The sequence below is a fragment of the Lygodium microphyllum genome, chromosome 11 (assembly GCF_053477565.2).
Source record: "Lygodium microphyllum isolate KBCC chromosome 11, Lygodium_microphyllum_v1.1.10, whole genome shotgun sequence".
NCBI lineage: Eukaryota > Viridiplantae > Streptophyta > Polypodiopsida > Schizaeales > Lygodiaceae > Lygodium > Lygodium microphyllum.
In genome coordinates, this window is record NC_141145.1 from 18,969,306 (window position 1) to 19,041,394 (window position 72,089).

General features: G+C 41.5%; 1 protein-coding gene across 1 annotated transcript; it reads right to left on the bottom strand.

Moving 5' to 3' along the window:
• Window positions 1-4,733: 4,733 nt before the first annotated feature.
• Window positions 4,734-59,726, bottom strand: LOC148028597 (uncharacterized). Its single transcript, XM_087688465.1, has 7 exons — window positions 59,697-59,726; window positions 59,419-59,508; window positions 58,455-58,631; window positions 39,571-39,673; window positions 35,702-36,080; window positions 5,252-6,097; window positions 4,734-5,162 (listed from the first exon to the last, which is right to left on the bottom strand). The coding sequence occupies exons 1-7, from the start codon at window positions 59,724-59,726 to the stop codon at window positions 5,060-5,062; spliced, it is 1,728 nt and encodes a 575-aa protein (XP_087544591.1). The 3' UTR covers window positions 4,734-5,059.
• Window positions 59,727-72,089: the final 12,363 nt, after the last annotated feature.

The following is a 72,089-nucleotide window of genomic DNA, read 5'->3' on the forward strand; positions in this document are numbered from 1 at the left end:
TCATTTCACTATGAATTTCATGATGCATCCAATCATTTTATCATGCCCGTGTCAAACCCCAACAGAAGGAAGCCATAGCCAAGATTACTTAAAGCTTCAATTTTCTTCATTTTCTCACTCCTCTTCGCACACTCAAGATCTACCACTCTAAACTGAGTAATCACTCAGTGTTTAGAAAATATTTCATCAACCAATCATCAAGATTTGGAAGATTTGGAGAAATCAAAGCTCAATGGAAAAACATCATTGCTACTACAAGTCTCAAGCTCTTCAAGTTCTCACTCTTTTCAGTCAAGTAGAGTTCCTACCATTCAAGATCTACTACAACACTCAATCTTCCAGCAAATATTTAATTGGTTTACCATCAAGGAGGAGTTTCAAGCTGAAGGGGTAACATCAACCATCAAGCAACAAGAATCATCATCTTCAAAACCATAGTATCTTTTGATACTACATAGTGGGATTAGACACTGCCCAAGAGTTCTCATGGTAAAACCTCCTACTAAGATGACTGAAGTGGAACAGATAGCAAAGTTTAATGGTGAAGGCTTTCATGCCTGGAAGGAGAAGACCATGTATCACCTTATGCGGAAAGACTTGTGGGACTTGTTTGAAGATGAGAAAGAATATGCAGATGACAAGAAAGAAGATACTGCATGCTAGCCTAAAACAAAGACATAGTGAAATGATTGTTTTCAACATACTCTCTCAAAACAAAGGTGAATAGGCAAGGACGAAGAACATCTAGGATATGCTATGGATACTCAAGTTGTGTATACTCCATTGAATGCACCTTAGTAAGAACATGCGTAAGGAATGTCACATGACATGAATCTAGAGCATGGCAGATGCTATGGCAGGTCGAAGACGAAGATCAAACTCATGATGACATAGACAAGTAGAGACAAACTGTTACACAAGTGAACTAGGTTTCAAGATGGCAGCTTGGACTCATAAACACAATCTTGTGTAGGACTGACAAAGACAAGATACTTAACTGAAAGTACAAAGCATCATGACATTGTATTCATTCCATATGAAGGTGATAGTCAAGTACAATGCTTTATAGAAATTGGGTTGTTCCACTCTTCTCATTGTGCATACGGGATTCAGGATAGCTCTTCCTAGAGCATACATCATTTATCATTTCTCAACACCCCCCTCAAATAATGAGTCTCTACGTTTGTTGGCTTTTGCCCCTCCCCCCCCCCCCCTATAGATAACATGGCCCGGGAGACTAGCTCATAGGCAGCCTAGTTAATTAAAGCTTGAGACTTTACATCTTTGGCAAGGGTTTTTACAAAGAAAAACAACTATGGGAACAATTTTTCTTAGAACAATATGTCAGATTTGTTAATGGTAGCGGAAGCATCTTCTTCTTCTTCTTCATTCATGAATTGACCTTGGTGGTGGTCATTCTACATCTGCTCTACTCTTTTCTTGTGAAAACATTCACTAGAAATATGGCCAGTCTTACCACAATAATGACATGTCATCTGACTTTTGTTGTCGGAGTTTGAATCCTTGATCTCTTCCCTCGAGTCCAATAGCTCCTTTGGTGTATAAGAGATTTTCCCTTGAGTTGGTCTCTTTTACATCATTGCTTTTAAATTTGCTTTCTCTATCAAGCAGTGAATGCTCAATATCTTTGAGTGAGAGACTGGGAACATTACTTAGTGTTGAAATAAGGTTCTCATATGGTTCATGATTAACACTGGCAAGTAGCACTACTATTGTCTCATCCTTATCAATGTTCTTTTTAAGAGTTGCTAGCTGAGTTTTAAGGCTCTTGAACTTATTGATGTGTACATTCATAGATGAACTGTCTTTTACATCCAACTTATAAAATTGCATAAGTAATTTTACATTTGAGTTCTTTGCTTGTGTACCAAAGATTTTGTCAAGTTCTTCCCATGCCTTCTTTGCATCCCTGATGCCGAAGATGTGATGTAATACATCATCTGATAGACCCCAAGCAATAATACCTAGAGCTTTGTTGTTCATCTTCTAGTGCTCAAATCCTAATTCAAATCATGTATTGATTGATCTACTTCTCATAGGTCACCCGCCATTTTAGCTATAAAAGGAGAGCGTTCAGCCACATTCATTATCCCTCAACCATTGTCCTTTTTTATTCTAATACTAGATTCTAAGAATGTTAGTGTCATCTTTCACGGTACAATCTATGCATTGTCTTTTTCATTATTCTACTACAATTGTGTTGTCCTTCTAATAAGCTTGTGCTCTTCTACCTTAGTCACAACATAGCAAGTTTGATACTAAAGCTATAAAATGGATCTCTCTTTGGTATAATGCTAAATGTAAAGGTTGCAAACTTTATCATCAATAACCTAAAAGGCACTTAGTTGATCAATATATGTATGAAAGATGATTTACAATCATTGCTTTCATATACAAAATAGACCAATGTAAGCTCACAAGAGGGTTGTGATACTTGCTTACATTTGTTCAATGGTGGACATCAAATCTATAGAGACTAGAGATGCTCATTTGAAAGCAAGTAATCAACTTATGTATGTTCAAAAGCAACCCAAGCCCCACAAATTAGCCAATTGATGATGTAGATGAGCATGGTGTAGTTAATGAGAGGGTAAGTGTTGAGGATCAAGTATGCCAAAGTGGCTCGTGTAAACTTTATGTGGTAGCAAATTGGCTCCTCTACCTAGCCACATGCAACTCTCAACATACATCTCACACTTAAGAATGTTATACACTTGCTACATCTAGTGTGTAATGAGGAAGAACCTATTTTGTATCATTGAGGCATTAAGTTCAAAATTTTAGATAATGGCAATGCGAGTACAATACAATAACCAAAATGGCACATGGTAGTTTACTACCACCTAGCAAAAGATAAGTAGCACAAAGTGGATTTACTAGTTGAATGGAAGCTAGATGGTAGTATTGAGCACTCAAATGAGGCTTGTTACGGTTATGCTCCATTGCAATCCAACATTTACTTCCACTTTTCAATTGGTAATTATTCATTAGCATTTTTTCATTAGTGACTCCATCAATTGGACAAAGAAACTATACTTTAGAGTTGCTAGCCAAATGAGAAGATATATGCATCACAATCTCATAGATTTATTCAAAAAGGGCAAGAAAAGAAGATGTGGAGGTTACAAAAACCGTTGCGTGGCTTGCAACAAGCTCATGCTTGGTATGAGAAGATACAAGCATCTACAATGGTACATGGTTTTTGCAACAATCCAACTAAGAGTACCCTCCATGTGAAGAGGGATGGCGGTGCCTTCTTACTTGTTAAGTGTACATCGACGGCACACCATTTAGCAAGCCAAATACTATACATGCTATAAATTATAAGGTAAGATGCCACATTAAGCCTTATTCCATTATTTATTACTTGGGCATTCAATTCCAATAATATGATGATAGAGATCTTGCTTTATTGCAACAAACAAATCATGTTGAGACATTGTTTGGTAGATTTTAACTTGAAAACTACTAACATGTTGCTATACTTATGGAGACATGTTTACATCTTATCATTCATGATGCCAAAGATTACTTTGATTTGTGAACTATCAACAAGCTATGGAATGCCTTATATATATGCATTACAAGACCAAACACTTAACTGGATGGCTTGGCACCCTCAAATTGGGCTAGTTGTTAAGAGGAATAAGTATCTACTAGTAGTTTTACTTCCATCTTGGTGATATGTGTATCTCAAAGGCTCAACAAGAAGCAACCCATTATGGCCACATCTACTCGTAAGTTGAGTGTGTTGCAACACTATTGAGCACACTCAGCTCAAGCGTCTAAGGGGTTCAATGACAATTTTTCACTACAACCTTCATTAACAATCAATGCACATTGGCAATTGCAAGAATTCCAATATTCATATTCACACAAACCACATTAAGATGCATTATCATTATCTCATGGAGAGGATCCTTGCATTAGCTTGACTTATGTGCCAAGTTAAGATAAATTACAAATTCACTAAGGCTTTGACTCAATACAAGTTCAAAACTTCGGACTTTTTGCAAAGTTTTACACTTTTTCCTTTGTGGATTAATTGAAGTCCCTAGAGCTATACCTTTGGTGTGAACTCATTGACCTCATCACTTTCAAAGGGGATCTAGTACCATAATATGGTAGTGACACGTGAACAAACTTAGGATTGTTGATGCAATTTTCCCCTCTTTAGAAGGTTTTGTACCCCATATATATATAATCACCGCCTAGGGCTACTTTAGCTTTTGTACTTGACATGCTTGGTAATCTTCCATCTTTTTGATTGTGCACTCTTGAGCTTCTTGTTCTTGTTGCATATGTGCATGCATTCCTACAATCCTGACCCAAAATCCAACAAAAACACATAGGTCCATGTGCAGCACTTATACTTCAAATTTCCTCTGAGGTCTTCAAATAGAGGATGCTAAACATCCCTGCCAGCCACCCAATCAGCCCCAGCTCATTATCTTCGTGCATACTTCCGGTTCATGTACAAAGTCAGCAAGAAACACCAACGTAGAAGCATCAGTAGATCGTGACTCGAAGTGTTACCAATAGTACATGAAGGGAGGATAGGGCGATACAACTACGCTCAATTGCATGCGTCGTAAGAATTAAATGGTGACAAGGGAAGAGACCTCGAGAGCGTCGCCTTATTGCAATTGTTATCTTATAAGCAATTTGAGAACTGGTCCTTCAAGTCTGCATGAATAGATCAAGAAAGCGGATTAAGGATACGATGCTTGATTCAAAAGTTAAACGCCTCAAAAAAGTCGGACATATCTAGAAGAGTTACAGCTCATAAAGAGACACAAATGAAGAGTCCTTGGTAATTTTACATGTTTAACCTGAACTGGGCCATAACTCCATGTCCAAATAAACACACGACTGTTTGTGTGCGTGCACGTGAGGGTATTAACCAAAGCTCAGACCAATGGTCTTGAAATTGATGTAAGCCTGAGAAGGGTAGCCATAACCTCACAGATGAGGCCTGCAAAAAGATCGTATAAAACCGTACTTATCTACAAACCGAAGGATAGGAAGCTGCAGGGTCTTATGATAGAAGAGCCAACTCCCTTCTCTTTTGAAATTCCTTTCTTTTCTGCTTTTTCTCCTCCCTTTGAGCATTCAAATTCTCAATGGGTGTGTCAAGCCACCTGTATCAGCATGTTTGCTCTAAGATCACACTGCACTATTCTAGAGCCAAGGGGAAAGGAATGACAAGACAAATCTATAGACTACAGACCTGAAAAACTTGCAGTTTGTCTCATCACCACTGCCTCCCTTGTGTTTCTGCTTCTTCATGTAGAAAGGCCTCGAATTGGAACACACCCAGTATCGCAACCCTAGGTTAGGGCCTTTGGACTTGACTGCTTTAAGGACTGCTGCTCTTGAGCATAGACAAAATGGCACTTCAGCTGTCAAATTCTCGCTATCGTTATCCACTTCCGAGTTACTTTTGCCTTCTGATATTTTATCAGTTTGCTCAACCGACTGCTCATTTGCCCGATGCTCGGTTCTGTCAATTACCACTTCCACATTTGTGTCAACATCATTTTGTCTAGATTCACGTTCTTGGACACCTGAAACAAGCAACACTGAACTAGGTGCTTCCATAAAGCCACTTGTTTGGTTGTCTGTTTCAACCTGAAGCACATCCATTTGCAAGTCCATCCTTGGTTTGCTCAACTCTAAATCTGGTACACCACTTGCAGGCTCCTCTTCATTTATGGGACCAAATCTATCTGCTTCTGTGACAATTTCATGTCGACTGTCAGCTATGCCATGTTCAAAACACACATGGTTGCCTCTATCCAGGTGAATGATAGGTTCCAATCCAGCACACTGGCTCTGTGCTGAACTAATTTTGGCATTCATCTGAACAGCACTCGCTCCAAGTAAAATGTCAAACTTGTGTGTGTCTACCTTGCCATCTGTACTGGATTTGTATCTACTTCGCTGCTTGGCAGCACCACGAGTTGTTACTGTTAGACAGGGGATAACACTGGAAGCATCAAGTTTCGCCCTTTGACGTTTTGCAACACGAGCCTCCTCCTTTTGCTCTTTTGTAAAACGAGGAGTATCGACCCATCTAAAAAACAAAGCAAACTTTCATCAACAATGCTTTTCACAAACTGAGGCTTCCATCTTCCTTTATTTTTGTTTTAAGAACCAATAAGATAGAGATGGTTGTGTGGATCCACTAGATTCATATCAAGTCACCCTCTGAAGTCTTTACAATCAATACACACAAGGCACTCATATCAAGTAAAAAGAGGAGGCAGCTAACTTATGAAAGAAACATCAAAGTGCTTGGCTCTGCACATATCCTTTGAACATGTTGTGAGTGCACAGAAGGCTGACTACACGCAATGACAAGCCAAGGGAAACCAGCCCTCTAAACAGGGAATAGGTGCTGAAACTGGCCAATCAGTCAAAAATGCTAGTCAGACCAGTCTAATAACTGAGATGTAGCCAATCAACCTGTCAAGCGGCCAACCTGCCTGGCAGAAATGCTGGTGAGAGGAAAGGACTGTCCACCCTGGCCAAAAGAGAGGCCACCCATGCTATGAATGTGCGACCCAAGACTGCAGATGTCTGCTCTGCCTGAAATGGGCACAGAATGCGGAGAGAAAGGGACAACTGCTGCTAGGCAGGCCCAGAAAGGCCATGGACAAGACTGAAATCTCCACCAGAAGTGCCTACGATGAAGGCCACTGTCACACAAAAAAGATTGACAAAGTGCTTGTTAGAGCTCCCAATGTCCTTGCCAAACTCTGGCTGAGGCTCACAAACAGGAGAACAAATAAACTTGTAGTCCATTGAAGACAATATCCAGCCAAGTAGCATGATCCCCTCTACATATGAAAACCCAGAGAAACAGGTATTAAGAACAAGCCAATGGGAGTGGAGAGGCCTCAAAAGGGTCACATAGAAAGTATCCAGTAGGGAATGGATGAGCCAAATCACTAGCCCGACCAAATAATGATAGTAAGGAGTTATCAAAGGCACCAAAAAGGACTCTTGCCAAAGCTGAACATCAGGGGCCCAGGGGCACAAGATGGACATGCTATCAGCGAGAAAGAGTGGCTTGGAGAAGAGGGAAAGTAGCTGATGTATGATGTCAAGGCCCTTTGAAGATGGTAAACCCTGAAAAAGCTCCTTATGCTCCTAGTACCCTCTCTAAAACTAAAGGGCCAAGGAATCCACAAGCGAATGCTGCTAGGCAGGTCCAAAAAAGGCCATGGACAAGACTAAGATCTCCACCAGACATGCTTATGATCAAGGCTGCTGTCACACAAACAGGAGATGACCCAACTAAGCACCGCTAACATCTGTTAATAAGCCAAGGCCTCTCTGAAGATGAGACAACCGATAAAGAGGGCTCCTCCATCTCGCGGATATGAAGGAACTATTACAAGGTAACTGCGAAACGTTTCACCCTCGAAAAATGTCACCCCAAACATTTCACCTATGGGCAAGTCCCAAGCGAAACGCCAACTGAAACGGTTGAATATGTATATGAGATGGTTTTCTATATAAACAATGAGTTACAACTTATACATTTATACCATATGAATCCTTTCATATCAACAAACGATGTGTATCCTATATATATATAATCCAAAAACCTCAAAAAAGATTTTTTTTTTTCCAATTAAAAATCATTTTTCAATCAGCCATTTCACTCAGGGCGTCTCACATTTTCGTGAAACATTTTAAGTGTTTCAAGCATTTCACATTTCAATGCCAGTGAAACACATTTCACATTTACCATGAAGGAACATGACTCATGGGTAACAACTAGGGCAAAGGTAGAGGAAGGCTCAGATGATTTAGCGCCATCTTTCACTCTCAAACGAAGGTGCGGGTATTTCTTCAAACACCTCTCTTCAGGATAGGTACATTTTCCACATTGTGGGCATTTAGGATTCTCTAAACCGATGTTAGAGAAGACTCCAATCAACCTACTTCTTCTTGTTCTTATCCTTCTTATTGTTCTCAGGCCTATCCCAAATCTACAATAAAAGCTTTAGTAAATCCAGATCCACTCGCACCAATCTCCTTTAGTCACTCTTCATGCTCCAAAAAAAGCAAAGCTAATTCTTCCATGGAAGAGTCTCGCAAACCCTGGAAGTAAGCAAACAGATATAAAAGACATCATATGTGGGAGATGGCAATCGAGTATTAAGGAGAATCATCTCCATGTCCTCCGATGAGATTGTCCTACCAAGGAATACTAGCTCATCTTGTACATCCTTCATCTTGTTGATGCAATCCTAACTAGAAGGGGAATCATCAACTAAAAGCATCTGGAGTTTCTTCTCTAAGTTGATAAGGTGGCCAAAAGTCTTTTGATGGTAGAGAGAAGAGAGCTTCGTCCATGCCTCCACTACGATCTAAAGTCTGCGCATATACACAAGGACAGAAACTTGTAGACTCATGAACAAAAGCCGGTCCCAAAGGGCTACTTGGTCCATCATAGAACCAATGCAGGGATCCTCCATGGATGAGGGATTGGGATAGTAACAAATGCCTGCATGTCGAAAGTGTCAAGAATACACTCCACTTTGTAGGTTCAAAGGGAGTAGTTCACACCATCAAGTCGATCCTCTTTGAGCAAAGAAGAAAGTGCATGCACCTGAATAGATGGTGCCATAATGGTTATGTGAAGACCTCTAGTATAAACTCTGTGAGAAACATGTAGACAAGCCTAAGGGAGAAGGGTATTCCAATCTTCTTGATCTATCAGAGTGTTGATCTTTGGATGATTGTGGCTTTGAATGTAGATCTTCACATTGCTCTTCATGATGGTCTAATTGAAGGGACCACCTATTGGAGAAAGACCGCATGATCTCCCTATAAAGAAATGCCCTAACACAAAAAACACAACACAGTCATACGACAAATGCACAAACTGATAAAGAAACACATATAGGTTAGGCTAACTCAGACACAATGAATACAGTGAATGATATTAAATGAATATTGAATATAATATAATGTCAATGCAACAGATATATCATGTAGTGAAGAATACAAAACCTCGACCTTCCATGTCTCAAGGACTAGGAAAGAGAATGAGCTAAAGAGTGTGTTGTACTCTAACGGATCCCGAAATACAGCACGCAGCCTCCAAGGATATCTCGCAGCAACAAACGCAACTTTGTCGGGTCGAAGACGGACAATCAGAGCAAGAGAACAGCAAAACATACAGGCTTGATGACATGGCAACGTCGTAGCAGCAAAAACTGCAAAAACGCGGGTTCTCTATTTGTAAGAAGCTGGGAATAAGGATTTAGTGTAAAAATAATATTGATATTATGCCATGTCACACTGACATTGGTATAAAAGGAGAGGACATGTAATTTTTCATTATCTTTTGACACATTAATACAATTACTGTCCTTCTCTCCCATCTTGCCCATAGCTTCTATGGCTTCTTTCTCTCTCCAATTCCAGTCTTTCTCTTTCCACGTCACTCTCTTCCTCTCTCTTCTTGCAATCTTTCTCTCTCTTCTGCAGTCTTCTCTCTCTTTCTCTCTCTCTAGTTCTCTCTCTGACAAGTGATATCGAAGCATTGGTCTTTGATCCATTTTTTCTTCTATTTTTAGTCTTATTTTCCTCCATCAAAATCAATTTCAGACAAGTATTGTACAAGATAATGGCTAGTAGAGTGTTGCAGACCATCTATGATTAGTAAGAGACTACATCTGGAGATCTCCAAGATCAGATATGGCGGAGGATGGCTAAAGTGGCAAATCGTCATCAAATTTCATGCAAAACTGGAGATAACTAGGGTAAAGGAAAGTTAACCTGGCTTAGTTTGGGGTTAAACTGTGGTTACTCTGAAAAGAGAGGGTTCTCTTTCCCTTTCTTGGAGCTTCCTGCAAGTTTCTTCAGCTTTCATGGTGGAATTCCTTCAAGATCTTTCTTCTCAGGCATCAAGAGCATCAACCATGGTTCTTTCTTGATTCCCCTTACTTCAGAGGTCACAATGATTACCGTTGTTGCTGGAGATTAATGCCACGTGGACAGCAGACTGCTTGTGCATTTTGCGCTGATTTTCAGCCCTGGGAAACCTTGCTGAGGTGTTGCTCTTCTTCCTCCTACCCATCCTAATCAATCTCTGGCATGAATCACTTGCTTTTGGAGGATACTTTGGTCTGGGGAGCTGCCGATTCTTCATTCTTTCTCTCTCTTGAAACCCTACATGAACAGTCCATGGGCAGCCATGAAAGCTTCAGTCCAAGCTTTCATTTCTTGACAATTTCTTGAGGATTACTCATCAATTCAGTCCGTGGCATCATGTCAATGAGGATTCTTCAACAAATTGCAAAGATTTCAGCTTGTGGAGGACATTGGAGCTCATATTGAAGGTTTATTTTGGGGCTTTTCTTCAAGAGGCTTGAATCTTTGGTATTCAAGTGTTCAAGCAAGCCCGAGGCATTGATTCTTCAGAGATTTGAGCATATTGGAGCTCATATGGACTAATTTAGTAGATATTTCAAACTTCATGGTGGATTCATAGTGGATTTATGATGGATTTTGAAGAATTCTTCCATCAATAGGATTGGAGCTGACATCTATCATTTTCTTCAAGCTTAATCAATGTATTTCTCTCGCTTAATCTCTGAAATCTCTCAATAATCCACTTGCTAATGCTTTTTCACTTGTTGATGAGAGATTATTGATCAATTAATTCTCTGAATTGATCAATAGATCAGAGATTAGTGTTATTTCCCATTAATCTTAGCCTATTCCATTGAATTTCAGTATTGATTCAATCATAACCTCATCATAGATATCATTTGCCAATTTTGATGCTTAACCTTAACTTGTTTTGGTTGAATTCTTTTGCCCAAGTTGAAATATTGTAAAAGGGTAAGTACTAAAGCAATCAGTGAGTCACTGAATTGCATTGGTAAGACCCTTTCCTTATCCAAATTTTCTAGATTTCATTCAATTGCATCTCATGAAAAGGGCTGAATGAATATTTCAGCAATGCATTTCATACTGGTTGATTAGAATAGAATACCATTGCCATGTTGATATATCCACCGAGGAAAAAGGTGGATGCCGGGGGAGATAGTGGAACAAAAGAGAGGTGACCCTCCCTCATTATCAAAGATCCCGAAGGGATGCAACCAACTGACCTGGGGAGACTTTGCCCACCTCCCGGTGATTCGGAGCCCGTGTAGGGAGCCTGTCATGCCATTTTATCCCTCACACAAGTATAGCGAGTGGAGAATTAAAGATTAAAGAGTTTCCAAAGGCTCAAATATCTTCAGGACCAAAACAAGGTAAAACAAGGATTTTACAAGGCACTATAGGCATTTACAGGTTGTTATAGGTACACCCTTCATTACTGAAGTACAGGTGCAAGTACTACAGGGTACCTACAAGTCTTACTCAGCCTTCTACAGGGTTTGATAACCATTTGGGGTTACTATTTTACCTTACAAGGTCAAAACAGGGCATTTACAGGTCAAAACAGGGTGCAGACTTGGACAGTTCAGACTCAGAGATTGAGTTACAGAATTTTCTATCCTAAATCTGTTATAACGTACTATAGCTCATTTCGAAGAGGGCATTCTTGGCTTCGATTTGAACTAAAAAGTTTTGAAATCGGAGTTCCCTAACAAAAGTTATAGCCATTTTTCCGACAGGGGATACTGCAGGACTGCACTATTATGGCAAGGCATAAGGGTAAAAGTAAGGTCCATGATGATTATGCTCAACAAATCAGAGATTCCATGTTGGATAATGTACCTCAAGAGAGCCCTGAAGAGCCTCAACAACAAGGGGAAATCAGTATACTTAATTATACCTTGTGTGTACATGAACAAAGGCATAGAGAACGTCATGAGGCCCTACTATCAAGAATGGAGCAAATGGTTTTGTCTATTGATCAACCAAAGTCTTCCATTGAGAAGTTAGTAGATTCAACGACTCAAACAAAGGCTTCTATTGACAAGTTGGTGGAATCCAATGCTCAAATTATGGCTCAATTCTCCCAATAGATGCAAATGCAAATGGGATCTAAAGAGACCAAGAAGAAAGTCTATTCAAACAGTGAGCCTATTCAAACAGTGAGCCTTCAGTCCCACTTCAGCCATCTATCCAAAATGGTCATAGTCATGGTCATGGAATTATTGGACGAAGAGGCATCCAAATAGCCAATATGAAGTAGGTGAGACTTCACAAAGGCACTATGACTATTTGGGCAATTTGAATGGAGCCAACTCTCAAGCTTTTGGGCTGAATACTCAACTTCCTAGGGGTCCTCTACCAACAGGAAGATTGCATAGTGGTTCTCAGCCACCTATTGGGAGATTTCCATCTCAATTTGGGGGTTCAATGCATGGTACTCATGATCAGTCTATTTTGGGACAGCAACCATTCCATGAAAGAGAGCTGAAAGACAAAATCATTTTAGCCAAGTTTAATGGTCAGTCATCTTCACCATCTGATTTAGAGGAGTGAACCTCTAAGATGGAATCTCACTTTGACATATTCCCTAAAACTGATGACATGAAGATTCATTTTGCTTCTTTGGATTTGGAGGAATTTGCCCATACTTGGTGGAGGTATATAAAAAGGGAAAACATACTTGTAGAGAATTGGGAAGCTTTCAAGGCACTTATGGCTAAAGTATTTGTCTCCCCTCTTGAAAAACAAAAATTGGCACGGAGATGGTATGGTTTGGAAAAAAAAGGCCTAAGTGTAAGAGAGTACACTAACCAATTTCTCGGAAAAGAAAAAGGCTTATGTTTCAAGTGTGGGAAAAAGTATACACCTGATCATGCCTCAAAGTGTGTATATAAAAATGTCAAGCCCAAGCTTCAGAGTATGTTAGTCTTTGAGGATCTTGAAGATGAGATGGATGAAGCTAATGCAATTGCACTTAATGTTGAAAATGAGGATCTTTAAAAAAAAGTTGGGCAAGAGTATTTCTATAATCCAGCCGACTATTTTCCTTTTGATCCAGGTGAAAGTATTCATTTTGATCCATGTGGGACTTGTCATGAGCCACTTGCTATCACTAGTTGTTCTATTTCCATGGATACTTGGACATGTTCTAAGAACCCTAATACACTCCGTATGAAGGGTAAGTTGTAACATTCATGAAAAGGCTCTGTTCATTCTAATAGATAGTGGCAGTACCCATAGTTTTGTGAATAGTCCATCATGGACAAGTTAAATTGAATTCCCACAAATTTACAGCAGCCCATTAGAGTTCAAGTGGCCAACGGTGAAGAAGAAATCAGCACACAGATATGCCCACAAGTTTCTTTACAGCTGGCTGAAAATTTTGAAGCAAAAGTAAACCTGATTACTTTGGAAATGGGGCCTATAGACATCGTACTCGGTTGTGATTGGTTGATGACATTAGGCAGGATCACTATGGATTTCTCACAGTTGTATATGGAGTTTATCTTCAATGGACAGCTCATCCATTTACAGGGAATTCCTAGTAGATTAGATTTTCAGCTTATTACCATTTAACAACTCAAAAGGGAGTACAAGAGACGCTCACAAATATTTGTTTTGCATTTGAATAAAGAGATACAAGATCAGTCCAATAATTCAGCAACCCATCCAGCCTTGACAACTCTTCTTGAGGAATATAGGGATTTGTTTGAGGTGCCTACTTCATTACCTCCCAAGAGAGCAGTAGATCACCCTATTGATTTGGAGCCTAACTCAAAGACAATCAATAAGCCACCTTACAAATTATCTAAGTGTGAACGAGAGGAAGTAGCCAAGCAAATCAAGGAACTTATTGAGATGGGATTCATTGAACCAAGTTCTTCACCTTATGCATCTCCAATTCTGTTAGTCAAAAAGAAAGATGGATCCTTCAAAATGTGCATTGACTACAGGGATCTTAATAAGATCACAGTGAAGAACAGGTATCCGATAACCAGGATTGATGATTTGCTTGATGGACTCGAGGAGGCTCGATTCTTTACGAAGATTGAGTGGATCATTGGATTATTCTGTAGTGCCCTGGTTGACATTTAGACAAGGTGGTTGTGTCCCAGTGCCTCCACTTACACATATGGTATTGTATGGACCTATGTTCGTTTCGGTTTTTTCACAGCAATCGGCACTCATTGGACATTTAGTAGCCTATTTTTGCCTATCCACCTTTATTCCCTTCTACTTCTTATCCACCACCACCACTATCTTATCCTTCATCTTATCCCATCTATCCATCTTTCCAAACACCTCATGGTTCTAGTTCCTCATCCGCCAAGTATGCATTTAATGACAAGACTCGTTTCAACGGGTCAAACTACGCCACTTGGTCAAATTTAATGAGGCATGTTTTAGACTCTCAAAATCTATGGGATTTAGTGCAGGGGTTGGAACACCGGAGGAAGTTTGGAGAGTACGAGTCCAATCAATAAGATGAGTCTTTGGAAGGGCAAACTGCATTTGCCAAAGTTAGTCTTGGATCTGGGTCACACGAAGTAGAAAAGACTGGACGGAATCTTTGGCCTTGAACGTAATTTACTGGAGTTGTCCATAAAGAGTGACTACCCTCATGGGGGAAGGCATAGCAGCTAATAAACGTGTTTCTTTGAATTTGGAATTTACGTAACATTTCTTAAAGTACGAAACGTTTCTAAGAGTAAAAAACGTGGGTATTTTCGTTTTTTAATTTTTAATTTTTTCGGTGAGTTGGAACCCAAAACATGGTTTTTTGGACAAAAACTATTGGGCAATGTTAAATATGATGATGATGACGTGTAATGACTGGTGAGGGCTCAAGATTTTGGATGAGAGATTGATTTTTTTGTGATTTTGTTTAGTTATTGGACTTCGTCAATCTAGTATCTATTCTTGTCTTGAGATTTGAATATTATCCAACTTTAGTCTCATTTATGAGTTATTTATGATATATTAAGATTCATTTTTTATTTTGACATTTTGCCAGTTTATTTTGAAATGAGAATCATGATGTTGCAATTTGACTTAGTCCATATTATAGACAGGCTATTTACATATTAATTTCATGTATGATATGTATGAATCATAATGTTTGAGTTCTAAACCATATTTGACATAAGTGACAAGCTAATAATGGATCATGGATATGTAATGTATAATGTCTTATTCTCAATTGACTCTATTAGGCATTCTTTGTTTAAGAGAGAGTTCCATGGAGGTTTAGAACCTCTTTCCCCAGTCAAAACTATTAAAAACCCCTATATAAAAAAACCCGCGCTTCTTATTTTACCCCCTCTTGAAAGAAACTTACGAAACACGTTTCTGACGTTTCGTTTCTAAATGTTTCTGACATTTCTGGTTGCTATGGGGGAAGGTGCCGCGTATAGCAGTTGCAACTTCAACCATACTTTAGAAGATGTCTTGTAGGAGGTAACCACCAGGAGTACTTCTTTAGAAATACACCGAAGTAAGGCCGAATAGGCATGTGCATCTTCTGAATCCCATGTAAGCATCGCTTCCTCATGGTTGTCATCATCAAGATCATTCGATATCAGATTAGGACGTTGAGGATGAGGAATAGCTCCACATACGATGTACCATAACCGCTTTTGCACAAACCAAGCTTTCATCACAGCACTCCAAGTGAGATAGTCAGGTCCATGTAACTTATTATCAGTGGATGTGTATGGAGGAGCCATCTGTAGAGGATAAGAAGATAAGGAGAAAAAAGAAGGTATTTGAAGAAGAAATACAGCCAAACAACAAGCATAGATTGCAAAAAATAAGAGTTCACATATAGTATTCACCAAAATTTGACAAACAAGAAGAGATCTGTTGTGAAAAGCCAAAAAATCAGCGAGAAACTACTTGAAACAGCATGCCTGATAATGCAATCTCCTAGCCAAGAGGAGATGCAAAAACACCAAAATGTAGGCTGAATCTGACACGCAAGCAATAGAGATGCTGACATAGGCTATATGGGTGCTGACGTCAGTAAAAAACGTAGGAAAAATAGATCACCTGGTTGGAGCAGCAGTTGCTTGATTAGCAATGGTCAAACAATCCTGAAGTTAGCAAAGCAAACACAGCAGGAGCATAGAACTTGAAATTTGATGTCGTGTCAGAAGTGGATGCAGCAATGGAAGCATAAACATGTGCTGTAATAAACTGTTGAACACAAGATAAAAGAGAAAGGAAAAAAGGAACACTGAAGAACACAATACAGATGAGAACTCAGATGTATGCTCGGGAAATGGAATCCATATATCGAACACGAGACAATCGCATATAACAGTGAGTTACTAGGCTGTGGGTATCGGCATTGGCTCCTATTCTTAGTAGAAGATTCATAAGTGTGATGGTGAGTGACTGGCTGACTGAGGAGGAGGAGCTTGAATAAATAGGACAAAAATATATCCTCAATATGATCAAGTTGGCCAGCAATAAATACTAAATATGACCAAAATGAAGACCATAAAAAGTGCCTAAAATAATCTAAATAATGTCTAGCCCTCAATCATGCATAGACTCACACATGAGCTGACATATTTGCTAACAAGTGTATCGTACTCCAAACGGATGTCGAATCGTAGCAAAGGTAGTCTCCAAGTGTTGAATACCAACAAACATAGCCAAAGAAGGTTGGATCTGATGCAAACAGTTGTGTAGGAGAGAGAAAGAGTAAAAACGCAGATATCTGAGGACAGAGAAAATCTGCATAACGACTGTTAGGTGTAAACGTAGTAGAAAGTGGTGAGAGAATGTCAGGGTGGCAACCAGAAAACCAAAATGCAGGATTCAGAGGAGAGAGAAGATGATGGCCACAGTTGCCAAAAGGTGGCGATAGCATCTAACTGTAGCTGACAACACTCAATTGTAGGCGACAACTCCTGGGACCTGACGATAGCAGCAAATGCATGAGGAAGGCTGGAATCAGGTGCCAAATGGTAGTAGGTGGCTGGTGGAAGCTCTACCGCGATGTTCTCTGCAAACGGGGTATGGGTAGTAGAGTTATGGCTTTTGAAACCTACAAAAATGAGATTGAGGAAGAGTGGTGGGCTGCATGCCTATGTATAGAAAGTTTGGGATACCCAAATTAGGGTTTTGTATGTGGGACACAATAACTCTCTAGGATTGCATTTTTTTTTAAAAATAAGAGGTTTTCTTCATTAATTAAGCATGTTTTGGGGTTGTTTCAGTCAAGCTAATGCATTTTTAGCTCAATACCCCTCTCAGACCCAAAACAAAGCCGTGAGAAATAAGCACTTAACATGTATGTATGTATGTATGTCAGATTCCACTGGTTAATAGAAAGTTGAATCCCCATAGGATTTCACATGAATTGCCTTGTCCATTCTCCCAAAAAAGAATTTGATCTCGAAAGTTGAGACAGGAGTACGCCATGCTAATGTTCCTTGGTAATAGAATTGAATTATATCCATCTTAGGCTAAGGCGTTGATGGGCATATCTAACTACCCATGTGTCTGAAAGTCTTCATGACAAGTGCAACGACGCGATTATCAGGGGCATGCTCTACCAATTGAACTAATAGCTTGTCATACAGGCGTGCTCTACCAATTGAGCTAATAGCCTGTCATGCAGGCTCCCTTGGTTCATAAGGAGTGAGAGAGGCCTACCATATTAAAGCGGGGAGCCTATCCCCATCCCTTGGATTTCCTCGAGTTATTGTCCCACATTAAAAACCCTAATTGGGGTGCCCTAAACTTTCAATAAATAGGCACGTAGTTCACTACTCTTTCTTGAATCTTGATTTTGCAGGTTTTAGGAGCTATATCTTTGCTGCCCATACCGTGTTTGCGGAGGACATCGCGGTCAGACCTTCCCCTTGCTATATGCTATTATCTGGTGTGTGATTCCGGCCTTCGTCTCCACTTGTGAGTTGTCGCCTAGTACCCTAGAGCTGTCACCTCCTACACTCAGAACCTTGCATTTGCTATTGACATCATCGGCTGGAACTGTCACCATCAATCAGACATTGTTGCCATAATCCAATTCTTGTGTTTGTTGAGTTTCTCTCTCCTCCAGCTGTCGTCTATACTTCTTGCAGAGTTGTCTACTGTCTCTAGCTGTTGCCTAGTTTTTCTCTCTCCTTAGGTACTTGGGTTTTTGGTCTTTCTCTATCCTCACTACCTGCCTACATCAAATCGAGCCTTTGTGGCTGCGTTTGCTATTGTTCATGGAGACTGCCTTGCTGTGTTTCGGGATCCGTTTCAAAGTACGACACACTCTCCAGCTCATAACCTTTGTCTTGATTCTTGAGAGATGAGAGTTTGAGGTTCACTATTCACTACATAGTGTGTTTGGTGCATGTATATTCAGTAGTCATTCACTTCACTATTCATTGTGTTCATTGTCTCTGAGTTACTCTAACCCTATTGGAGCCAAAACTTGGACCTATAGATGATGAAGACTTGTTGATAGAATTGCCATTGTCATTGTTTGCTTCTCCTTTCGCAAAGCTACTAATGCCCTATAGTCCTTTTGGAGATGTCCTTTCGTGCCACAATAATAGCACTAAGACTTATTCTTTCTCTTCCGTATGTCACCCCTCTCTAAAAACTTGGACGTTTGGAGCACCAAGAGATAGCATCCTCACTGAAACCTAAATTTGAACACAAGTCTCCAACTTAACACTCATTGATGGGTAAATGATGTTTGCCCATAATAAGGGAGCCCATAATAAGTTGGAGGAGCCCATAATAAGGGAGCTTCAGAGAACATGAATGGAGGCAAGGGATCTTGAGGGATAGAGTTGTGCCAAGAGTACAGACTCACAAGAGTTTCAATAGTTAAAGCAGTAAGAAAAGCACATAGGGAAGAATCAATAGTTACTAGAGTGTAGAATGGATCAAACACAGCCAACAGACAGGAGAAAGACTTGAAGCACAGATGCCCAGCCTGAAAAGATGCTAAATGCAGAAAACACGGGTACAGATTATGAAAATGCAGACTGTTTAGGTGATAAATGCTGCAGTATTGGTGAAATCAGGTCGTTATCTACCCTTCAAAGGTTAGGTAGTCAAAACATAGGCAGCTGTCTACAAAACACAGGATTTTGAGGCTGAAAACAGGCTTGTCCAGGCTGAAGCAGCAGTCCTTGCAGTCAATATAGGTCAGAGCAGCAGCTGAAATGCAGTCAATATAAGACTGTTGAGGTGATAAATGCTGTGGTATTGGTGAAATCAGGTCGTTATCTGCCCTGTAAAGGTTGGGTAGTCAAAACATAGGCAACTGTGTACAAAACACAGGATTTTGAGGCTGAAAACAGGCCAAAAATCTGCAGCAAAATGGTTGTCCAGGCTGAAGCAGCAGTCCTTGCAGTCAATATACGTCAGAGCAGCAGCTGAAAGATGAAAACGCAGACCTGCAGAAGAAGAAAACAGCACCAGCACACCTCAAATGGCAGATACCAAGAGCAGCTGGACCCCAACCTGAAATCTGATACCATGTCAAAAGTGGATGTAGTGATGGAAGTGTAGAAAACTGCTGTGATGGATTGCGTAACACAAGAGAGAAGAGAAAAGAGAAACACGGCAAAGAAAAGAAGAATACTGCACAAAGAACTCGTAAGAAAAGAGATGCTTGAGAAATGGAATCCATATACCAAGACATGAGACAGTACCGAAACAATAGTGAGTCACCGATTGTGTGGGCACTAGTATTTGCTCCCTCTCTCCAATAGGACCTATTGTGTCGGCACTAGTATTTGCTCCCTCTCTCCAATAGTATTTGCCTATGGTTTGATGAGGAGGGAGCCCGACAATAAATAGGCCAATAATAGGATTAGGTCACAGCATTTGGAGGCCTCAAAATACAAGCTAGCCAGCCAAGAAATGCATAACATAATTAGTTGTCAATAAAATGATTGCTACCTACTAATCCTCACTATAAAAGGAATGCACACCCCATTGGAACATGCACAAACTCACACATGAAGTGACTAATTTGCTAATAGACTCTCTTAGATATGCACCGAGAGATGGCATCCTCATCGAAACTTGAATTTGAACACAAGTCTCCAACATAACACTCATAGATGGGTAAACAATGTTTGCATGCTCCTCATCGGTAGAAGAAGTTAGAGGAACCCATAATAAGGGAGATTCATAGAACATGAACAGAGGCAAGGGATCTTGAGGGATAGAGTTGTGCCAAGAATACAGATTCACAAGAGTTTCAACAGTTTAAGCAGTAAGAGAAGAATAAACAGTAATTAGAGTGTAGTGAAAAGAACACGACAATCAAATATGTAAGAGCACTCTCTAAAGCTGAACAGAAGAGCACAGGCAAGCTGATTAGGAAACACGATGAGTGCTGCAAAAATGGATCAAACACAGCCAATGGACATAAGACCTAAAGCATAGACGCCCAGCCTGCAAAGACACTAAATGCAGAAAACGCAGGTACAGATTATGAAAATGCACATTGTTCAAGAGATAAATGCAGTGGTATTGGTGAAAACATGCCATTATCTCTCTGTTAAGGTTAGACGGTCAAAACATAGGCAGCTGTGTAGAAAAGACAAGATTTTTAGGCCCAAAACAGGCCAAAAATCTGCAGCTTCTGAAGTAGTAGTCCTGGCAGTCAATACAGGTCATAGCAGCAGCTGAAAGATGAAAACACAGATCTGCAATAGAAGAAAATAGCACTAGTATACCTCAAACGGCAGTTAGTAGACAGAAGCGGGATAGCAACCTGAAATTTGATACCATGTCAAAAGTGGATGTAGTGATGGAAGCATAGAACAGTGGTGTAATGGACTGCATAAAATGGGAGAAGAGAAAAGAGAAACACTCCAAAGAAAAGAAGTATATTGCACAAAGAACTCAGAAGAAAAGAGATGCTTGAGAAATGGAATCCATATATCAAGACATGAGACAATATAGAAACAGCAATGAGTCACCGATTGTGTGGGCACTAGCATTGGCTCCCTCTCTCCAATAGGACCTGCAAGTAAGAGAGCATATGGACGATGGTTTGATGAAGAGGGAGCCCAACAATAAATAGGTCAAAATAGGATTAGGTCGGCCAACATTTAGAGGTCTCAAAATACAAGTCGACCAGCCAAGAAATGCATAAAATGATGAGTTGCTAGTAAAATTATCGGTGCCCATTGATCCTCGCTAGAAAAGAAAATTGAAATGTATAGCCCATTGGAACATCTACAGACTCACACATGAATTGACTAATTTGTCAACAATGGCTTTGGCATATGCTTGTGGAGATTGGATCCCCTAAGGCAAGACCTACTTTACTTTGTTTGCACAAATTACTTGATAAGATGAAAACTGTTTGAAAACCTATACTTAATGCTAAATTAATTTAAAAAAATCATTCGCCCTTAGAAAAAAGAAAGTAGAGTCCATTGTGGTTCCATTGACCTGTGCAGGTCATGGTAGGCCATTGGGCAGCTATTGAGTATCCTTTGTCCGATACCTTGGCCTCTCTGGGATCACTTGGGCTCCCTTGGTTAGATGACCATTGCCTTTGTAGTCTTGGTAGGTCATTGGGTAGCCAGCGTGCACCCTTTGCTTGATGCCTTGGTTGCTTTGGAGCGGGACACCTTGGAAAAAGAAAAGGAAAATGGGCTTGGGCTAAAACAGTCTCCTTTTAGTTCTAATTTTGGGGTTGAGAGAGGGTGTTGAGCTAAAAATACATTAGCTTTCTTAAAACAATCCCAAAACATGATTAATTAATTAATTAAATCTTTTTATTAAAAAGAAATGCGTTCCTAAAGAATGTCTATGTCCCATAAGCATAAACCTTGTTGGAAGGACCCAAACTTTCTATAAATAGGCATGTTGCCCTCCATCCAATCTCAGTCTCGTTTTTGTAGTTTGCAGGTACGTTATCTCTGCTGTCCACATTCCCTTTGTGGAGAATATTTTAGCTGAAGCTGCTGCCTAGGGTTGTCCATCATCAAGTGCTTGCTGTTGCTGCTGTTGGTGACGTTTCTCAGCCTGATTTTCATTGCTAATCTGCCCTACATTGCTGTCTAGGCTGCATTTGGCGATTTGCTGCTGTCTCCTGCTGAAAATTGAAGCGGAAGGCCTGCATTTTTACTATTTACATTAGCACCCAACTTGCCACGTGTCACATCAATAGTGTCAGAGAGAGAACTAGAGAGAGAGAGAGAGGAAAGAGAAACCGCAGAAGAGAGAGAAAGACTACAGGAAGAAAGAAAGAAAGAAAGAAAGATATATTAACGTCTACATAAGGCCAATGTGGCCTATGAGACAAAATCTAGAGTACATTCATGTCTAATGTCATCTCATCAGTAAGGTAAAGATAACATTACAAATAAGTGGGTGGTCTATGAAACAATACTGAAAATAACTATATGGTGGGATTGTGAGAGTGCGCAACGGAAGAAGAACACGAACACAGAGGAGGGGAGAGAGAAAGCAGGGAATGAAGGAAGAAAATCTGCACTGATTGAAATGAATGCTGAATACACTGAAATGGACTGATCAGTCCCTGCACGCAGCCCGGAGCGTCAGTGAGGGCACCAGAACAGACTGAAAGCAATGGCAGCACCAATGCCGGAGTGGGAGAGAACGGAGAGTGCTGAACCTGTAGAAGAGAATGCTGAGAATGACTGGGGGGCTGCTATATATAGCCCCAGGCCAGAAAACTGGCCGACCTGCCAAATCTGGCCGACTTGGCCAGATCTGGCCGACCTGCCAAATCTGGCCGACTTGGCCAGATCTGGCCGACCTGCCCAAAAATCTGGGCCAACTGCACACCAAAAGGCCCAATTTGGGCTGTGTGACTCCCGGAAAGGAATGCAGACAAAAATAGCAGCTACCAAGCTGACAGAGCTCCTTTGTCTCCTGCCAGACTCTGATAGGAGCTCACAACCAGGAGATGATAGACCGAGAATATCGAAGAACACGCAAGGCTGCCTGCCAGTGATCTTGTGTAGGAGTCTTCATAAAAGAAGACAACAAAGCCACCACAAAAGAGATATCCGGCCGAGTGTGAAGCAGCCAGATGAGCGAGCCTACAAGGCACCTATAATGAGTGGCATCTGTAAGGGGGACTCCATCTACCAAAAGCTTGGACTCAGGGTCCATGGGGCAAGAAATAGGCCGACACGTGAAAGAAGCTCGGAGATGTACCTGTGATGCGAGATAAAGATGCCCTGTGCCATCTGATAGATCTCCAGTCCTAGAAAGAAGTGAAGGACCTCTAGATCCGTCATGTCAAACTCCTGCTAGGAAAACACAAAGAGAATCCACAACCCGTAAGTAGAGGTTGGGATCATGAGCGGAGCGTTGAAAGCCACTCTGTAGAAAGAAGCGGTCAATCCTCTGGTACCAAGCACGAGGAGCCTGCTTCAAGCCATAAAGAGCCTTCCGCGGCCTGTAGACATGATCCTCCTTCCCCTGCACAAGAAAACCAGGAGACTGAAACATAAATCTCCTCCTCAAGGACGCAATTCAGAAAAGCTGACTTGACGTCCATCTGATAAACAGGCCAACGGTGGTGAGCTGCAAGAGCCAAAATAACTCGAATGATGGACATCCGAGCTGTAGGAGCAAAAGTCTCGAAGTAGTCCTATCCTGCGCGCACCTTCCGTTTCTTGGGACGCGGTACAAGCTCCCAAGTATGGTTTCGCTCGATGGAAGCAAGCTCGGCCTGCATAGCCTGTCTCCAAATATCCTGTGCAAGAGCCTCCTCCACAGTGGAAGGCTCGGAATCCTGAAGAATCTGAGACATAAGAGCATAGTTCACACACAGTGAACTTTCCCGCTGGGCCTGTAATCGGGCTGATCGACGTGGACCTATAGAAGAAGCAGGAAAGTGAGTAACACCTGAATCCTGCATGAGCCGGCGATACGTAAGGGAATCCTAAGAGACTCCTGCTGCTGCGAGGGAGACCGAGTAGTCTCCGGAACCTGCAAAGCACCCATATCGGAGAGGGACTCCCCCTCACCAAATGAAGATAGATCCTCCGCACCTGAAGAAGGCTGTGTATCCTGAGAAGACTCCTGAGGGGAGGCTGAAGGGGTGGAAGAACTCGTAGAAGGAGTCACATCCGCCAAAGGGGAAAGGGAAGCCGTAGGAGGAGGAATGGGTGGGGTGCTAAGGGGTATCCTGGAAGGAAGAGAAGGGAGAGAAGGTGGGGGGGGGGGGAGTCCAGCATGTCGAAGAAGCACCTGTAATAGAACCATCAATCAGATCCTCAGAGGCCAAAGCCTCATCAAAGATCACATCCCTGCTCACCTCAACCTTCCGTGTCGTCGGGTCGTAGAGCCGATATCCCTTCGTGGTCGTGCTATAACCCACGAAGATAAGCTTTCTCGACTTAGAGTCGAACTTCGTCTTCCTCTTCTTCTTGTCCACATGGACAAAGGCATCGCACCCAAAGATGCGAAAGTGGGACATGGAAGGCTTCTTCCCAAAGAAAGCCTCATAAGGAGTCATGTCCTGTAAAGCCGAAGTCGGAGAGCGGTTGCGAATATACACCGCTGTAGCCACTGCCTCACCCCAAAGGAAATGAGGAAGACTCCTATGCTCCAGCATAGATCGGGCCATCTCCACCATGGTCTGATTCGCACGCTCCACCACACCATTCTCGGATGGTGTGTTCGGATGGAAATACTCCACCCCATGATCCCTGCAAAACTAAGAGAAAAGGTGAGAAGTGAACTCGCCACCGTAATCAGCTCGAACGTCACGAACTTTGGAAGTTGTTTGGGTCTCCACAAACACCTGCCACTCGCAGAAACGGGAGTACGCCTCGCTCTTGTACTCCAAGAAATAAGACCATACATAACGACTAAAGTCGTCCACAATCAGCATCAAATACCTGGCCTTCCCAAGGGAGGCCGTGCCCATAGGACTGCAAAGGTCGGTGTGAACCAACTCAAGCGGAGAAGTAGCCCTCCTAGAGGCAACCTGAGGGTGAGGCTGCCTATGCTACTTGCCCCTCAAGCAGCTAGGGCACAAAGTGTGAAGAGGAGGGAAATCTGGAAGTCCCTCCACCATCTTCCTCCGAGAAGCCCGCCCAAGAGAATCGAGGTTCAAATGACCATAACGAGCATGCCAAAGCAGCCCAAGCTCATGGGAAGTCCTCGCAGCCAAGGCTGTGAGCGTATAAAGCCCACCCTCCTGTGTACCAATCCAAAGAGCATCGCCTGTAGAAGCATTCTCCACTGTGACTGCATCCTGAGTAAAAATGACTCGGGTACCTAGCGGAGTAAGGCCATGCACAGACAAGAGCTCCAAGACAAGCGGGGAAAGTTCCTCCCATAGGAGTTTCTCACGGGTCCTCGAGGTGATGAGGCTGGTGTAGAAGACATCATAATGGGGTGATGGCAGCTGAGTCAACAGAATCATCGCCATATCCTCAGACGATATCATACGACCAAGAGAGGCTAACTCGCCTCGCATGTCCTCCATCTTCGTGATGTGCTCCTTCATGGAAGAAGAATCATCAAGACTGAGCATCCGCAACTTCTTCTCCAAGGAAATCTTGTGGGCAAATGTCTTGTGCTGATACAAAGACGCAAGCTTCTTCCATACTTCCGCCGCGGTCTGTAACCTGTGAACATGTACAAGAATGGAATCATGTAGACTCATAAAAAGAAAGGAACGGGCTCGAGAGTTGAGCCTATCCGACAAGGCTGCACAGTCCATAGAGGTGCCATCGGACAAATCCACGGGGGGACGGTTGATGGGCAAAGAAACAAGCTCCCAAAGGTCGAATGTATCGAGGATGCATTCCACCTTGCACGACCAGAGGGAGTAGTTGAAACCATCCAAATTATCTTCCTTCGGAAAGGAAGGGAGAATCGGCACCTGAATAGAGGGAATCAAGGAAGGCATCCGCACATCTGAAGCAGTCTTCATGGAAGACACCTTCACAGTAGATGGAACCATCTGAGATGCATGGACTGAAGAGGGACGGGTGCGAGGAGGCTCCTCCCGACGTCGAATCTCCTGATAATCCCGCCTCCGCTCAGAGGAATGATGAGAAAGGAGCTCATCCTCTGAGTCGTCAAAGCCTGAAAACTGGTAAGACATCTTCCAATCTGCAAAATACCAAACACCAAAGAAAACTGTGCCGAAGCCGAAGTATGACCAGCAGTATGGTCACCAACCACCAAGACGCAGGCTGTGATAGCCTACAAACACCTGGATCTGTAAAACGCAAAGATAACTGATGAAGATCACCAGAAAAGAAGCCGCCAGCACCAAGACGCAACCAGAAAGTGGGTCGCCAGCAGGAGATGTGCCGCCAGGAGTGGAAACGACCATCAGATCTGCGAAACGCAGCCTGATGATGTGTCGCCCAGCAGGAGGGACAGCCTGATGGAAAACGCAAGGAGGGGTCGCTGGTTGACGTGGCAGCCTCAGAAGAAGTCGTCTGCAGCAAACGCAGGAAGAAGGGCCACCTAGAAGGGCCGCCTGGGCAGTTGAAGATGGGATGACAGCAGCAGAAGAGGGGTGAGGTATCTCTCCACAAGGTTAGGTCCTCCGTGCTCTCAGTCAGGCGATGTTACCATGTGAGAGTGCGCAACGGAAGAACACGAACACAGAGGAGGGGAGAGAGAAAGCAGGGAATGAAGGAAGAAAATTTGCACTGACTGAAATGAATGCTGAGTACACTGAAATGGACTGATCAGTCCCTGCACGCAGCCCGGAGCGTCAGTGAGGGCACCAGAACAGACTGAAAGCAATGGCAGCATCAATGCCGGAGTGGGAGAGGACGGAGAGTGTGCTGAACCTGCAGAAGAGAATGCTGAGAATGACTGGGGGGCTGCTATATATAGCCCCAGGCCAGAAAACTGGCCGACCTGCCAAATCTGGCCGACTTGGCCAGATCTGGCCGACCTGCCCAAAAATCTGGGCCGACTGCACACCAAAAGGCCCAGTTTGGGCTGTGTGACTCCCGGAAAAGGAATGCAGACAAAAACAGCAGCTACCAAGCTGACAGAGCTCCTCTATCGCCTGCCAGACTCTGACAGGAGCTCACAACCAGGAGATGACAGACTAAGAATGATAACAGAGCAGGCTAACAGGGACTATACTAGGGTTGAACCATGTGTAGTGTTGTTCCATCGATAGAAAAGAAAAGGAAAGGAAAGGAGAACCAGATCTCATAGAGCCATGTACAAAAAGTGTGGTGGAGACTATGGGCTGTAGTTGATCTCAAGATCTACACATGATCTCAGCTATGATGCGGTCCCTAGCTGCTTTATTGATATGCTTGGTGGTGAGTCTTCGGTGTCTCGTGATAATGGCTTTGATCCGACTGTGGTGTGGCCTTCTTGGACGTGGTCCTGGTAGACGGGGTTGTCGTGCTTGACGAAGGGAAATGGCTCTATCCAATGTGACTCCACGGCGTGGCCTGTAAGGTGTTTGGCGGGGTGGCTCTGTCTCTGCTAGGCTGGTAGTGTCAGTAGGATCGGCTGTGTAGAAGTCTGTCACTGCTCTCTGTGTGTGTCCTTCTGGATGAGCTGGCCTCCTGTCTTGTAGTAGTGCAGTTCGGTGCCTCTCGAGCTCTAGGAGAAAAAGACCTAGGCATCTCTGGTCCTCGTACTCCATGACGCGACGAAGAGGTCCAAATCCATCACGGAAGAGGCAATGGTACCGTTCTCGTATGTCATAGTATACTATGCATTTGCATATGTGGTGCTCCTCCGTTTCAGGCTCTCGACCACAAAGCTGGCAAGTCCTATCCTCTGCTAGGGTATTTGTCCATCTGCCTGTCTCCATCTGAAGCCTATGTGAGGAGGTGCGAATCTGTCCGATAGCAACCCGTACGCTATGGGAGAGATGGGTGTCCATATATGCTGGCCGAATAGTGAAACCATCATCAAAGAGACACAATAAATGACTCGTGTAGAACTCCATCCTCGATCCTAGAGGGAGTGGTGGATGGATCCATGTTCTGGATGTCTCAATCCTCAAGATATTAGCTCTGATCACCTGGTTCAGCTCTGATCGGCTGAGAGAAAGTGTAGGGCAGTCAAGGCTATAATCCAAAGGTGGAAGACGGCGGTCAATATCCAAACCATGTAGGCTCATCCAAATAGCCATTTGTGAAAACCAACAGTTCTTCTCGCCTCCTGTTGCTAGTTGTCTAGATGAGGTTAGTGCCAATCTAGAGTATCTTTAGCGTGGAAGTTCCCATAGTTTGTGCCAAAAGGTCACTGCCTTGAAGAGTGCCTCCGTAACTATAGGTGTTGCCCTTAGCTCTGCTCAGACAATGGGATGTGGGGTGGAGGGCTTACTCCTAATCATGGATGCTATCGTCATGATCAATGGCCTTTCCATGCTATCCCAACCATCATAATAATCCCTCTCTACTCCAATCTAATCAGTGAGTGGGCTAAGACGCCTGTGGTACAAGCTGCAACCCCATACCTCTACTTCATATAGTAATGTAGGTGTGACTAGGGTGTCAAACAACCAGAGTTTGGTGCGGGGCTCCTGGAACTGTATGTGAGCACATTGACTCTCGAGTGCCCTAGTATTGCGTATCCACGTGCCAGACGTGCCTTTGATGCCCCTCTCAATGAAAAACGTGGGCCAGAGAACGTGACTCCCAAATAGACATTCCCTCACATGCTCCAGTATCTCTCCCAAATGTGAATTGGTACATAGATCTAGTCACCCATGCTGCTGAAGTATTGAAAACCATGGTTTTGGTCTTCCCAAGGTTCATTGTGAGGTCTTTGTCTCTACAGAAGATGTGCAAAGCATCTAGATGGCACTGCAATCCCTCCGGTGAGTCTAAAATGAGAACAATATCATCTGCATATAGTAATATCGGTATCAGCACCCCTGCCAGGCTGGCTCTAGCTCCTCCTACTCGATCTATGTAATCAGACACTTCATCTATGTATAGACCAAATAATGTGCGTGAAAGTGAGCATCCTTGTTTCACTTCTATGGTATTGTCAATCTTCTCTGATAGCCCCCCAGGTGCTCGTACATGACCTGTCACTGCCTTATATAATGCATAGACACCCCATTGTATACCCTCTGGTGCTCCAATGTCGTGCAATCTCTGCATGATGCGTGTACAAGGCACTGTATCAAAAGTTTTGCGAAAGTCTACAAAGCAACAATAGATCCTCTTGTCTTGGGCTCAACCCTCCTCAATAATGGCTCTAAGTGTGAGAATGTGGTCCAGCATGGTATATCCTTGTCTGAAACCTGTCTGTCCTTGTGCTCGTATATCTTGGCCAAAGTATGACCGATCATGATAGTATAGTATTGTTTGACCAACTCATAGGGAAACCTTCACATACTGCTCTATTGAACATATGTGCTAATATGGATGCTAATATGTTACAAGCATGTGAGAAATGTTATGCTAGTAGTGCATCCTCATCCTGTGCCCTCCCGTTTTGTAATCTATAAATTGCATCTCTAACCATTTTCCATGTGAAGAAAGACCACTGTGTTGGCCTACAAGCTTGTGGGGGCTGCATAGGTGGCTGTCCTGGCAGGTCATACAGTTGTCTCCCATAGTCAAGCCAAGCATTTGGTGATGTAATTTGTATGGGGGGTTGTCTTTCATGAAACATCTTCCATGCGCTCTTGCTATCCCGCCCCAAAAATAGCTGATATATCTGTGCTTCTGCTTTCACTAAGTAGTCTCATTTCTTCTTTCGCACAAGGCGTTTGAAGAACGCCTTTGCTAGAAAGAGATTGACGTGGAGAGAGAGATTAGAATTGGAGAGAGAAAGACAGGAAAGAGAAAGAAGCCATAGAAGCCGTGAGCAAGATGGGAGAGAAGGACAGTAATTGTATTTATGTATCAAAAGATAGTGAAAAATTACATGTTCTCTCCTTTTATACCAATGTCAGTGTGACATGGCATAACATTAATATTATTTTTACACTAAATCCTTATTCCCAGCTTCTTACAATCCATCCCTTTCCCAAAAAATTTTGCCCTAAAAAACAAACTTGAAAGACTAGAAAAGGATGGATAGAACAGTCATAACTTTTGCTCCCAATGTCGGATCAAAATTTTTTTTTGATTCAAATCGGAGCTTAGGATCCCTCTTCAAATTAAGCTTTTAAGATCCCAAATCAGATCATGACACGATTTTCTGTAATAGGAATTGTGTACCTGTCCAGAGAATTCCTACAACCTGTTAACACCTTGTGGAAACCCTGTTTGACCTTGTAGGAATACCCTAAGTGAAGGAAACCCTTGTAAACCACTGTAGCAACCAAGAGAGGGTTATGGGGCACCTGTAGGGCTCAAGAACAACATGTAGATTGGTATATACCTGCTGTTTTATCTGTCAAACACTTGTAGGTACCCTGAAAATAGGAGATGCTGTGCCCCTCTTCCAATGGTTCACCAACCACTTATGGAACCTGATTATTGCTGATCAATGCTGTACTTGTGTCAAACTCTAATAATGGAAAATGTATCTGCACCTAAATTTGAAAATAGCATGGGCTCCGAGACAAGAGGGGTGTGCAAAGTTCTACCTCAAGCCGGGTTGTGCACCCCTTCAAGGTCTTAATCGGGAAGGGAAGGTCACCTCTCTTTTGTCTTCCCGACTTGCCTGGTATTCAATTTTCCTCACAATAACCAACATGGCAAGTACATTCCAATGGCTAATCAAACAAGGATGCTATGTATTGATTGAAAAAAACAAGTGGGTATTGGGAAATGACTGAATTGAAAGGGCTATGGATAGGGCATTATCCTTTTGCAGTGACTCACTGCTTTTACAATGTTCCCACTTACCATTTTCATCATTGTTTCAGTCCTATAGCATCAATGCTCAATCATCCAACAAAAAATCCAAGTCAAGTAGGCACTGAGTAGCATTTATGCAATCAATTGAGCTTCAACATTTGAATGGGCAGAAAAGAACTCATCAAGCAATTATAATCAGCCCTGGGCTGAGTTCTACATGCCTTCAATAGGAATTAAGAGGTTCTATTACACTCAATCTTTCTTATGAACAATAGGACTGGTTCACTTCCACAAAGATTCACAATGTCTTTCATCTTAGTTAGCTCAAGCCTTTCTATGGTAATCCAGTGGATATAATTGATGAGCTGCCACCTATTGATGAAGGAGGTCTTATTCAGTACATCCCAGAGGCTGTTATAGGTCAGCGTGAGAAGAAGCTTCGATCTCGTTCTATCATGGAATATTTGATCAAATGGAGAGGTTTACCACTTGAGGAAGCTTCTTGGAGGTCTGATTCTATATTCGATGAGTTTCCTTTCTTAAGGGATACATTAGTGGCTGAAGCCTATTGATTATGGAGCTAGTTTTGGTGCAGATTGGATCAGGACAGCACGCTGTTTTGGAACAGTTTTTATTGTGCCTAATTTTCAGAATTAAGCTATCTATATGGGCTTAAAGTACTCTTCAAGAGCTACGTTTTGATATATGGCACGCCTCATTTGGACACTTCTACTAGAAGTTATGGATCCATCTTTTAATGTAGAGTATCTAGACTTGGGCACCTTCAGTAAGACTAACTCTTAGTTTTGGTGCAGATTGGATCAGGACAGCACGCTGTTTTGGAACAGTTTTTATTGTGCCTAATTTTCAGAATCAAGGTATCTATATAGGCTTAAAGTACTCTTCAAGAGCTACGTTTTGATATATGGCACGCCTCATTTGGACACTTCTACTAGAAGTTATGGATCCATATTTTAATGTAGAGTATCTAAACTTGGGCACCTTCAGTAAGACTAACTCTCATTCTTGGAACTCTAAAGGCCATCTCTTTTCATTAGCATACATATTCATTTGGTCTTGAGCCTTTCTAAGATTCATCTTACATTGTTGAAGAAGGGTTTGTATTCTTTCCAACTCTTCCTTTCCATGAGGGTTGATCCTTTCATTAAAGATGACTGTGGGTAAGGGCACCTTGTAGCTATACAGAGCCTCAAAGGGCGAAACTCCAATACTAGCATGGGTAGAGTTGTTGTAAGCAAACTCAGCCAAGTGTAACCAAGAATCCCATGAAGTTTGGACATCATAGTAGAAATGACGAAGATAAGTCTCCAACCATTTATTAACTCTCTCTGTTCGTCCATCAGTTTGTGGATGATAGGCCGTAGATGGAGCTTATTTAGTGCCCATAGATGTAAATACCGCTTGCCAAAAGTTACTTATAAACTTTGAGTCTCTATCATGAACAATCACCTGCGGTAATCCATGTAGTCTAATAATTTGCTCCATAAACTGATTGGCCACTTGAGAGGCAGTAAACTGGATCTTGGTTGGAATAAAATGGGCTGCCTTGGTGAGTCTATCTACCACCACATATATACTATTCTATCCCTTCTTGGTAGTAGGCAAGCCAGTAATGAAATCCATAGTAATGTGAGTCCATTTACCTGTAGGAATAGGTAATGGCTGTAACAAACCTCCTGGCTTATGGGTACTGTTTTTATTCTGTTGACAAGGCATACACTTCATGACAAAGTCCTTGACATCTTTCCACAGTCTTTTCTAATAGAAGCTTTTGCTAATCTTGTCATAGGTCTTGAAAACTCCTAGATGTCCAGCTAAAGGCGAAGAATGTAGTTCCTCCATAATTTTCCGTGTAAAAGAAGAGGTAGAAGGAATGACAATCTTGCCTTTCAACCAAAGAATGCCATTTTTGAACTGATAATGTGAGTTTTCTTCCATAAGACCTTGTTGTAATTTTTGAAAAATATGGTTGAATTCTTCATCCAAAAGATAAGTCTCCTATAGTTTTTCAATCCAATCATTATGCAGTTCAATCATAGCTGAAACTTTGCAAGCCCACATACGAGAAAGAGAATCAGCCACTATATTGTCTTTGCCACTGGTATGAGTGATGTCAAAATCATAATTCTGTAATGTAGCTACCTATTGACGCTGCTTAGGAGTAAGATTGAACTGAGTAAGGAAATACTTAAGAACCCTGTCATCACTCTGGACTCTGAATCGGCTGCCATACAAGTAATGGTGTCATTTCTTAATTGCATGCAAGATAGTCAACATCTCCTGGTCATAAACATTCATGGCCATTTCTTTATCTGTAAGCTTACGGCTCTCAAAGGCAATCACTCCATGCTCATGTAACAAAACAGCCCCAATGCCATGGCCACTAGCATCACACTGTATAGTAAATTATTTGAAGAAGTCTGAACATACTAAGATAGGAGCAAAGGTAAGGAGTCTCTTTAACTGGTTGAAGCTACTATCTCCAAGAGCATCCCAAAAAAAAGCCTCCTTCTTTAACTTGTCAGTCAAAGGAGTTGCAATGGCCACATAATGCTTGATGAATCGGCGATAGAATGAAGATAGACCAAGGAATCCTCTAAGAGAGGTAGTAGTAGTGGGAATTGGCCAATTTTTTATACACTGCACCTTCTTGGGATCAGCTTGTATCCCTTTTTCACCGACAATATGTCCCAAGTATTCCACTTCAGTGTGCATGAAATAACATTTCTTCTCCATAGCAAAAAGCATGTGATGTCTCAATACGTCAAAAACCCTTCTCATATGTGCTAAGTGATCTTGTAAAGTCTAATTGTAGATCAGAATGTCATCAAAGAACACCAAGACAAATTGAAAGAGGAAGGGCTGCAAAATCTTATTCATCAGGCTCTGGAAGGTAGTTGAAGCATTTGTAAGCCCAAATGGCATTACCAAGAAATGATAGAGCCCTCGATCAGTCCTGAAAGCAATCTTGACTTCATCACTCTCTCGCATGCGAATCTGATGATGCCCTGACTGCCATAGAGGCAAACTACAATACCAGATGATCCACACTTGAAAAATCCTGGAGGGGGAAAACTCAAGTGTGTGGGGGGAAGGATGAACTCCCATCAAAGGGACACCATCCAAATGAGAGAAGAAAGGAGTCCTAAAGGCTATGCCTAATGAAGGATCCCCCGCTGTGGTGTGTTGTGGAAACATAGGTGCACTTAATGGAGGCTAAAAGGAATGTGCAGCGAAAGATGAGGGAGGAATGGGGGGAAGCCCAAATGGATTTGTAATGGATGTTGTTGTGTGAAACATCGTAGGTTCCTTTTGTCCATTAAATGCACTAGATGAAGATGCACCTACTTCTCCATAGTGACCATGAGAAATAAAATCATTTGAAAAAAAGAGGAAGGATAGGAATACTACTAAGTTTTTCTTGTAGCTTCTTACCTAATTTTGAGTTCATGAATAAATACATGTCTTCCTCATTACTCACAAACCAAAGCTTACTTTGAAGAGTCTCTTCTTGATGAGCATATCCCCATCCAACAGAAAATACAGAATCAGTTGGCATAGAATCTGAAATAGTAAGGTTCATACCTGGCTTTGGAGAAAAGAAGTACTGGGGAAGTGATGTGTAATCCAAGCCAGCTTCCACTTACGGATGGCCAATCCATAGTGGAGATTCTAAAGGTCCTACAAGATCATTAGTTCTGTGCACCGAATCTAAAGGAGAAAACATAGTTTTTATCAAATGTGTATGATTCAGTTTGCAGACGTCTCAAAACGTATGATATGAGGAGTATGAAGTGTTATTTCAAATGTGACTGACTTTTGGGGGAAAAAAAGGGCAGATAGAAGCAAAAAGCATGACGGTTTCAGCCAAAGGGCTGTCGCCTGGCAGGTAGCACAAAAAAACATTGTGATTTCAGCCAAAAAAGTGTCACCTCACTGTCACCCACCTTCTCTCTAACCCAGATCGTAGAGAAACAGCTTCTTGGACTGTGCACATGGTCTGCTCAGCCTTCAGCCTTGACAAGACTGCTTCAAAGTTAAACAGCATGCTTTTTCTTCCTATTTTTTCCCTCCCTCTCACTTTCACATATGCTGTAGCTTGTAACTGCTTTCGTCTTTCTGAAATTTCAGATTGAATCTCTCTCTCTCTCTCTCTCTCTCTCTCTCTCTCTCTCTCAAAATATCAGCAGCCAGATACATGTGCCTGTACTTTTGAAGTCCAAAGGTGATGTGTCCACTTCCCCTACATACACATTCAATGTCTAGAATGGGCTTTGTTTAGAATGGACACCCTTTGCTCACACTTGATACATCTATCCTAGCAAAGGGCACTGCTATAGAAGCACTATCATCAAACTGAATAAACAGGCATACAGCTGCCAAAAGTGTTCCATAAAATAGCAGTCCCAACAGAATATGAACTGGCAGACTTAAGTGTGCAGAATTTAACAGACCGGACAAAATAAGTTTAAGAAAACTTTACTCCAAGGTTGTTACTATACCTCAGTACAAGCACAGCAACTCAGGCAAAGCAGAAATATATAGTGCTATCAAATATATTTTAAAAGACTTCACTTTAGGATTGTGACTATACTTGCATACTTCGACGAGCACCAGGGGATTACAATACAGGGCACTACAACTCAGAAATGTAAAAATGTGCTGACTAAAGTGCAAGCAGTAAGGTTTCACAGAATGTGAGAGAGCTCCACCGAAACCCCTAGAAGTCAGGTAGTATTTAATCAACTCTCATAAATGTTATAAGAGCGAGACCAGCTTCAAACTTTTCTCGAGCTCGACAAGTACGCCAGGACTAAGGAATCCACTGAGGTCAGAATCGGCATACAAATAGGACAGTCAGATTGATGTTCAGCCTCAGTGGTTTAACGTTCCATGAGCTAATAGTAAGCTTAGTGGATGATGCTAATCATTTGCTTAACCTTTATAATCAACGCCTGACACCAAAACGTGCAGAAAAAAAAACCTAGCATGAGGAAACGCCTACTTACTCAAAGAACCTGCAATAGTTGTGATTTTTGCCGAAGAAGACAAACGTATCACAGCAAAGGTATCGCAAGCCTCGATTCTGGCTCCGAGGGCCTGCGACCTTGAGCAGTGCCGGCTTGCCGCAATCGCACAGCCTGTCGGCAAAGTCTGTGCAGGTGCCACTGTTCCCCGCAGCCGCCTCATCTTCGGCACGCGACGTGCTCTCGGAAGCTCCCAACGCACCGTTATCTGATGCCGATGCCGATGGCGATGATGCAGCATGTGTCGCAGCTTCCTTCGGGAGCATTCTCTCTCCTGAAGGAATGCACATTCCTTTGAGGACAGGACTGACTCCGCACACCGGCTTTTTTGTGATCAGGGCTGCATAGCCTGCATGGGGGACTCCGTATGAATTATAATTTCAGTATCAAAAAGCGAAATTCAAAAAACAAAAATCCAAAATGTTAGGTAGGTTTTACATTCGATAATAATAAGCCCATTTTAGATGCCGTGTCCTGCCAATACCTTCATTTCCATAAAAATAATAAGGGAGATGTGTTAGGAGGGGTATAGAGTTGCCATTTGTGTCGCACCTTGTGCTTGTAGAGTGAGGGAAAAGGGAAATGGTATTAGAGAGAGCATCTCGATTGTTAGAGAGGAGGTCCCAATTGGCTATTGGGAAAAGGTTAGCATGAATTGATTTGTGTTGCCTAACCGGCAATGATAGCCCTACTAAAACTTTCTTAAACCAGTGATTTCTCGCGATGCTTGAAAGGCTTAGGGCATGTTAGGTTAACCGTGCTTGTGCTAAACCACTAACATGCAACCCAATATTAGTGGAGGGAGTGGGGTCTCCTCCCCCCACTAGAGCCGGGTGTGACCCAACTCTTAGTTATATTTTCTATAAATGTCATATACATGCCTTGGAAAAAACTTACAAATTCTTATTTTATATACAAAAGTAATTTTGAGCACCTTTCCATGAGACCGTTTGGAACGCACAGGAGTCAATTTCGAGTTAAAAACAAAGTGAATCCTCCATTTGCAAGCTACTATCATGTGTTTTAAAACTTTTTTTTTTTGCAAATGTCATGAAACTTTGCCTATCATTTGTTAAATTTACTTGCTACATGCAATAATAGTCTATAAATTTCTCATTTTTGGTTATGATTAAAATTTAACATCCAATACCATGACTTGCATGAGAATGACCATACCCAAATTGTGCTATAGTTTGAGACGCAATTTCAAACTCACAGCACTGTAACCAACATGAGCAAAAGGAGCGACAAACTTCAATCATTACATGGGTTACATGGGTTCAATCGTCACACAAGTAACAACACATCTAATATTCCTACCTGATTTTTCTTATGCCCAAAAATGATCTCATTTTTATTGATCCATGTAAGACTACATAATCTCACTCTCAAAACTTCCCATATTGTGTAGAACTCTTCATTTAGATTGCCCTTATCACAAAACAATGCATGTTTCCAACCCAACACATGATGAAGGTTAGTTCCATAGCATTCATCAACTTTCATTAACTTTTCTTGACTTCTATATACTCCCAAAAGACATGTTCAACTAAATCCCTATCCTTAGATAGAAAGAACATGAAGGTGGCACTCCCAAGTGCTTCATTCTCTTTGGTTGGAAGCTTATTGGTCACCATTTTCCATAGAAACACATCCAGTTTAAAGAGAAGTGGTAGCACTCCATTTAAAGAGGAGTGGTAGCACTCCATCTACCCTTCAGCCTTCTTGTCCATGTCACAATGTTGCTTTTGGCATCCACTTTTCTCCATGCAAGCTTTGCCTTTTTGCCCCATAAATTGTCAAAGGGGTTCTACTCTCGAGGATCACTACTAATTTACCCTTGGAATTCCTAATCACATTGCATCTTTATCATGTAGGGTTGTAAACCAATCATCTTTTTTCTTCAAAAAAGACCATTTGTAACCATTCATTTTCAACTATAATGAGTCCATGCTATCCTACCACGATTGCTCAATAGACCTTAGGTTCATCTTGTTTCTACACTAACACTACAAGATATAGGCCTTATACCGACGTTAAAAGCGACAAAAATGTAAATAACAAAATTTGCCCCCGTCATCGCAAACATCGTCGTTATTGGCGACTGTTCTATTGGCGACACCATAGAACAGTCAGTATTAGTGTCGTTATCAGCATCGCTATTTATGATACCGACTCAAATAGCGACGCCGATAACGACGATCTGCGACGCAAATAACGATGCGTGCAGGTAAATTTGTGATGCTAATAGCAACAGTAACAGGGAAAAAAAAATTCTCCCTCTCCCTCTCTCTCTCCCTCCCCCTCTCCCTCTCTCATTTTCTCTCCCTCCCCCTCTCCCTCTCCCTCTCTTTCTCTCTCTCTCCCTCCCTCTCCCTCTCTCATTTCCTCTCCCTCCCTCTCCCTCTCCCTCTCTTTCTCTCTCATTTCCTCTCCCTCTCTTTCTCTCTCATTTCCTCTCCCTCTGTCAATACACATATTTTATACCAAAAACAAGTAAAAGAGAGAGAGAAAACTCCCTCTCCCTCTCTCATTTTCTCTCCCTCTCCCTCTCTCATTTTCTCTCCCTCCCCCTCTCCCTCTCCCTCTCTTTCTCTCTCCCTCCCTCTCCCATTTCCTCCCTCTCCCTCTCCCTCTCCCTCTCTCATTTCCTCTCCCTCCCTCTCTCTCTCTCCCTCTCTTTCTCTCTCATTTCCTCTCTCTCTCTCTCTCTCTCTCTCTCTCTCTCTCTCTCTCTCTCTCTCTCTCTCTCTCAATATACACAAATTATACAAAAAACAAGTAAAAGAGAGAGAGAAAACACAAAAGCAAAGCAAGAATGGACAATGCGCTCACCGTAAAGACTCGAAGAAGGGTTTGGCGGCTCCTTTTCGCGATGACGGCTCCTCTTCGCCCTCTGTACACCTCCTCCTCTTCTTCGCGAGCGGCGGCGGCAACGGCAATGGTGTGAGAAGCTTTCTTTATCTCTTTCTCTCCCTCTCAGCAAGATGGTCGCTCTCCCTCTCGCTCTCTGTTTCGTGAATGCGCGAAAAATGACGCGCTCGAGTTTTGGCCCGCGGTTTTTTTGCTCTAGGTACCGATGCTAATAGCGACACCACTATTTGTTGTCGCTAACGCCCGTCGCTATAGCCTCATATCCTTGTAGTGCAAGCATCCCTCCATTTGCATAGGCCCTTTACAACAATGGAGAAAGACTAATCATCTTTTTTCTTCAAAAAAGACCATATGTGTTAGAAGAGAGAGAGAGAGATAGAGAGAAGGATTGGAGCAACTAAATAGAGACGTATGCTCTCACTCTCCATTATCTTCATATTTCATAATCCATATAACTAAGGTAAATACAATACTCTAAGGTCTAAGGTCTGTAAGACCATTCACACCAAGTAGAGACCGACTTATTTAATGTACGCATGTAGTACAGCTGGACAAGCTAAGTGTCGAGTACACACAACCTAAAGATAGTAAAGTTGAGCTTGAAGTCTTAACACTCCCCCTCAAGCTCAAAACAACATCTATACACCAAGCAGCTGTTTAAAAACACTAAACTTTTCTTTACCCAAAGACTTGGTAAATATATTTGCAACCTGCTAATCCGTCTTCACATGCATAAGGTCTACTTTCCGTGTAAGAACCATCTCTCTGATAAAATGGTAGTGTACCTCAATGTGTTTAGTCTTGGCATGATACACTGGACTTGTTGCCAACAGTACACTACTAAGATTGTCGCATAACAAGGTCACTGGAGCATCCATCTATATGTCCAAATTAGCCATAAGCTTGAATAGCCATGCAATCTCACATCTTGCCAATGTAGCACCTCTGTACTCTGCCTCAGTGCTAGACAAGGCAACCGTTGGCTACTTCTTGTTGCTCCAGCTGATCTTCCACTTCCAAATCCAAAAGCATAACCGCTCGTAGATCTGTGATCATATGAGCATCCTGCCCAATCCGCATCTGTGTAACCAATGAGTTTCAGGACCTTACCCTTCTCATAAAACAACCCATGATCTACAGTGGACTTTACATACCACATAATCCGTTTAATAGCATCTAGATGTGGCTTCATGGGCTTCTACATGAACTGACTTATGAGCCCAACTGCATAACTCAAGTCCCCAGCCTAGTGATAGTCAAGTAGATTAGACTACCAACCATTTGCATGTACATAGTCACATAATCAATTTCAATTCTAGCGCTAATGTCCAACTTGACATTCTAATCAAGAGGCGTATCCAGCAGTTTGCATTCAATCATGCCATATTTCTTTAGCATGCCATATTTCTTTAACTTGACATTCTAATCAAGAGGCGTATCTAGCAGTTTGCATTCAATCATGCCATATTTCTTTAGCATTTCCATGGCATAGTGTTTCTGCATTAGCCATAAACCATTTTCAACTTTGATCACCTCAATATCCAAGAAATACTTCAGTTCACCTAAGTCTTTCATGTCAAATTCAGATTTCAACATCTGCATAATATGTTGTATCCCAAAGTCATCATCACCTATGATTATCAAATCATCAACATAGATAACCAACACTACCAAACCTTTGTTGCTGTCTTTTCGTAAATAGACTATGATCAGCCCTACCAACAGTAAATTCCAAACTCTGCAAGTAACTACTAATCCTTGCATGCCATGCTCTCGGAGCCTGCTTCAACCCATACAATGCTTTTTTCAGTTTGCATACATAATGCTAAAAATCGGGGTGTATATACCCTTTAGGTTGATCCATATAAATATTTTATTCTAAGTCACCATTAGGGAAAGCATTTTTCACGTCACATCTTCAATTTCCAGCCTTTAACAGTAACCAATGCGATCAATGCTTGTATGATTGCCATCTTGGCAACATGGCTGAATGTTTCCTCATAGTCTAACCCATACTACTGAGCATATCCTTTAGCAACCACCTTGGCTTTATACCTCTCTACACTTCCATCTGACTTGCATTTAATTTTGTAGACCCATTTGCAGCCAATGGTCTTCTTTCCTTCTTGCAGTGGTACAAGATCCCAAGTACTATTTTCAGCCAAAGCATCTATCTCCTCATCCATAACTATGCCACCAATTTTTCCATCACTGCTTCAACAAATGTAGCAGGCTCTTTGACCTCTGTCACCTTTGTCATATAAGCAAAATGCTTCGCAGAAAAACCACTATAAGTTAGCCTATCCATAGGGTATTTGACTCTATCCGATTGTCTAAGCTGCAGGTGCACTACTTGATTCCCCTCTCTCATGAGGCGGAATGTACCTATTATGCTTAGTGCCAAGCGTATACACAATCGGAATACCAAGCTCATTGTCTAGACTATCAGCTAAGTCATAGCGTGAAGTCATCATACCAAGTGTCATCATACCAGATGCATCATCAGAAGCTTTTTCCTTCCCTTTGTTGTCCATCATATCATATCTCCCCCTCATCAGTGGACGGTGAACTAGAGCTCTTGCCATGGAGATATTGTCATACCACTAGGGCATGTAAATGCAGTACTCTACTGAGAATCAATTGTAGATACATGTGTAGAAGTCATATCTAATGGCACTGCAGCCGGTGATGCATACCAAGAGGCCATCTCATCAAAGATGACATCTTTGCTCACTAATGTATCCAAAGTAGAGGGATCATAGCATTTGTATGCCTTCTTTTCCTATGAATAACCAATAAAGACACACTTATGTGCTTTCGAATCCAAACTTTTCCTCTTCTCATTAGGAATATGCACATAAGCAAGACAGCCAAATACTTTCATGTGACTGACATCAGGCTTGTAGCCATATAGTTTCTCAAATGGTGTCATCTCATGAATACCTACAGGTGGGAGTCCTATTCAAGATATACATGGCTATCATAATAGCCTCATCCCAATAATAGAGCGGCATACTCTTCTCATTCATCATTGCCCGAGTAGCTTCCATCAATACCATGTTCTTTCGTTCAGCTACCCCATTCTATTGTGGAGTGTAGTTGCATGTAAGCTGCCTACGTATGCCATTTTCAACCAAAAAATATTAAACTCATTTGACACATACTCCCCACTGCTGTCAGATCTCAAGCAAGAGATGTAACAATCAAATTCCTTTTCAACCTGCTTTTTAAACTGTTGAAAAACAACAAACACCTCACCTTTTGTTTTCAAGATATAAACCCAAGTATGGCAACTGTAATCATCAATAAATATCACATAGTACCTAGAGCCTCCCATGGATGCATTATGGACTAGCCCCCACACATCAAAGCGAACTAACTGCAATGGTTGCATACTATTTATTACATGCCTGACAAATGGCAACCTCGACTATTCACCAAATTGACAAGCATCACAGACATGACCAATATTGTATACTGAAACTTGGGTAAACTTGTCACAAGCTATTTCTTTTGCATCATTTGTAGCCACTGAAGATTAACATGTCCCACTCTCTTTTGCCATATTTCCAAGTCTTTAATTGTGCCATAGCCATGGGCAAACATTGGTGATTTTAGTTGTGGCAAAGTGGCATAAAGAGTAAACATCCTGATATTCCTATGACCACGAGCAATCAATTTGCAGCCATTACCAAACTCCTCAATGAAGCATCCATGCTTGTTAAATCAGACTTGCAAATTTTGCTCAGTCATCTGACCCACAGACAATAGATTTTTAGTAATTGACAGGACATGCAGTACTATGTTGCATGTCATCCCCTATACATACATAGCCATTCTTCTTAGGCACCATATCTGTAAACCAGTCACCATGAGGTGTTATATGATTCGATGCCCCTGAATCAATGTACCAAACTACATCCTCATGAGACTTCTCAGTAGCCCTGTCTTTCATATATGTCTTGGCAAACAATCTATCCCCAAATGTATATTCTGCCTGAGTGGACGATGCATAATCTCCATGATGTTTGCCTCTTTGATTGCCCTGCTTCTTCTAGCAGTCCTTGGCAATATGACCATACTTTCCACAGTAGCGAAAATCCTTATCCTTATTAGGATTTTCAAATGGATGTTGTTGCTGCCAAGAGTTTTTGACTCTAGGGCTAGATCTCCCCTTGCCTCTGAAATTTCCACCTCCTTGTGCATTTGAACCCTGCTGGTTATTATGACCATAGGATACCCTTTGTTGGCCTCCTCTGTTAGAACCATAACCTCTACCACGATTGCCATGGCCTCGTTGATTCGAATAAAATATAGCATCCTTGTTCTTGGAGCTACTAGAACCTATAGTCAATCCAAGTTTAACCTCCTCATGAATAAGCAATGCAACCAGCTCATTGAAATCTAGCATTTTAGCCCGCACAGAGATGGAAGTATCAAATGACTTATATTCAGATCCCAAACCATTTGATGTCACTACAACCACGTCTTTATCCTCAACCTGTGTGCCAATGGATACTAGCTGATCGGCAATAGTTTTAATCTTTGTGACATAATCCTGTATAGATCTGCCTTTTCTCTCAATGTTTAATTTTTGCTTCAACTGTATCTTCTTGGCACCGGTAGTTGTGGCATAGTATCTGATCGATATGTTCCATGCATCTGCTGGTGACTTGTAGTTCATGATCTGCATTACCATAGCATCTGAGATATACAAAGATAACCAGTGTAGCACCTTGTGAGCTCTTTCCAACCAAGCTCGGTGCACTCATCTTTGATCAGTTGTAGGATTCCTCTCTAAAATTTCAAATATGTAATTTTCAAATCTGTAAATGCATTCCAAAATTGAATTTTTAATCCTTTTAATCATGCCCAAGTGTACATGGCTATTGCCCAAACATTCACCCAGCGTTCTAGCTAGTCATAACCATCATTCCAAGGCATGTATGGATCAAATGGTGCCCTGTATTAGTGTTGGAAATTTCAAGATAGATTTCAGCCTAATACTTCCATATTTGAGTATTTTTGTCAACAAACTTCAGCCCATAAGCATGATAACCAATGTACATGTCTCCCTGAGCATACCTATGCGCTAATGAAGTCTTCCAAACATGTCCAAGTGCTCCAAAACTTTTCCAATGTCAAGCATATGCTGTATATACCCTGTATACAAAAATTCAAGACTATTTCTAGGTCTACAATTCACTGTTACAACTCATAGATGAGCTCCCAAAAAGGCAATAGCATAGTACAACCTTCAAGTACCTTCCAAAGTGTGTATGGAAGCTACAGATCACTTGACTAGTGATCATTTTACTGATTTGCATCCATGGGGAACAGTTTGGACAGCAGGTGCAAACACGTGATGTAGCTTGGGGGTGTATTCAGCAACTCTTCAACACACTGATGATCAGTGCTCTCTCTAATGTGATCAACGAAGGCTCCAAATGCTCCAGACATGACATAGACAACCTCCAATAGCAATGGCAAACCAAATGAAACAATGCATACCTTCAACAAGAATAATGGCAATCATCCCCTCTTGTCAAGAATCCTAAATCTTCAAGTTCCAAGTCTGCTTCACAAATGCTATCCACCATAGAGCCCATTCATGGCTCTAGTACCATGTTAGAAGAAAGAGAGACAGAGAGAAGGGTTGGAGCAATTGAAAAGAGTTGTATGCTCTCACTCTCCATTATCTTCATATTCCATAATCCATATAACTAAGGTGAATACAACACTCTAAGGTTTAAGGTCTGTAAGACCATTCACACCAAGTACAGACCGACTTATTTAATGTCCGCATGTGGTACAGTTGGACAAGTTAAGTGTCGGGTACACACAACCTAAAGATAGTAAAGCTGAGCTTGAAGTCTTAACAATTTGTAACCATTCCTTTTCAACTATAGTGAGTCCATGCTATCCTGCTGAATTGCTCAATAGACCTTAGGCCCATCTTGTTTCTACACCAAGCATCCCTCCATTTGCATAGGCCCTTTACAGCAATGGAGAAAGACAACTTGGCATTACTCTCGCCACTACAATGAAAAGGATTGCCCTCAAAAGCTTTAGTCTACAACCATATAAGGTAGTTGAGAGAGGGATCCACCCTCTTATCACCATCACTTGACCAACGTAGCACGTTGTCTTTTAATTTTTAGCTTGCTTTTTTATCATCACAATAAGCTTTTTGCTCGCTTTCAATGCATCAAAAATGTCATTATCATCGCGACCATCATCATACTTGCTTGCTTTTGCACTCTACAACTAAGAAAAACTTGCTTTTTCTCTTTTTTTTTGCATGATTGTTGTGCTCATTATGACCACTCCACCCCTGTTAGTATCATGAAAACCTAAAGCATCAAGATCATGACCAACTCATCATTATCATGACTATCGATAACCCTACCTTTTGCATGGCTTTGAGTTGTACCCCACAACTACATGCAAAAAATCATCATCATGATTATTGGAAGAGATGCTTACTTTGTAGCATGATCGCCAAGATTAATCTACGACCATTATCATTATGACTACTAGTTGTCAAAAACTCATGATTGCATGCATTAAAACTCACCATGATTGCAAAGCATCCATGACTACTAGCATCATAGTAGCATAATGACTCATTCAACCCAAATCTCCACAACAATTAGAAAAGCATCATGATTGATGCTAGGAGGCATATTCCATGGTGGATTCCATGAGTTTTTATTCCATAGTGGATTTCGTAAAACTATATTTATTTTCCAGGGCTCGTACACAAGGTGGATTCCTTGTGTGAGAAGTTGACAGGGGCGTTTGTCCTTTTTGGGCGTCATGTTAATTTAATGTGCACGTAGGTGACTCCACAACGAGTGATTCCACAAAATACATATTTAAATTAATGGACGTTTATGAGTTTGGAGTGCACTCGTATTAAATTAAGGTTAGGACAGAGTTCCAAACTATTTATTTATTTTGTAGCTGAAGACTGCTAGGTATTCACTTTTGTCAGTTTAATTTTATTATTTTCTAACAATTGTGAATGCTTCAGTTGATGTGTAGAGCAGGTGGTGGTGGTGTTGGGAAGCACTGGGCGATAGCGTGTATTCAAATTATCTAGAAGAAATTATCATTTTTGATGGATACGTGTCCTATTATTAAAGGCGTGGCACGAATATTTATTTAGCATGCTTATTTTTTGAAGTGCTTGACAAATATTTATTATATGGGTGCATGATTTAAATATTTCATTATGGAGCATTGTATTTGGGCACAACCCGACTTTAGGGCCACCCAACTGCTTTATTCTTTATTTGGACAAAAGTAAACACAAAAGCTAAAGCATGCTTATTGTAAAATTTGGGCTATTTTTGAGCTTTGAGATGAATAAATTTATAAATACATGCCTTGTGAAGCTCTCACACAAGGCATAGGGGGAGATTGTACCCAATTTGTCTTTTTGCCTCATGTCGTGTAAGTCTATCTTCTTGTTTTTTGAGCTTAAAGTAGAGTTCTTTGTTCTTGGGGACCTTCTGATGCTCGCTACGTATGCATACATCATTCGATTTGTGCACCAGTGGTATCAGAGCGAAGCCAAGATCAAGGGCTTCTAATCGCTTACCATCTCACACAAAGGCGAAGCTCCTGGAATGAACAAGTTCTACAGTCGAAACCGTCAGTACCAGCGTATTCCTAGCGGTGAAAATTCCATGCTGTGTTGTTGGATCGCGAAGGACCACTCCATGTCGATGAAGGACCACCTGAGAAGTTCCTTTATCAAAACGTTTTTTTTCTTAGAAAGCAAAAACTTTCATTAGTGAATTGAAGACTATAAAGCTTAAAAAGCTTTATAAAAAAAGCTTAATCTCCTAAACTTTAGTGACTGTGGGCGGTAGCACCAACTCGACAACGTCGACTAGGACCAAGACACACCGTCGTCCTGTAGGATTTGATTTCAAAAAGTCAAGGTTTTTTTAAAAAAAGCTTAAGTTCTTTAAGCTTACTAAAGCTTAAAGCTTAAAGTCTTCTATCTTTAAATTTCCCTCCTAGCGGGCATTCGCATTGAGTTCTTCTCCAAATCAACCTCGAACCGGTTTTACAACTCCAACAAGCCTATGTTCATACTTGCACTCTGACAGACATAGTTTCCAGCAAGCACACCGGCACACATAATCTATTTCTAGCTTGAAAGAAGATCTTCATCAATTTTTGTATCCGCAAAGAAGAAAGATCGCAAAAAGCCATATATTAAAAATTTAAAAAAAAACGAAGCAAGCCTTGTAAACCCAACTTTGAGCTACGCTCATCCCGCTAACAAGATTTTGAGTGTGTGAGGTTGTTTGAAATTTTGCAGGATGTTCGATCAAAATATGGAAGATTTTATGGCCAAAGGTGATTTACCGGAACCAACGGTGGAGCAAAAATTGGACCTAATTATGATGCAGCTTCAAGAGGAACAAAGAGCACGTCAAACTTTGCAAGCTCAATTGGCCATTCTTCAACGATCTACTATTGAACAAGATGGACCGCAACCTGAAGATGTTATACGACATATGATCGATGCAACACTTGAAGCACAATCTATCAAGAAAGAAGCCAAGATAAGTAAAAGAAATTTCAAATTCCGTACTTTTAATGGGCTACGTGACGGGAAGACTATTCTCGCTTTTATTAGTCAGTTTGATGATTATTTCCATGAAGAACAGTATGCTGAAAAAGACAAACTCGTGTGTCACTAACCATTTAGCGGACAGAGCATCGTTATGGTGGACTGTTGTCTGCAAAAGTATTGATTGTTGTCATAACTCTATAGAAACAGAATTTGTATCCTTTTTCATTAATTTGTCTATATAATGATTTATTAAATTTATTTCCTTTGCACTAATTAGATATAAAGAAAAGTGCATTGGAGCTGGCCACTGATGAGTGGTCACAGGTTATGGTGGACCCACACGGTGGGTTAGAGAAAAGATAGTTCACACTTCCACCTATATGACCCGATTGGGCGCCTGTGACTAGAACTCACGCATATCAGGGTTAGACTCGCACACAGAAAGGATTGATGCCTTGAAGTGTGGGCTAGATCCACCAGAACAGACAGTTACAATCAACAAGATGGCATGATCATGAAATGCTTGTATAATGTGCATGTGTGGGCTGAAAGCTTGAAATGCACATTTCTTTGCATAGGAAAGTCACATGAAGATTCGGATACCATTTTTGCGATGTACACGGAAAAAGCTTTCATATGACACCCAGATTGGGGGGGTCCCTAAATTTTAGGAGATCCCTAAATTTTAGGAGGTCCCTAAAATTTAGGAGCCTCGAATTAGCCTAAAAATGCTAGTCCTAAAAAATAGGGATGTCATTCTAAAAATAGTAAGTTCTGTACTCTGACTGTGCTTACTAAATTTGGTTGTTTCTATTCTTGACAGTATTCAACCCAAAAAGGAAGGCCATAGAGAAGAGACAAGTGTCAAGACACTTGTCACACAAGTTTCCAAGTGTCCCACCACTTGTCACATCTCATGACATGTGGCTGGACACTTGTCTTGTGCTACTCCACTTTCCCCTTTTGTACTAGCTCTCCCCTCTCCTATAAATAAGAGCTCGTTTTTCTTCATTCATCATCATTTTTCTTTGCTGTAAACTCATGTACAGCACCCACAGATAGCCAGAAACTGGTCCCATCCATCCCCATCATCATCCCCCACTTCTCCATTATCAAATTCCTCCATATTTCCTCTTCTATCACTGTTTTTTTTTACAAGACAGCAAGCCTGTAAATTCATTACAGCACCTCCTTCTCGAGCTCTTTCTTCCATTTTAGCTACAAGAAGCAAGCCCTATCCATGTACTGCTGATCAACGATGGAGAAAGGCTGAATTCCCCTTTTTCTTCTCTCATATTGTAAAGAAATCAGTTCTTATCATTGCATAATAGATAATGCATGTGTGTTTGTATATCTTTGCATGATCTTGTGAGAGTGAGAATTACTTCTTCTCACTCTAAGGTTGATTGTAACTGAGCTCTTTCCTAAGGGACTTGGGTTGAGCAGAAATACATTCCTTCGGGGGGAGGGGTTGCCCATCTTCAACCCTCAATCTTGTCTCCATTACTTTTACATTTTCATGGCTGTAATTTTGTGAGTAATTTTCATTTTCAGCTTTAAGTGTTCATTCTCTTTTATATTAAATCTCGAAAACAAGCGAATATCATAATTGTTAAGCATACTACGTTGTTCGGGGCGTTTACAATTGTCCTACTACTTGGGAGGCTTTTCAAAAGAAAAATTTGCAGAATTTTATTCCACTTCAATTCCATGAAAAAGCAATCAAACAATGGGATCTTCTGCAACAAAGAGATCGTGAGCCTATTTTACAATGTACTGAGCGTTTTTGGAATGCCTTATTGCAACTTTGAATGCTTGAAGATGTATCTGAGGTGATCCACAAGCACAAGTTTATGTCTGGTTTGCTTGGTCACTTTTATGCGGAGGTGAACATGTTCAAGCCAACAACCCTCGAGGATGTGATTTCTTTGGCCCTGAAGATAAATTCGAGGACAAGAGAAGTGACCACAACAATTCCCAACTAACAATAACTTCCATACAAAGCAATTCAATTCTAATTTTCGAAGATTCAATCAAAATCACTTTGTTCCATCTTCTTTCCGTAAATCTTGGACACGACCACCTGATTTACCACTAACACAAATCCAAATCCTAAGCCATCTTTCTAGCCAAATCCCAATATTTCTAAACTTCCAACTATTACCAATAATGTTTCCAAAGCCAAACCCATAGTCTGCTACAAGTGCCACCAACCTAGACATCTAGCAGTGAATCGTCAATCCGAAAAGCCAACTATTCACATCAACTACTTGGGAGCGAGTGAAGATGAAGACCATGAGGAAATGCCCGATTTCACAGAAGATGATGACAATATCGGTACTACTTCAAATACTTTACCAGTGGGTATGATGCCATGAGGCATATTCCACAGTGGATTCCATGAGACCATGGTGTATTTCGTGAGTTTTTATTCCACGGTGGATTCTATGAGGTTTTGCGGTGGATTCCGTAAAACTATATTTATTTGCTGGGGCTCGTACACAAGGTGGATTCCTTGTGTGAGAAGTTGACGGGGACGTCTGTCCTTTTCGGGTGCCATGTTAATTTAATGTGCACGTGGGAGGCTCCACAGCAGGTGATTTCGCAAAATACATATTTAAATTAATGGACGTTTATGAGTTTGGAGTGCACTCGTATTAAATTAAGGTTAGGATAGAGTTCCAACCTATTTATTTATTTTGTAGCTAAAGCGTGCTAGGTATTCACTTTTGTAGGTTTAATTTTATTATTTTCTAACAATTGTGAATGCTTCAGTTGATGTGTAGAGTAGGCGAGCGTTGTTATCTAGAAGAAATTATCATTTTTGATGGGCGTGCGTTTTATTATTAAAGGCGTGGCATTAATATTTATTTAGGCACGCTTATTTATTGAAGCACTTGATAAATATTTATTATTTTGTATGCACATGGGTGCACGGTTTAAATATTTCATTATGGAACATTGTATTTTGGCACAACCCGACTTTTGGGCCACCCAACTGCTTTATTCTTTATTTGGACAAAAGAAAACACAAAAGCTAAAGCATGCTTATTGTAAAATTTGGGCGATTTTTGAGCTTTGAGATGAATAAGTTTATAAATACATGCCTTGTGAAGCGCTCATGCAACGCATGGGGTGAGATTGTACCTAATTTGTCTTTTTGCCTCACCTGCAACCTACAACTCTTTGCCTCTCTCTCAAACTCTATGAATGCTAATGAGCTCTCTATCTCTCTCGTGCCCCCTTTTGTGGTTTTCCCTTCTCCCCTTACCTCTGCTTTTCTCCTAGATATGCAAAAATCTGATTTCTTTCTTCCATTATTTCCTTGCTGTCTAGTTATCAAGAGAGTTATCTTTTCCTATTTTTCCTTAGTTCTCCAACCTTTGGGCCTCAAATTTGATACAAAACACACAATTCCTATTCTAACCAATGCATAAAAAGCTTCTTCTACCTAAACTAATCCACAAAAGGGATTGAATGGCCTTTGACTCCCTTGCTTCTCACCTAAAACCAAGTGCCATTTCGGAGGAGTTGAACTCCTACTTCATTGCCCAATTTGAAGCACAAGCACTCAATCTTGAATCCGTTTATCCAAAATGTGGGAGTCCTCACTCGATCGCCAAGACCCACAGACCTCTTATTGCTTCAAGAATTTCAAGCCAAATGCTATGGTGTTGAGACCTAAAACAGGCCTAACACTGGCTCTAAGCACTAGCCGGTGGGCCTCTACTACTCACCTAAAACCACCGCACATGGCCTTGTGGCCAGGAGCATCTAAGAACTTTGCATTTGTAGCATTTTTCATAGTCTAATGAATAACTCTTTCCCTACTCCTCAGAGGGAGTCCCTAAACATGTTGGTGTTATACACCACGTAGCACACACAAAGGGAGCACCCCTTGATTGATCATCGCGGCTCCACTATGGCTCTCCTACACCTCGGGAATCGGCCCAAGATGCATTGTAAAGATAAAACACTTTCTTTTTTTTATAAATGATCCAGGAGATGAAAAATATAAACCTCACCAAATAACCCCAAGGAATAGAATATCTAGCCTTATGGCTTGGAATACCTCACACTCTCAGCGTTGGGTCATCACTCATACAAACATGTGCTATGCATCCAGGAGAATACGATACCATGAGGTGCATCAATGTAAGTGTGAATATGACTATTGTGCTCAAAACAAATATTCATTGAAAATCATCAACATGAAAGTGTGAAGATAATGCTTTTCATGATTTTCCTTTCTATGCAAGTGCTTCGTTGCTTAGGGCTCGCACGGAGTTTCCTCATGCTACTAGTCCCTTTTAATTTTAAACAACCGTGAACTCTATATGATATGCAACATCAAACATCAGAATTTAATTTACTTCAATCCTCAACAACCCCTTTTCCCCTACCATTTAAGATTTTGCTTACGTTGATAGGTGAAGGCATGGTTTTTTAAATGCATTTTTCTTTATTGAAAGCGGTAAAAACACACTAATAAAGAAATGGGGTTGAACTGAGGCTAAACCTCATACTTCAACTCCATTATACAATCACACACATTAATCTTATTTTTTTATTTTTATGATATGAAAAATCTAATTTTCTCTATTTTTCTATAGTTTTCTCTATTTATTTATGGAAAATTAAGAAAATTACTAATTTTCATATGTAGATTGATTACTCTTATAGAAAATGATTTCCTTAGCATATTTCATTCCATGGGAATGACAAATGCACACTAAAAACCCAAAATTGTAAATTTTTCCTTAAACCGCCTAGTCTTGGGTTTTGCGTGTTTTGCATACAATTATTATACGATTATTTTTTATTGATTATCTCAACATGATTGATCAAATAGAGAATTGGCAATAAAATCCAAGCATTACTAACCATTTCAAACAAGAATCCATCATAAAACGATAAATCCTACATTTTTCTCATAAAACCACTCATTATGACACATGTATTTCGATGTTGAAGGCCTATTGATGCTCTTCCACGGCCGTTGACAATCTGTCCAACTTTGATTCGCATATCTATCCACTCTTGCTTTATCGTTTGACAAAAAACATCCATCTCAGTCCAACCCCCTCTCTTTTACATTGATCCATAAGAACAATCCACAAGAGGAGAGAGGAGAGAGGAGAGAGAAATGCTAAAATCATATCTCTTTGTTTAATGCATCAAATCTAGTGATTTCAGCAGCAATAAAGAGAGAAAAAATGGTGGATCTCACAGCCAAGAGGGTTTCTCATGAGGTTGCAAGTCTAGAAATTCATTTTTAATGATTGGAGAGGGCACCTAAAAAAATCCCCCCCCCCCCCCCCCCCCCCCCCCACTCCCAAAAATCATTTTTTCTTCATGCCCTTTCAAATTTACAAGCTTAAACTCAAGTTTTAGAAAATTGGATGACTTTTGCATGTTCACACTTCCTACCAAGTGGATTTTTCACTTTTTGGAGAGGCCAACATACTCAGAATTGAGATTCTTTTAGACGGTTGGCTTCATGACATCGAAATCTATAAATTTGGCACCCACCATGCACTTTCCAGCTTCCGAATCATGTAGTTGCTTCATAACATGAAACCTTGCAGGGATTAAATAGGGAAATAGGGGATCAAATAGACTCCGATCAACGAACTGACACTTGCGTTGGCTTGTTGGGCATTGAACTCCATCTAGGAAACTCCACCTCATCAATTTGCAACCGTTTCATTTTGCATGAAAATTTGGTCTTTTATGGCCTCTCGAGCTATTTTTCGCTTCAAAAGTTGTGTTTAAAATCCGCTCTCATTGGCGACCATGGGATAGGGTGACTCAGCTCGTTAAATACCATGAACTGATTTGCACAAATAACAACCATAAAAAGCATCAAGCTACCATAAAAAATATACTCAACAGAGCACAAGCACAACTCTCACCCTTTCTCCTAACAAAATCAAGACATAAAAATCCTAAAGGAATAGGTCCAGCATAATTTGACAGAAAGCTAGAGCAAGTCGCTAGCCAACTAATGTAACACAGACTAGCTAAAAGAACTATCAAAGAGGTCATCCCAGTGGTGGTTTGAACTACCTACCTAACTAAGGACAATTGGACCAAGAACTCCTACTAAACGAGGACTCATATGGCCTAATCATCAGATATTGTCTTTTAACACACTTTTCTTTTAAGGTTCCATACTTGGGCATGTAAAAAGGAGGGAGCTGAGCGTAGAGTGACCCAAGGAGAATAGGGCATCAGGCTCAAGTTCTAACTCGGTACCCAAGAACCTACCAAGTTCTCGTGAGGCGGCACTTTATCCTTTTTTTATGCTCACTTTTGTTTTCACTCCAACCTTCCTTATTTCTTTATTTTAGCTAGTTGCTACCCCTAGGAAGACAAGGCATCGAATCTGGGTCTTTTGACTCATCCCCGAGTCTGACTCATCCCTAGGAAGACAAGGCATCGACTCTGGGTCTATGACTCATCCCGAGGAACCTACTTGGCCCTCCGCAAGGAAATAATCAACTGCTACCCCTAGGAAGACAAGACATCGGCCCCTGAGACTCATCCCCAAGAACCTACTAGGCCTCCGCAAGGCAATAATCAACTACTTTTAGGATTTTTCATCCTTTTCTTTTCTAATTGAGGGGTTAGAATCCCTTTTTACACATATCTATATTACTTTATTTTTCAAGCATATTCAGATTTTCCTCTACTTTATTCTTTGGTAGACTGCTCTAACTGTTTCACCCTAGCAAGGACTCCTAGAACAATTGTCTAATAGGCTAGGAAGGACAGAGTCGCTAGGACTACCTTCTAAAATAGGTCTTTAATGTCTACAATATCTTAACAGGAAATAGACAAATACTTGAATCTCCCTTAGATATACCTAACCTAACCTTGGGACTTCATGCCTTGATTGCTAGTCCCCACAAACAAAAAGAAAATAAACCCCCACATACACATATAACATCATCAGCTTAAGGAAAAAACTCGAAAAAGTGACGACACCACCTGGAATGGCCACAAGAAGCTCTCGCGCAACAAAGTTTCCCTCCACGCATTTTGTCCCAACCTGTCTGATGCAATCACTAAAATAGAAAAACCATTAAATGCACTTGCACCAAGTCGACACAAGGCCCTCTTGGCCTTATGAAATAAAACATTAGAACCTAACAGAGACGGCTCTCTTGGCCTAACGAAATAAAACAATTTACTACCATTTAGCAACGTATTGTTGAAACAAACCCTTGGTCCTAATCATAACTCTACAAAAGCACATAACCAACAAAGGATAAGGGCTTCTTAGGCCCTACACTAAGTGCATCAGGTTATTAGCTAACCCCTTACATAAATATCAAGGGGTGTTTGATGAATATGATGATACACAACCCTATGTGTCCATGATAAAGTAGGAAGGTGCTCAATGGCTACTTGACTTATAACCCAAACTAACCATTGGCAGTCAAAATGGGATGTCTCAGCCAAACAACCCCAAAGTAGTCCAGGGCTAATGTTAGGAGGTAATTGCAAAGGCTTTCTTGGACCACAATTGAAAAAGGCATCTTCAACAAAAACATAATTGGCCAAGGAATTTGCAAAGCAATTTCAATATCAAGGAACTAATTGACAAGTCATGATCTCAAAAATATACAACATATCCAAGGCTACACAATGATACATCTATAAGATGGGATCCCACACACTGTAGGTCCCATTCAGCTGATTGATTACTAACTATGAGTCACCTTTCACCAATAATCAGCGGATACCACTACATTGGGCTACATTTAGCCTGATGATCAAGGCCTTGTATTCTACCATACTATTAGTAAAAGAGGGTCCTAAATAGACTCCCATCTTCATAACATCCCAATGTGAGGGGTATTTAATGTCCACACCAATGCTCACATATTTAGTGGGCCCTTTGGAAGCTCTGTCAAATTACACAGTATAAACCCAGGCTTCATTGATAGGCTATGTCATACTAATCAGCTCACTCGTACTTCTGATAATCAAAATCAAGCTGAGAGAGAGGATGTATAACAAGCACAATCTCCCCTTTCTCGTTGAACTCAATAGGAATGCTAGTCAGAATTTGTTAACAATGTTGGCAGTAGACCTTAATCTCCCATGTAAAAAGTTGACTTGTCACTCAATAACATGATATCCTTTGCTCCACCAGATCACTCGACCTTGGTGGTAACATTGCTTAAGATACAGATGCTCTAGACATGGAATGATTCGTCCCATCCGCTCATCTTGGTACCTACTACACATTAATGCTGAATCCTGAATGACCTACACAGGCACCAAGCTCCACATTAGCCCTTATGCATAGTAAGGCTTTAGCTTATTAAAGCTAACTTTAGTCTTAAACTCTATCCCCTGTAAATCTGTTAGAAGGGCCATAGAGCCATTCTTTCCTGAACGTACAATCTTGTATGATCTATCCCATTTAGATTCTAATTTTCTTAGAAAGAGCTCCTGACGAGCATCATAATACATCACTAATTGGCCTTTCGCAAATTTGTACTTCTTAGCCTGAAGATCATGAAGGGCTTTCATTCTTCACTTTCCTACTTCTTGATGTAGTAAAGCTTGCAACCGAATCTCATCAAGATGTGCTAGAGAAGTATACCTTTCCCAAACGAATGATTGAGGGAAAAATGCATAGTAGGGAGCTCTATTTCCAACAGCAAAACGCACTCCTTCTCATATACTAGCTTGAATGGGGTGTGGCATGTGGCTCTCTTGAATGTCATGTTGTAAGTCCACACTGCCACATATAATTTCTTATCCCAATCGTGCTTACTTTTCGATACAATCTTGGATAAGATTCTAACCAACTATTTATTTTTACTCTCCACTTGACCGCTCGCTTGAGGATTATACAGGGTAGTCTTGTTGTGCTTAATCTTCAAAGCTTCACTCAAGGCTATGATAACTTTGCTCAAGAAGTGTGTCCCTCGATCAAACACCACTACAAGATATAGGCCTTATACCGACGTTAAAAGTGACAAAAATGTAAATAAAGAAATTTGCCATCGTCGTCGCAAAAGCTGTCGTTATTAGCAACGCCATAGAACAGTCAGTATTAGCATCATTATCAGCGACACTGATACCTATGCAAATGAAGACGCTAATAATGACGCCAATAACGACACGTGTAGTAAATTTGCGACGCTAATAGCGACGGGGAATTTTTTTTTTTGTGGTAGGGCAGTAAGTTGCCCTGCCACATATAGCACTATGTGCTTTATTTGGGCCATAAAAAATAGTTTCTACACTGTGTATAATGCTCATGTAAATAAAGACAAAGTGTACTTAAATCATAACACTGATACATGAAATAAATACATGATCGCATAATGAAAGTGACTAGTACAATCATGGCAAGATATCACTATTACATAGAAAATGTCTACACAGATCACATAACCAAAAAAGAAGGGTGTGTGAGCTCCAGGGATCCAACGGCGAGCTATAAATCATCGCCATCCAAAAACTCGTCCCGCCGCAAAGGAGCATCGAACGGACTCTGCAAAAAAAGAAACAACTACACATCAGTCCACCATACAATAATGCGTTCTAATTAAATATGGTAACTACGGACAAGAAAGATGAGTGACTTACAGGACCACCATGTCCATACAATCGGTTGATCAATGTAGTGAGACTGTGCCTCTCTGCATATTGAGTCTCAAGGCCGGTTGGATTGCGATTTATAATGGAGTGTTGCAAAGGAAACAAAATACTAACTGTTAGAAACACGATTGTCAGTACAAAGGATATTACAAAAAAATAAGCAAGCAAAACAAAAGAAAAACTTACGAAGTCCTCTAGATATGTCCTATGGTCGCTACTCCCAAGGTGATGGACCACTCTGGCCTCTAGTCATGCCCTCACCGCCTCGCGCTGCTGTCTCCAACGTCCTGGAGAATCTGTAGCCTCCTCCCTTAGTTGGCGCCAGTCGTTCAGATCTAGCCACTCGGGTTTTGCAACCCCACTCTTGAGTGCCTTTCGTGCATCTGATCGTCTGTGTGACATATATGCACGCATGCACTCCATCATCCAGCCCGTAGAAAACCTATCTGCTGTGGCTGATACTAGAAGATCCTCATGCAAGGATGCTACTATGTAGTCATTGCTCCCCTCCGGTATGTTTTTCCAATGATCCAAGACGTTGTGTCGAAAAACTTATTGGTACAACTCTCTTATGCGAGCCATCACCCTCCTCCCCTCATCATTCATGATGATGGCTCTTGATCTATCATCTACAAGGTAGGCATATCCCTCTGGGGTATGCCTAAGATGGGTCCTCTCCCACTTGCGACCACGCTCCTGGGCATATGCAGGAGATCCCTATACATCTGGTGTACCGATCAGGGTAGTATCTATCGGAGTAGCACCCATAGGGGTGCCACCTACTACAGACGGCTGAGCAAAAGTCGGAGTGACTGGAGTAGACATCCCCACAGGTGTGACAAATCTCGGAGGTAAAAAAGCGCAAGTCAAACTATTGTAAAAGAGCGCAAGCGCATCATGGTTTAATTCAAGGAGCGCGAGACTCTCACCTGTGCAATTTGTAAATGTAGACGAGCGGTGGAAAGGAAGCTAGGGAGAGAGAAGGACAATGGGAAAAAGGGTCGGCCATGTAAGAAAGGGGAAAAGGGGATGACCGCTCAAAAGGGATTTAGGGTTTTGTATATAAAGTTGAAAAGTGAATTAGAAGCTCATTCTTTTGGTGTGTGGCAAAAGGAGTCTTCATCTTCTTCTCTCCTTCTTGCTTATGTGTGCTCTTGAGAGAGGGAGTGTGAGAGTGTGAGGGAGTGAGTGTGTGGGAGTGAGGGATCAAGAGGGTGAAGCTCTTCACCATCTCCTCTTCTCTTCTTCTCTTCTCTTCTCTTCTCTTCTCTTGCACGCACGGCTATGGAGGATGGAGCTTGGAGATGGAGGAGGATTAAGGATGCTTGAGCTAGCATCAAGAATCGTGGAGCTATTGAGGTGTGCAAGAAAGGAGGCTACTCACATTGGCATCAAGGTAAGCTCACTACACTCGTAGGATCGACAACGCATCGGCTAGGTGAGAGATAGCCAGTAGAGCTCCCTTGAAACGCTTGAAGCAATAAGCGGTCCGTGGGTCTTGGTGGTTGAGTGAAAGCTCCCACACCTGCAATGCCATGCGTTATACTTTCATAACACAATGCAACCAATAAAATGCAACATGATGCTAAAAAACATTAGACCATTTCGAAAGAATAAGCAACACATTTCACCACTAACCTGCGATGCAACATCCTCAATAGCACAAGGGGACCCATCCTTGAGTAAGCCCTCCAAATCCATCTCAAGGTGATGTTCCATCGTTTGCAACTCACGATGAGGGTCGATGGCATGACCCTCACCGTGAGCCACCTTCTCATTCTCAACCTGTGCCCTCTCCTGTGTGCGAGGCCATCTCTGAGGTAGGAAAATTATTCACAAATGCATATACATGAGAAGAAGTTATGTCCAAGGTTTCAACAAAACATTACACTATTCATGCAAGAAAAAAGAGGTTAGACACTATTCATGCGAGAAAAAAGAGACAATCCATATGACACAATCCATGTGAGACAATCCATATAAGATTTTTAAAAAGCATCACAATACTTATGCGAGGTAAAGAGATTAGATACTTACATGCACTCCATACACCTCAGCAATATGCCTTTTCATGCATTGGATGTGATGCTCTCTCTTTGAATCGTACTTGACCAACGCCTTTCTCACAAATGCCTAGACATACTCCTCATGTGTCATGGTGCGCTTTGTCTCCTCCAATAGGTCCCAGAATTGCTGGGCTCGAGCATACTTTCTCCTGGACAGCTCTAGCTTCCTCTCCAAATTGCCAAATCATGCCTCTGTCTTCCGTTGCCACGCATTGACAGTGGTGCGGGCATGCAATGTATCAATCGGGTGACCTGTCTTCCTATGGGGAATGTTGCACTCTAGGCCATGCTCAACTCTCAGATGCTCAACCATCCATGCCCTCCTTACAATGTTGACATGCCGCTTTGGGCACAAGATGTCCGCACGGCACTACATAGGCTATAGTGCCGTCGGGTAGAGTAATGTCTACATAGGGTGCATGACCCTACATAAGCACACATGTGCAATGAGTGCCACTACTATCTTACACTATGAAAATTCAATGAAAAAAGAGAATCACACTTTCATAGCATTTTCTCAATAAGCATGCTCTTACCGAGGGGCCAGAGAGGTCAACATCGTCATGTGTGTGGGATACAATGTCCCCGTGAGAACCTCTGCGCCCCCGACGGAAAGATGATGAAACCTGAAAATAACACAAATTGAAATGCTTGTCATGAAAACAATCTAGAGAAACTGTTGCATGCGATCCATATTCCAAAAGAAACAAGGAAACTTATCCTCTTCTTTGCACGCATGGTCAAAGCACCCACCGAGGACTGCACACGTGATGAGGTTTGACTCCTCGTGTGTGGAGCCATACAAACAACCTACCAAGCAATCAGCGCACATTTGAAAAACCATGTTGCAAATGGGGATTGGGTGCCGTGCTAAGTTGCTCAAACTACCATTTATACTAGAGACCAAGAACATATTGAATGTAAAGCAATGAAAAGAAGCGGATCATACTCAATTTTCAAACAACAAACAATGTGTATGAAGGTATCAAATTCACTTTCAACTACATGTGTAGCTCGCATTATTAAACAACGAACAAAACCACAAAAAATTTTTGCATTTAATATGCACACCAATCCAATTTTAAACAAGTATGGAGCATTAGTCACGACAAATTAATTGTATAGGTGAGTTATGTCCTCGACCAATTCAAGTTGTGTGGAATTCCTTCTTGCCTTCTCTATGATAAAGAGTTACAAACAAACTTTTTGCAAAGTGTAACATAAGCATAGCAATTAGATGCATGCATCTACTTCATTGGGTGCATCATCAAAGCTGCATGTACAACATCATTGATAGATATCATTAAAGCATGGTGTCACCATTTATTAAATGTTGAAATGATATTTTTCCCACAAGATGCAACTAGTATGGATCAAAATGGGGATTGCCATTATGTATCCACATGAGATGCAAACTTCCAAAAGACAAGATACTGAAGCAAAAATTAAGGATATCCTAAAATTGGGGAGTTGGTGGCTAAATGTGGGCTAACCGACTATATTAGAGCAACCAATGGGCCTATTCACTTTGCCAATTGCTACAACTTTGTTTAAAACTACAATCCTAAGACTAAAACAAGTAGGATGAGCTACTGGGATGAAAAAGAGCAAAAAGTTGGGGAGGTAGCACTTACTTCTAAGCTGATAGAACAAGCCTTAGGTCTTTGTCAAGGGTCAAGAGGGCATGGTAAAGCTAGTAAAACTCATCTAGTGGATCAAAGGTGGGAGGGTAAGCCTAATGTTACTACTGGTGGTCTATTATTCTCTGCCATTGAGGAGTTGGATCTTAGAGCCACTGCACAAGTGTTTCACCATTTGTTTACCTACAACAAAACCAGTACTCGTGCAGGGAGAATACCCAAGGGCTTCATGGAAGATATCTTATCAGACAGGATACTTGATGAGGATTTAAATAAGTTTTGGATGGATCAGATTTGTGAATCCCTTGCCAAGGCACATGAGACTCTTCCTAAAACTCTTGAAGGGAGACTCACCACTACTGAGGCCAAGATATGCATGATAAATTACGGTGGTGCACTCAGTAAGGTCATCACCACAGCCTTGGGACTCTTCGAGCCCTTTCAGGTGACACCTGTAGTTGCTGAGATGGGTCAACTTGAGGGACAAACGACCAAGGGAGGAACAAGAGCCAAGTGTTGAGAGTTCACTAAAGAAGATGGGTCAAAAAAAGAGTAAGAAAGGAAAATTTAAGACAGAGCACCACGTAGCGATCGAGGAGTCGCTAGAGAATGCACAACACTTGGGGGAAGCTCTCCACAAGGAAAAGGAGAATCAAGCCACAACCATACAGGAATCATCCATTAAGGACATGAGACGGAAGGAAGCCTCCGCTCCACAGGAAGTTGAAGAAGATGTTGCTAGGAAACCTGGAGATTCTGACAAAGGAAAGGGAAAGACTCAAGGAAAACAATCAGTGATTGGTCCAGGAGATTTTCAGATGCTCATGACCACTTTACAAACCATGCAAGCCCAGATAAACATGTTGGAACATGGTAGACAGAATGAAGAAATTACAGTCACTTCTAGTGTAGAGAAGCTACGACCGGATGAGACTACCACTAGTTCAAAAGTTTGCACAAGAAGGACATCAGCGAATTTGGATGGTCTTACCACATTAGAGCTCTTATGTGAAGAGTTGAAACAGGACAAGGATCAAGCAATTCTGGAAAAATTGGAATTACAAAAGAAGTATGAGGCAGAGAGATCATCTCATCAAGAATTTTTGAAACACTCAGCCTAGCAGTTACACGACTTACAGACTCAGATTGTGGAGAACAATAAGGAGATGGAGGGGCTAAGGGAACAGTTGCAAGAAGTTGAGGTCCTGAGGAAAAGGGAAGAAATTCTCTGTGCTCAGGTTGCAGATCTTGTGGTTCAGTTAAAGGAGGAAAAGGCAAGGACATCAACTCTCACCAGAGAGTTGTCAGAAGCACATCGGACTCAGACACAGATGAAGATAGCCTTTACAGGGTTGCAAGATACAATTGCAATGAGTCTGACTACTGTTGTCAATCAAGTTGAGGAAAAAGCTAACAGAGCTTACGAGGAGATGTTACAACAGCTACTCACAGGCTTGGCTCATTCCCTTCACAAGGAACGCCAGTTTAAGCTTCATGCAACTGCCTATCAACATGCACTATCATTACAGTAGGGGCTTTATCATCAGGCCATTTGCACTTTATCATCCAAAAGCACCGATGATGTGAAGGAACTCAAAGCTCAATTGGGAATTGCTACCGGTGCCTTAGCCGCTTTTGACCAGGGTAAGGAGCTCATGTTGTTGACCTCAGACCCAACTAGCAGCCAGATGATTGATCATTTGCATGACATGGGCTATAATGATCAAGAATTGAGGGATGTAGAAATGATGCAGCCAACATCTACTGAGCCATGTGACTTACAATATGAGACACTTGTTGAAGACCCTATTGCAGTAGAGCCTTTTGAAGATATGGTTCCTTCTGAGGATTATATGGATCTCAACCCATTTATCTCCGAACCTTTCTTAAGCCATATCTTTTGAGCAAAGGGTGTCTTTCACTTACCTTGCAGCCACTTCCTGAGGAGTGACTCCCTTGTGCATCACATGATGGAAAAAAAAAAACAAAAAAAAGAGAAAGCAAAAAAGAAAAAAGAAAAAAAGAAAATATATATATATATATATGCACTCACATGCACTGCACTGCACCTAGGGGTCCTCAAGTTGGATGCGTCCAGTGGCTTTGGTCGGCTGGCTCCGTCTCTAACCCCCTAGCCCTTTTTCCATGTCCCCACACATTTGCTTAGGGCACATCAAGGTCAGGACATACCTAGGGAGTCTCGGCTTGCCTAGGTTAGACCTGTCACCCTGAGTCACGTGCACTTTTCATTTCTACTTCATTTATCTCAGTAACACCACATCACCTCAGGTCACCTACCACATGTGGTTGATCTAGTGAAGAACCATGCGCTTCAAGAATTCCTTTATCTATCCCACTTAGGTGTCTCCCTTGCATCTTCAACAACAACCTTTTCTTTTCTCAGTACCTACCATTCTTTCCATCTTCATCAGATCAAGCTCCCTTGCTTCCTCATCATCGAGCATCATCATCAACAGAAGCACCCATGGAGAAGTCTTCTACCTATGTATTAGACTATGTATGCACGTGCACACACTATAGTATTTGCACCATAACCTATTCACGGTTTTGGGTCCTCAAGTGTGGGACAACACTTCAGGCTTGCCTGGAGTTCGACCCATCTCCCAAACCAACATCATCATATGTCCTGTGCACGATCAGAAGACTAGCACTTTTCCCCTAGGGAGTGACTGCACGTGAGGTTGTACTTTGCAGGTATTCGAGTTGTGGAGAATCATGCGCATCACTTCTACATCAACATTGCATCTCCCATCTTCTACGACCTCTATTCCATTTTCCAATGACCATTCAAGTTCTATTCATCAGAAGGATCAACAGTCAAGTGTATCTTCAGCATAGTCAACTTTTACAGGATTTTTCACCAGCAACACCATCAGTCTCACCATCTACCACAATTTGAGCAACATCATTTGTACCACCCGCAGCAGGCAACATCCTCATCTTCAACAACCACCGTTCTTCATTAGCCACATCCATTTCTTCTCCATTAGGACTACTACTTGATCAGGACTGTTCCCAGCATTCCGCGTCTTTGGTGCAAGCTACAGCATGCTACCTACGATGTGAGTGCCCTGGGACTGGCACTCGTCTAGGGGGAAATAATGTTAACGGTATTTTGAGAAGGCTGCAGAAAGCGCAAGTGCTGGATACTATTTTTTGGTGGATTAATATTTTGTGGAGCTTCATTGTATTACTTTGGGCACTTGTGTATTACTTTTTACTCATGGACATCATCAGACTATCATGGTTGTATTATTTTGTGAGAGCCGGGCTCACTCCCGTGCACATTGTATTTATCACCCGTAGTTGTATTTTTCGCATCTGCATGTGTTGCGTGGGTTGCGCACATGTAATTGTGATTAGAATAGTGTAGGCTTGGTCTATTTAGGCTAAGGTTCAAGCATGTTTCAAGGACTGACCGGCCTAAAGCCCACTATGTGGGTAGGATGCCCAAAGAGGGTGCAAACCCTAATTCACAGTTGTGGAAACCCTAAACGCAAAAGGGGCGCAAACCCTAACCCTAACCCTAAACGCAAAAGGGGCGCAAACCCTAACCCTAACCCTAAACGCAAAAGGGGCGCAAACCCTAACCCTAATTCTATGTCTATATAAGGGTGGGAGGTCTCAATTGTATTCACCCCTTTTTTGGCACATTCATGCTGCGGAAGCTCTGTTAGTGCAACCATTCAATCTTTCTATTCTATCATCTTGCTTCCATTGTGTTGAGAGTGACTGAGATGAAGAGAGTGAGAGGTGTGTTGAGCGAGGGATTGAGGGAAGGTGAAGCTCTTCGTCGTCTTCTTGCTTTTCTCGTCGTCTCTACTAGCTCTTCGACTCGTTGGTGTGCTTGGTGGTGGATGCGAAGGAGCGACGGCATCGGATCGTGTTGATCGTGGTCGTGGAACTATCTTCGAGCCTTTGAAAGGTAAGTTAGGTGAGTTCACTACAACTCGAGCTAGTCTTGTGTTCTTGCTTCCTTGGGTTGGAGAGGAGAATGCTTGGTTAGTTAGAGCGGAGCGTGAGAGACAAGGTGAGAGATTGTCGCCAACGTGAGTTGCAGCTTCTGAAAGAATAGAAGTCCATCCAAAGTCCTGACTGTTGGTGCGTTTACCTCAAAAAGAAGATAAAATACTCCACTGCTGCAAACCAACAAAATGTTTTTGCAAAAAATTTCCATAGAGGATCTCAAATTCCATGAGTGGGTCTGTTCCCCAGAGTGGATTTAAAACCCTTACCAAGAATGTAAAGTTTCAAGCCTTAACTTGACTAGGTTGCCAAAGAGCTAGTCTCCTGGTCCATGTCTACATGTAGGGGGGGCAAAAGCCAGCAAGGGTAGAGACTCATCATTTGAGGGGGGGTGTTAAGAATAGAAAATGATGTATGCCCATAGAGGTTGAATGTGTGCCCAAAAGAGGCTTGCCCATAAGTGGCTTTGTATGAGAGATATGACAAAGATGTATGCTCTAGAAGCTCTAAGAAGAGATGTCCAAAATCCCATATGCACAGTGAGGTACAGTGGTACTATCCAAAAAGCTATAAAGGCATGTACTTGACACTCATTTCAATGTAATGGTACTTTCAGTTTGAGTCACTCAAGATTGTGTTTATGAGTCCAAGATAATCTATCTTGGAACCTAATTCACTTGAGTTACAATTCCTTATTCTGATAATGTATCGTGTGTTTGATTTGCGTCCACCATAGCTAACTAGCTCTAGATCCATGTTTATTAACAGGTTGTAGAGGGTTGAGGAACAAAGGAGTGAAACTTGGATTGTGGAGTATAGAATAAGTAAAATTCTTTAGCTCCAAACAATTGATACAAATATGGCTCTTTCCACCCATGTGCTTCCACTATGAAGCTTAGATGGCGATCTAGACAGAAGATAGGTGTAGAGCTTAAGGCTAGCTAGAACAACTTTGACTGGGTGAAAGATAGATGATTGATGGCTGTGAAGGGGTTTAGCTTTTATAGCATGCGACCCAAAGAGAAATAATAATTAGAAATCGACTTCCTTGAATCATTGTCTCCTGCTCAATCTGAGTCACAGTTCCCCACAAGAGAAGTTTCGAAACGAACTGTATGTGATACCATAGTCAAGATTCTACTTCAAGTATCTGAGCACCCGCATCCCAGCTTTCCAATGACTCTCATGAGGTTTGTTTGAGAACGTGCTCAAAAAGCCAACAACAAAATTAATATCTGGTCTGGTGTTACACAAGTAGATCCCAACCGCTATCTCCTTGCACTCGGTCATGCCAAATGCCTTTAGGATCTCACATGCATACTTCTTCTAAGAGATGAAGATCTTTCCTGGCTCTTGCTAGACTTTAATCCCCAAACAAAAGTGCAGCAAGCCTAAGTCTGTTATTTTAAACTCAGAACTCATCGCCTTTCGAGTTTGATTAATCATATCTTCATAGTCACCTGCAATAAGAAGGTCATCCATATATATACAATCACTACAGACTTTTCACCATCCCTGTAAACATACAAGTTAGTATCTGAGGCATACCTTTTGAAGTTTAAGTTAAAAAAGAACTTATCTATCTGTTGTTGATACCATGCTCTGGGGGACTTGTTTCAGCCCATACAATGCCTTCTTCAGCTTACACACTTTGTTCTCAGAATGGGAGGCTTCAAACCCTGGTGGCTAAGCCATATAGACCTCCTTGAGGTAACCATTCAAGAATGTTGACTTAACATCCATTAGGTAAAGTGGCCACTACTTTTGGGTAGCCATTGCAAGTATTATGCAAATAGTGGTCATTCTAGCAATTGCGGCAAATGACTCTTGAAAATCAAACCCTTCGACCTGTGAAAATCCCTATGCAACTAGTTTGTCTTTGTACTTTTCTAAGGTACCATTAGTTAGCCTTGTACTTTACCTTCCAAATCCACTTAGTGCCAATAACCTTCTGCTTTGCTGGCCGATCCACTAGCTCCCAAGTGTCATTCTTCATGTCACCATATATCATCAAGGGAACATTACTTATATGCTGAATGTCATGTTGCATATCATCCCTTGTGCAAACATATCCATGAGCACCTTCTAACAATGTGTCAAACCACTCTCCATGAGGAGTCATGTGGTTGGATGCCCTTGAGTCTATATACAATACATTATCTACTTTGCCTTGTGTAGGCAACCCTTTCTTCACATGTTGCATAGCAAACAACCTGTCATCCTCCTGCAAACCACTAGAAGAAGCATAATTACCATGTTGCCTTCCTCTTGCTCTCTGATCATTCTGCTTCTTGTAGCAATATTTAGCTACATGCCCATATTTGCCACAATAGTGACAATCCTTATTTGCATTTGATTGCTGTCCATGACTCATTTGAGGCTACTGCCAAGTGCCTCTTCCTCTAGATGAGTAACCCCCTCTTCCATGAGCATTAGAGGCACCTCTATTTGCTTGAGGCTACCTATTTTTCCATCTAGTACCTTGCTGTCCACGGGTTGCATATGCATTTCTAGCATCTCTTCCTCTAAAGTTTGATCTTCCTCTTCCACTTCTACCCCTTTGATTTGAGTAGAAGACACTATCCCTGCTATTTTTAGACCCATTAGATCTTGTGTTGAGTCCAAGCTTCACTTCTTCATGCAAAATAAGTGTCACAAGTTCATCAAAGTCAAGCTGCTCCTGACATATTGATATGGAAGTGTCAAACTGCTTATACTCCTCTCCAATACCATGGAGGGTAGTGGCCACCAAATCATCATCCTCAAATTCAGCTCCAATTGAGTCTATTTGTTCTGCAATGGCTCTAATCTCACTCACAAAGTCTTCAATAGACCTTCCATTCCTGGATATGTGGCTAAATTTTTGCTTCAACTGTGTATTTCTTGCATGAGTGACATGACCATAATTCTTCATCAATAAGTCCCAAGTGGCTTTTGGTGAAGTACAGTTTGCAATTTGCATAGCTTTTGTGTCTGACACACATAAGGATAGCCAATGCAAGACCTTTCTTGCCTTTTCCAACCATGTCCTATGTGCCTTTAATTAATCCTGTGTTGGAGGTCTATCCTCCGATAGCTTGGGTTCATCTTCAAGGCCTATGACAAGGTCCCAATAGCCTCTTCCAATTAAGAAATTAGGCATCCTAAACTTCCATAGAACAAAATTGTTGTAGTCCAGCTTCTCACCTACTACCTAGGTGATAGTATCCTTCTCTCCTGTGTTTGCCATTCCAAAGTCTTCAGCTTTACAAAACAAGTTTTGATGTAGAGAGTCAATTTTCCAAAATGCTAGCAGAGGCAATGTACTTCAATGACCTGTAGTGAAATCAGTTTTTACTGGAAATTTGTAGCAATGACGACTATTGCATTCTCAACCAGTACATGTCTTTCATTCCCATTCAACCGCAATTACAATGCCTCCAACAACTTGCATTCCAATATGATGTGATGACTGCAAGTCTTGGCAAAGAAGCTACTGCCTCTCTTTTTGCAACTTGCAAGGAGCACTACCTATGCATCATTCTTGTATTTGCTACCCATAAACAGGTGCCTATTTATGGATAGACATGGGACTACTCTTGATCAAGAGAGCAATCTTGCTTTGCTTAATACTGAATATGGGGCCAAAGAAGAGGATAACTAACAATCACTGGAGAGAGGATGAAGAAGACAAAGTTATTGCTACCCTCTTAAAACATGTTTGTGTCCTGTTGTCTAGCACAAGTCGTCAATGAATAAACCCAATGTTCACATCAAAATCTTAGCAACTGCAAAATGTGTTCCTTCTGTCAAATCAATTATTTCATTGGGTATCAATGTTAATGTCACTCTTATATTCTCCTTGCCAAGGTAGATGCTGTTATAGATGGCTACATAGAAGGTTTGGAAGCAATGGCAGCAGCAAATCTGGACCTATCACAAATAGCCAGTATAGCCTCCTTCTTCACCTTGTGTGCTATTGTTATTTGGGAAAGAGATCAACTAGCATCCCCTAGAATAGATTAATGAGAAGAACATTGATTCTTCTCCAGCAATGATGTGATCTAATCTCAAATGCCTACTCCAAAATTAGACAACAACAGATGTTGCACGAGGAGTTCCTCTTTTACTTTTTGAATCGTGATTGCTAGACTTGGATGTTATACTCAGCTCGCACTCCATGGATCCCTTTGATGGCACCATTTGAGTCTTTAAAGCTCACCCTTTCATTCAAATGTAGTAGCCCAATCAGTTTGCAATTGGCGCCTCCTGCAGCTACTCCCAGTGAGGTTATGTCTTGCATTCATAGCTCCGTTAGTAGTCCAAATTGATCCAATTGATTGGCACCTCCAGTAGCTGCTACATACAGAATCAAACTGGACTCTTGCTGCTCAAGACTAGATGATCTACTTTCTTTAGGGATTTTGATCTCATGTCCACTCAGCAAGTGTAGAAATTGGCCAAGTTGGGTCAATAGTGTTCCTATTGCAAGGATCAAATTTGTGAATGGTTCCTTCTCTTAGTACCTATAGGTTCTTTTTACTTCTTTGAGAGCAAGGTATTTGGTTCTAGTTCTTAGTCTTTGGTGTTCTTGGTCTTTGTTAGTCTCTTTAGTTTGGGTCTCTCCTTTAGTTTTGTCTCTTGCTTTTTTCACCTAGGTGATGGCATCCTAAAGTTTTCAAGGTCCTTATATTACAAGAGTCTTGAGAAGCATCTACAAGGGCACTCTCGTGGTTTGAGAGTATCTTTGGTTACTACAAGTCTCAAGATCTTGCCTCTACTCTAAAGAGATCTCATGCTAGACTTGTGTGAGATTCAACCCTTCATTTCCTCAAATTTTGGTCCATTCTAGACTATCATTTTAGGTGATAGATAATGTTTCCTCCTAGGCAAGACTTGAGTGTGGAATCACAAGACACAACCTCAAGTCACAACTTGTGGGTCAAGTTTTAAAGGGTTTTAAGATGTAGAGTGTCTACTTTTATAGTCCAATTAAGTTTGGTTTTTATTTTTTCCTTCAATGCATGCAATTGCCTTTTCAATTTCATGTAGGTTCTTTTCCCAATTCAATGTGTTGTGCAAGTCTATCTTCTTGTTTTTTGAGTTTAAAGTAGAGTTCTTTTTTCTTGGGGACCTTCCAGTGCTCGCTACGTACACATACAACATTCGATTTGCACACCAGTGATGACTTCTTGCCTTTTAAGGGTTTTTTTAAATTATCATGACCATTCACAAAAGATCTCATCAAGACTATAGGCTCTTATATCTCCACGATGGTAGTTTTTTGTACCCACCGTGACCACCTACTAGAATACCACTTATGCATGAAGAAAGATAAGAGAACCCCCAATTGTGATTTTGGTTGTTGAGAAAGCAATAAAATTAGAGTGATGGACATGAAGGCTAAGACAAGAGCTAGCAAGAGAATCAAACTCCATAATCGCACATTGGAGAGCTCTAAAGAGGAGAGAAGCACAAACCACCATTGGCTTCCATGTAGTGAATCTACCACCGCACACTACACAAAATTCTTGACACAAGATTTGATACCTTTTATTGATTGCAATCAGCCATGGATGCCACAATGGGGATTTGCATATTCTGAATTAGATTATTTGTTTTCTTTTTACCTCACCTTTTCAACATCATCATCATCACAACCTTGTTTATAGCATCTTCATTTCCCTTGCTCTCTCCATGATTGAGCATTGGGTGCAACCTCCATGACTTATTGACTATTGACATCTTCACAATTACTAGAATCATGATTTTGACTAATTGCATGTGTATTACATGTCTATCCACCATATAAACAATGATCACAAGACTCAAAGCACTAATAGTCAAAGGATGAAAGATATTGCAAATGGGTAGCATTTTCATTCCTTTCAAGGAGATGTACCCAAGGCAACGATGCCACCAAAGATACATATGGAACTATATCCACTATCAAAATATGGTCAACTAGCCCAGATATAAGCAAGAGGTAGAGAGTATTGGACTTAGCACCATGTGCAATGACAAGATTCCAACGGATAATCTTCCATGAGGAATCACCAAAAGAAACTACATAGCCTGCATCATCCAAAGTGCCAACAGAGATAAGGCTCTTCATGAGAGTCGATACATGATGTACATCATGAAGAGTAGACATGTAACCTGAACTAATGTGGGAGCTTCTCACTCGACTGTCGAGACCCACTAACCTCTTATTTCTTCAAGTGTTTCAAGCCAAGTGCAATGGCTACCTCTCACATAGCCATATGCGCTCACACCTACAAGTGTAGTGAGCTTAGCTTCATGCTTGATTGAGTTTCCTCCTCCCACAAGCTCTCTAGTAGGTCCACAATCCAAGGTGCAAGCTCAACCAAGATTGATCCTCAAGATCCAAGGTCCATACTCCATTGCCACGCATGATACAAGAGAAGAGAAGAGATGAAGAAGAAGAGAGGAGAAGACAGAGAGCTTCTCCACCACAGTCCCTCACCCTCACACACTCACTCCCTCACACTCCCTCTCTCAAGCACAAGCTCAAGCAAGCAAGAAGAAGAAGAAGAGAGCTAGCTTTAGCCGCACACAAGAATGAGCTTCTTCATTCACTTCTTGCCTTTTATACAAAACCCTAATCCCCTTTGGGCACCCATCCCCTTTTTACATGCACGGACATTTTAGCCTAGGTTATCTTTTCCTATTCCCTTCCTATTTGCATTATGCTTTCACCTATGCCCATCTACATTTACAAATTGCATAGGCGGGAGACCTCTTTTACAAAGATTTAGATTGCACTCTTATATTTAAAATATGGCTTTTCTCTTTTGCACTTGCCATGAACTTTTAAGGTTGCCCTTGCACTTTCAAACTTTTTTCCTCCTATTTCTTTAGCTGGGCCGTCTTTTTTTCCATTTACCTATGTCTTTTTAATTTGTTTTCCTTTTTTGCATTGGGGTTAACACTATCCCCTCCTATCTTATGCCGGTCCCATGGCACTTGTGGGCACTTGTCGTGTAGTGCAGGGTGTCCATGCTAGTGAAACTAGGAGTTGGGTCAAACCCGGGAAAGCGTGTGGTGTTGTCCTACACTTGAGGACCTAGTTTGTGTACAGGAAAGGTGATGTGGGTGTAGCTTAGGGAGATAGGTCTAACCATAGGGACGAGTGTAAACTCCCTAGGTGCCTCATGCCGTTGATATGCCCTAAGTGTGAAGTGGGGGGACAATGAGGGCTAGGGGGTTAGGCACAACGGCACCGACCGAGGCTACCACACACATCTAACTCGAGAAACCCTAGGTGTAGTGTTTGTGGAACTCTGATATTAGATGGGAAAGCTCAGTGTTTCTTTCCTTTTGCTTTGTGTGGGTCCTTTCTTTGTTTCCTCTTTTTTTTTTCTTTTTCTTTTGAGATACATTGGGAGAGAGCATGCTAGACATCATCCTGATGCTCTTCAATAGTTACATTTTGAGGGGGCCAAAGGGATTTTCCAAGGAATGCATGGCTTGGCATGTAGCCCTTCGCTCTTTTGACTATACTTGTGGTCATAGGGGGGGGCTTGGTTCCTGCGCCCATTCTTTCTCTTGTTGATTTGATTCAGAATCAGGTCCTTCTT

What these genes read in the sequence shown, in the direction of transcription:
- LOC148028597 (XM_087688465.1), bottom strand. Translation starts at nt 59,726, where the DNA reads ATGGTTTTTCAAATGTGCGCTGATTGCTTG. An exon ending in AAATGTGCGCTGATTGCTTG is followed by an intron (nt 59,509 to 59,696) that starts GTAGGTTGTTTG and finishes TGTTATTTTCAG; the next exon opens with GTTTCATCATCTTTCCGTCG. An exon ending in TTGAGGATGTTGCATCGCAG is followed by an intron (nt 39,674 to 58,454) that starts GTTAGTGGTGAA and finishes TTGGTTACACAG; the next exon opens with ATGCGGATTGGGCAGGATGC.